The sequence below is a fragment of the Micromys minutus genome (genome assembly GCF_963924665.1).
Source record: "Micromys minutus genome assembly, chromosome: 21".
Classification (NCBI taxonomy): Eukaryota; Metazoa; Chordata; class Mammalia; order Rodentia; family Muridae; genus Micromys; species Micromys minutus.
The window spans coordinates 50571144-50642258 of record NC_137956.1 but is presented as its reverse complement, the minus strand read 5'-3'; the positions used below and the strand labels follow the sequence as shown (position 1 = coordinate 50642258).

Here is a 71115-nt window from a genome sequence, read left to right as displayed (position 1 = left end):
AGCAAATATTGTGTTAACATCTGTTATCCTCTTGAAAAGGAAGCAAGCCAGTAAGTCACATCCCTCCATGGCCTCTGCATCAGCTCCTGCTTCCTGTCCTGCCTGAGTTCCAGTCCTGACTTCCTCTGGTGATGAACAGCGATATGGAAGTGTGAGCTGAATAAACCCTTTCCTCCCCAGCTTGCTTCTTGGTCATGATGTTTGTGCAGGAATAGAAACCCTGACTAAGACAAGAGGATTCTGTATCTTGTGCGAGCTGTAACCAAGAGACGGCACTGGGAGATCTCATACCTAGAAAACCACTTGGCTTCCTCAGGGACTGTCATCAATGGCCTACAGGAGGAGCCAGCCACGTTGAGGGCTCACAGTCGCTCTAGGACGCGAGAATTAGAGTCATTCTCATTGACCTTGGAACACCAGTTTCTCAGCCCTGTGAGCACAGAACATTGGTTTCCTGAAGCTTTTTCCTAGCTGTGCTTCCAGCTTGGGCTGTTCCTCAGAGTTCAGAAAGGGTCTGCGAGGAACTCAGGAACACACAGCAGAACTCGGGTAGAGAGAGTTTCTTCGCACTGTATGGACGCAGCACCCGTCACTAGAAAGCTGGTGGCTGTTAGCTGAGGCAGGAAATAGGAGGCGGGATTTCCGGTACGGAGACAGGAAGTCTGGGATAGAGTCAGGTGAGGGAAGAGAGTCACCCCGAACTCTGAGGAGACAGAAACATGAAGCTCAGAAGAGGTGACAAGCTATGTGGCACTCATAGAATAAACGGATTAATAAGTTGCACCCCAGTCGGGGAATGAGTCCGCGTTTATGACCTAGACGTTTATTCACAAGTAAAGAGTCTCAGTCGGTGAAGGTAGAAAAGCTCGAGGCTGCATCACCCCACCTCAATTGATGGCCTCACGACACTGGCCTCACGAGTTTCCACACCCGGGATTTCAAGTTTGAGAAGATAAGCGTTACCTGCCCTGAGCTTGCCCTCTGAAGCGGCATGCCATCTGAAGAGGGGAGCGTCAGACACAACCTACACCTTCAAGGCCGTGGCTTGTCCGAAGGGACAGAGGACAGCTCCAATTCTGCGAATCAGCAGCTAGAAGGCCTCCCTGCTAGATCACAGATCTCCGCGCAGTCCCAGGCTACAGTGCCCTGGCTTCTATCCTGCTCCTTTTGGCTCCCATAGCAAGACACAGACAGTCCTTGGGTCCCCAACAAGATGCAGCGGATGTTGCAAACTCCATTTTTGCCCTGTAGCTCCCAACATCTCCGTGGGCATCATTCATGAGTTGACAGGAGAACAGATAAGGGCTCACACAATGGAGCAGCCATTCAAAGTGTTGCCCTATTTCATTGGTTGGAAGGCAGTCACATAACCATCTCTCTCTCGAAGGCCTCCTGTGGATGCAGGAAGAAAGGGAGAGTGAGTCGGCTTATCCTGGATTTCACGGTTGTCTTGGAGACCTGACGATGCTCATCAGTAGTTTCTCTTTCAATAAATGTGTCCCTTGCCTCACCCCATCTTCTAGCCCATCTTCCTTTTCATGGGCTCCATTGCTCTGCCCTTCACACTGCACACAACTTATGGCCATTCCATGGATGTCACCTCAGCCCGGAAGTGGTCTACTCTTCTCGCCTGGACTTCAAAGCTGTGCCGATAGAGCTGGGCTATGGGTGCAGACCTGCAATAGTAATCACTCAGGGAGGGGATGGGGGGTGGGGACAGAAGGGTTCCAGGTTTCATGTTCCGGGCATGCCTGGCTTCGAACCTAGTCTGGGTAGATCTGTAAGCCCCTGCCTCAAATCATTAACAGCTTGTATGTGGTAGAGCACTTGCCTGGCCTTGAGTTTAACCCCCAATATTGAAAGAAAGAAAGAAAGAAAAAAAGAAAGAAAGAAAACGCTGCTCTTGGGAACTTTTACAACCCAATAGGCACAACCTAAAAACCCCAGCACTGAGACACAGGAAGCGCGTGGTCCCTCCCTCTTGGCTCTCATTAACTCCTGCCACTCTGGGGCTTCTGTCCAGAAGAGACCATATTCTCACTTGACTCGATGTCATCCCGCCAATGGTGGCACGTCTTGGGGAAAGAGAGACAGAAATGGGGTCTGGTTCTATCTTTGGCACAGAGTGTGAAGATTTCAGGCACTTGGAGCTAGAAACCAGTCGGTCTGGCCAAGCAAGGACAGACCCACAGCTCCTGAGGTCAGGGTGGATGTTCATTTCTCAAGAAGTGCTGAGACTTTCTGGTCACTAAAGTGTGTAGAACCGAGTGGCTTGGCTTTTTACAGGTACCCATGACTTGTTTTTTTTCTCTCCCTGTGCTCCCAGAGCCTGGAAATATCAGTGACCGGAAGTGTGCCCGAGATACCAGGAAGCTGGTCCCTCAACTGATCCATTAATGACGTGTGTGTGTGTGTGTGTGTTTCTTTATATTTATTGCCATCTTCACGAGTGTATTTCGAGTACATTCTGTCCCTGTGTCCTACTTTTTGCCCCCCCCCCCCCCCGGCCTAGATAGCTCTGTTTCTTCTCCCTTGTCATCTGTTTATTTGATTTTATGTATCTATATAACATCTAGTACCCACAGAGAACATGCCATATTGATCTTTCTGAGGCTGAATCAATTTGCTTAGTATGATTATGTCCAGTTGCAGACAGTTCCCTGTTCTTTCTGGACTCAAAAATTTTGGACTCCATCGTGTTTGGGAGGGTGATGAGTTGCAAGGAAGTCATGCACTGGGGACGGACAAGTTTCTGTAATGCCGCAGTTGGACACAAGGGGTGCTCTCTCAGAGGCTTCCCGGGCACCCTAGACCACCTATGGTTGTGGGTGAAACAGGACTCTCGAGTCCACTAACGTGATTTACAACACAGAGCGATTCCCTCTCCTTCCTGGGCCTTGGTTCCTTGAGATGGAAGATTCGGTGTCTTTGCAAACAGGGTTCGGTTGGGTGTTCAGACTCAGCCAGTTTGGAAGAAAACAACCTGTTGCCGAGGTGCAGTTCCATGATGTGTCGGCAGAGGGCAGCAGGCAGTAACCAGCAGGTGCCGCCGCATCCATAGTTTCTCTGGCTGCTTCCTCTTGTCATAGGGTGGGCTGCGACATGCATGCCATGTCTCCTGACGACTGATACCCAGTGGTCCCGCATTCTTTTGGCAGCTGCCCTTTTCTGTTCTGCAATGGTATTTGGATTTCAGCTCTTGCCTTTTGCAGCTGAGGATCCCAACCACTCTTAATAGTACCCCAGTGGCATCTCTGCATTCATAATCTGTTCAACCTTGCCTCCTTCACCTTTGCCACGCCCCCCAGTACACCAGCCTTCAGGGAAAAAATGACCGTGCCCCGCCCTGCCAGCACAAAGTGCCCTCATGGCTTCCAGAGAAGGTGAGGTTGTCCTCAGACATCTACATGCAATGTCTCAGTTCTAGACACACAAGGGACTTTCTCCACAAGTGTCTGTTTACCTGTCCCACCTTCTCCCATCCTCTGGCTCCCAGTGGTGTACTTCCTCCAGGGGACACTCAGGCCTGTTGTCTCTTGATAAGTCTCACTTTAGAGCTCAGCTCTGTGGGCCTCTTCTCTTTAGCTAACCTCCCTTCCCATCCCTCTGCACTTAACTAATCCAGTTAAAAGAACCGCATCCACTTGTGGAACTTAAGCAAAGGGGGCAATGGTGTCAGGGATTCTGAGCATCCTCCAGTATGGACCAGAAATTGGAACACCAGAAGTGGGAACTAGACAGAATGACTTAGTTGTCTAGTCTTGATTATCCCTGAAGGGAAATAACTTCCCGAGTTGCTCAGCAAGAAAAAAAAATGGCTGCTTTGGTTAGTGTGACAGGTTCCACCTCCCAACACTGTCGTGTTGAGAACCAGGCTTCTAACACCTAAGGCTTTAGGGACACACTCAACCTACATCCAAACCTTAGCAAGGAAGGGCTCTCAGAACCAAGACCCGTGGGGAGGTGAGCACACAAACAGGAAGTGATGGAAGGAGACAGGGAAACTTGCGCTGAGCTATGAAGCAGCTGCCACTTTGCCACTGCTCTGAGTTGGGGTCGTTTTCCTGAGAGGTGCAGTGTTTCCTGCCTCTCCATCAGGTTTCAGCACTACCGCTTCACGTTTTTATTGATATGTGACTAGGGCTGCCAAATATACTTGATGCTTGCTAACGTAAATTCCATTCAGGGAAGGACCCCACTGTTTATGTTTGGAGTCAAAACCAGCCTGTGTTAGCTGGCAAGCTTGTCTTGCGGTGTGTGCACACCAACCCTGTGTCCTTCATTAGGATGGTGTACTGGCAGCTGGCGGGGGTGGGGGGTAGGTGTCTGTGAGCAATGGGCCTCTCCCAGCAGAGAGAAGAGGGGCCTTTGAGGGGTGAGTCCTTGAACACAGTATAATCCTCACTGAACCACCAAGGCAGCTCCTCGGGAGATGGCTGCCTGTTCTTAGCTTGAAAACCCAAAGTGAAACCTATCCTGCCCTATTGCAAAAGTCTCTACTGACATCCCATGGCCTGATCCATTGCCTCGGAGTCCAGGAGTTTTTGAGAGCAACCTAGTCAGGCCCTCGTGGATTAGAAAGCAGCAATCAAACTGCTTCAGAAGGGACACATCTCTTGACACCACCTTGCCTATGACATCCCTTGCACAGTTGGCGTAGGTGACAGGATGCTCCTTGCTCGCTTGCCCATCTTCAAGGCCACCGATGACTCACAGGCCACTTGCTTCATTACCCACTATTCCTTCCCTTTCTTACGGGAAGCAAGGCTGTAACAGGAGCAGTGCTGCAGGGGTGTTTGGACAGCATCAGGAAGGACGGCGTTAGAAAAACCCCAGCAGCTTTAAATAACCACAAAGTTTAGGGAGACCGGTGCATTATTCCAGCACTGGCCTTTTGTGTGTGGCTTTCTGTGTCATGTATTTTTGCAAGTCACCCATTGTTACCCTGCAGCTGCTCGGGGCTGCAGTGAATGTGACAGGCTGAAGGACCACGAAGAGCAGGCAAGCTGCTTTTCTCTGAGCCTACCCTCTCCACACTGTATGAGGGTTGGAGTAGGGACGCACAAAAATAGCCTCGGAGAGATTGGAGAGGACAGCTAACCCCAGTGCAGAGTTCCTGCATCTGTAATGCGCTAACAAGCGGGAGACAACTCCACCCTCCATGCCTTCTTTGTCCTCATTTCCCATCCATCCCTTTCCAGGAGGACTCCAGGGCTGAGCGCAAGCCTCAGGCAGGCTGAAGCCAGGGACCATTCTGATCCTGCCTATGAACTGCTTAGCTAGGTGGTTAGAATTCAGCCACCTCCGCTGTGTCTGAGGCATGCTCTGAGCACACACTAAGAGGCATGCAAGAAAGAAACCGCGCTTTGCTGGCTCTGTTCGCAACTTTTATAATGAGTCATCTTGAGCTGCCAAGGTTTTCTTGGGTCCCTGCAGGCATTTTGATTAAGTGCATCAGGAGCTGGGGCATTAGCTGAGTTGAGAAAGCCATGCAAACTCGGAGACCTGAGTTCGGTTCTCAGAACCCATGTTACACACATTAAAAGAGAAAGAAGAAAAGTGGATAGTTGTCGTGGCGCGCAATCATGCTCAGGAGGAGAGACAGACCAAGCTTCAGGGTTTAGTTGGCTAGCCAGCTTAGCCTGTTTGGTGAATCCCAGGCCACCAAAGCAAAGAGCTTCTCTGTTTGATTAATTAATTAATTAATTAATTAATCAATTATGTATTAGCACGAGGAATTGAATCCCCAAACTCAAACATGCTAGGTAAGTTCTCCACCATTAGTAAATCCACCCCAAAGCTTCTTAAACAGTCTTGACTCCATAGGATGTCACTTAACTAAATGTGGGGTCAGGAGACATCTGGCAACAGTAAAGGGAGTCTTCCACCCAGTGACCAAAAATTAACTCAAAACCCAGTGAACAGTATGTGTGAGTGAGGTGTCTCTGAGAGCACTGCAGTGCCACACTCTTCGAGTCGTGGCAGCCTTGACTCTGAACGCACTGTGTGTGCACATGACACTGTACGAGGCATTGTGCCATTCACCAGCGGCCCCTGTCAAAAAGGCTGCGCAGATTCAGTGCCCTGAACCACAATGCTTTCACCACACACGCACACACACACACACACACACACACGGATGTTTATGCTCTTGCATTATGGAAAAACCGGTAATGTTTTCCAGCTGTCATTCTTCAGCATGTAAGTGTCAAATTAGTGTCTTGGGATGCACTGTGTAAGAGAAGCAGGGTATCCGTCTCATTGGTATGCAAATTTGCTTTTATCTTTCTTAAATGGCAAAATTATATGTATGAAGTGATAAAATTATATGTATATCAAAGAAGCACTTGATGCTGTTTGCAGCTTTGGTGCATGTCAAGGCGTGCTGTGGGTGTGGAATCAGTTCTCTCTCTCCACCATGTGGTCTGCAAGAATCGAACCCAGGTCCCCAGGCTTGGTGTCAGGTTCCTTAATGCACAGTCATCTCAATGGTCCCCAAAAAGGGCTGTTTTAAATCTATTTCTGGTTCATTATCAGTAAATATCTGATTTGTAAACCAATTTTATATGCCTATATCCCCAGGTTGTGTAAGAATAATATATCAGGTGAAGGGGCATGGGTAAAAAGTCCTGGAAGCTTGGAAATAAAGCAGCATCAGGTGTGGACTGGAATGGAACACTGACACAGACATGGACCCCACTGCCACTTCCCAAGTGTTGGAAACCCTTCTGAGCTTGCAAAGATCCCTGGGCCCTCCCGCCTTTGCTGGGAAAGGCCTGGTGACACTTCTTGCTGTCATAGTTTAGAGCAGCAGCCAGTATCTGTTCTAAATACAAACATTAATAAATTGATAAACACAGCATGTTAATCAGAACCAAGGCACTGAAGGACAGGTGACTGGTAGTGTTTGCCTTCTGTGTGACAGCGTGCACCTGTAATCCTGGTGCTGGGTAGACGGACAACAGGACCCCAGCGGGTCACTGGCCAGCCGTTCCAGCTGAGGCAGCAAGCCCCAGGTTTGGTTCGATTGAGGGACGCTTTTCTTCTCAGAAGCAAAAGGACCATGCAGGACAGATGCTTCAAGAAACTGGTGAGATGTAAGGGGCATGGTTTTCTCACTGCACCATTTTCTTCGTATGTTTTCCCCATTTGTTCTGCCTTCAGGCAGACAGACCCAAGCCCTAAACCCACAGTGGGTTCTGCTTTCAGCTCACACCATTTCTACTTTACCACCAGCATCTCTTCCAGCTTTGGAAGATCCTACCCAAATCCTGCTAGTTCCTGTCTGAGGGCTAATGTGAAGAAAGCAAGGTGGAGTTAAGCAGATACCATGGAAGCGTGTGCGAGTCCCTGAGTCTCCTAACACCATTCTGTGCACATACCCCACCACCTTCCTGGAAACTCACTCCTGGCAGAAACGGCTCCTCAGGGAAATCACCTCAAAAGTAATTAAATGAGCAGCCCAGCTTCAAGCACAGCTCCAGAGAGCCTGTCTCTGAGAGTCTCCTGAGACAACAAAGCTGAATGATTTTTCATTCTTTCTTTTTAAGACATCTGATACAGGTTAAAATGTGTTCCTTGGCAACTGGCATCCATGGAGTCGTCATGGTTACAGGTGAACCAGAGACGGAGTTGTTACTGGCTAGGCTCTGAGCTCATGGAGGGGAACCTGTTAAAGACACACCCATTGTCTTCTTGCCATGACTGAAAAGAAGCTGAAGGTGAACAGCATTTCCCAGCTGGGTGCAGCCTGTGGACAGACACACAGCAGATGTGGAAAGCGGAACTTCAGGCCTCTCAGAAGTCAAGGCAATGTGGCCATTCTTCATCTGTCCATGCTCAGAGAGCAGAGGACAAGTACCCCGTGCTACTAACTCTGAATGAGGAAACTGGTTAGACCCCAGAAGAGCTTCTTGGTAAGAAACAAGAAGCAATGCCCCCCCAGTTGCCTGCCAGGCTGCTGCTGTCTCAGAAGAGACATCAGTTTTGCAGCTTCTGGAAGTCACACTTTAAAAGGTTAAAAGACACTACTAAAATTCCATGTCTGTCTGTCTGTCTGTCTGTCTGTATGTATGTATGTATGTATGTATGTGTGCGTGCATGTGTGTGTGTGTGTGTGTGTGTTTAGTCTAGTTGGCCTTGCACTCTTAATTCTCCAATATCAGTCTCCTGAGTGCCAGAATTACAAACCTGTGCAAACATTCCCATCTCCAAAGATAATTTTAGTAATGCATATTTAACTACACAATAATGTAGTAATACACACACACACACACACACACATACTACATAAGCATGTTGTTGTGGGGTTTTTACCAGAGAGGACTGTGTTTAAGACACATGTTTAAACCAATAGAAACTATTAGCCAGTGGTGACTACACTGGGATCCCAGTGTAATCCTGAGCCTTTCTCGGTGTGAACTTTTAAGCATAAAAACCGTATCCTAGGCTGACATACTTCTGTTAGCAAGAACGAGTTATCCAGAAGTGGAAACTACAAAGACTGAAAGCAGTGTTAGTACACTTAGAGACTTTCCCAGAACTGCAGACTTTGATGGATGAGGCCTCCCTTTCAGTGTTTGGCAGGTGGTGCTGCTTAGGTGCGGAGTTTTCCGGCCTGAGTGGTACTTCTATCACCGTGTCAGTCCGGCAAAGGTCTGGAACCTGTTACAATGTAATATAAAGACAAGATGTTACATTGCTACAAAGTAACAGGACGAGATTATGCTACATCTTTGCATTGTGTTGTTTGGTTTGGTTTTAAGACACAATTACTCTGTAGCCCAACTTGGTCTGGAACTTAGTATATTGTCCATGCTGGGGCCCCACTCAGGGCAGTCCTCCTGCCTCAGCCTCTCAAGCACTGAGATTACAAGCAAGAACCACTTCATCTCACTTATTTCTCAATCATATAATTTGTAAATGTGCTATCAATATTGGGAATGTATAAAATTTATGGTTTAAAAAGCCGATTGGTGTGCTCAGATGAATAAAAATATTAAATATTTTAGATACAAAATGAGTATTGCTTTAAATCTTAAATTTAGAAAAGTCGCATGTGCCTCTCACATCTCACCAACTGCCACAGAGACTGCGGGTGACACCCGTGTTGCACAGCACAGACCTCAGGTTCTAATTCTCAAAGTGATGTCCTCAGCCCAGGGTGAAGACTCTTCTGTACCAGGCCCTGGTGTGGCTGGTGAACCTCACCCTGTAGTGCAGACATTGTGAGTGTTGTCCAGGTTGTGTATAGGAGGAGTCCTCACCTTCTATTACAACCTGGTCTCCACACATCAGGGTCATCCCAAACATGCAGCTAGCTTCAGGGCATTAGGACATAAAACTCTTGTGTATTCAGGGCACAAAATAAGCTTAACTTATTTCATTTCGTTCTGATGTTGTCCCTAGGATGAAATAACCTCAAAACCTAGGTCCACAAGGTCCAGGGCCCCTACATTTACACTTTTCTGTGGACATGAAAACGCTGGCCCATAGCTCTTATGTGTCCGCTGTTTGTAAAGATAACTAGTTTGACTCTGCTTTGGCTGCCTCATCATCTCCTGACCAGGGGCACAGCTTCTGCACTGAGAACACAGCGTATTCCCAGAATGCACTGTTCCTGTGCTGAGAGCACAAGCTGGCAGCTCCCCTGGGGCAGTGGCACCTCCGGCAGCTGCTCAGCCTTCTCCTGGCTCCCACAGCTCCACCACAAGCCTGATTTCTATGTCCCTGAAAATTCCTGAACCTTCTTTATTACATTTAGGAGGTCTGAGCAGAAAGGAAGTTGTTTATTTTAATTGTGCCCTCAGCTCTAGGCAGGTGGGGAGGGCGCAGCCGCCGAGCACGTGGTCGCTGTCCATTGTCCTGACCCAGGGCCTCCTAGAGCTCCTTTGCTTCTTCCATACTGGGCACACTGTGCCTCCTGGAGAGCTTCAGATCCTACGGTGAAGAAAGGAAGTATAGCTGAGACCTGGACAGCTCAAGGCAAGGAAACCTAGCCTGGTCTACAAACTGAGCTCCAGTACAGCCAGGGCTACACGGATTTAAAAACAGATGCAGGCAAGGAAGTGGGAGTAAAAAACGCAAACGATGTGCTGGTAGGAATTAAAAACTAGTTCAGCCAGGATAGAGATCAATCCTCTTAAATCAAAACTCAGAACTGCTGCATGACCGAGCTGTGTGTACTGCCCATGGACACACACCAGAGGGCTTCTCACTCGGCACACTGTTTCCTGGCTTTGAGTAGAGTCTAGCTTTGTCTTCTACCTTGGCATTCAGTTCTCTGACTCCTGCAGCAAAGGGATTGGACTGCAATGTTGCTAAGTTCCCTTAATCTAAGTGGAGCAAAATATATTACTGTTGGAGAAAGGAAAACCACGTATCCATAGCAGCAAAACCTTATGAGCTTAATCAACATAGAAAAGGATAATTTTTAAATGTCTGTGCCCATTTCCGTGGTGCGTAAAGTGTTTTTGGCTGAGGCTGATGAGTCAGGTTCCTCACTCCAGCGTTTGTGATTCCCTGAGACCTATGATCACATCCCAGCATCTTGCCAAACACTGCATATTGAGAAGGGCCCAGGGCTACAAAACAGGGTGCACAGCGTGCCCTCACTTCCATGTGCAGTTCCTACCTTCAGAGAAGGCATTGCTAGAAATGTACCCAAGGGAGATCATATTGTTTTAGCCTTTGATGGCTTTGCCTATGCCTGTAACAAGTATATGTTGTCCTTCAGTGAGAAAAGAAGACACACTTTCTCTGGGCACTCTTTACCCCCAGACTAGCACCCTGAGGAGTTCAAGTCTTTCAGAAAGACTTAGACACAGGTGTGATTTTATCAGCAGAGACCCAACCACCTGTATCTGTGAGCTGCTGGCTGCCAGCACCAGCTAGGTGCAGTGTACGCCCTTAGCATCCCCAGGGAGAGTAGAGGGTCATTTACTGTCTTCAGATTTCTGTGTTGTGCACACACCACACCTTGACTGGATGTGGAGTACCCTGTCTGGCTGTTGTTAGAGTAGCACGTGCCTCAATCCCAGCTCAGAAGCATGACCTTCTCCGCCACTGGAATTGTAAGCTTCCATGATCAATATGTGCGGAGTGTGTGACAGTATTGACATGACACAGCCCGTGATGACAGTCTTGTCATGTCTGTGAAAAGAACACCCCAAGCCCCCAGGCAATGGGGAATGTGGAGCAATCCCACCCGGACCCTCACCAACCTGCTTCAGCCAACCTGTGCACACAGGAACAAGTCCTGTGGAGATTCACAGAGCCGGCCAGAGTTAAACAACAAAGGATGCTCCCTTTATGGTCCTTAAAGTATAGATGTGACGATGGTGGGAGAGAGGGAGCAGAAGGAGGAACAAGAGATGGTAATGGAGATGAACATAAACCAAAGCTGCAGCACGTATCTATGAAAATCCCACAGCAAAGCCATCATTCTGTACATTTAAAAAATTTATTTCTAATGTAATTTATCAATCAGATTTATATCAGTAAATCCTCACTCCACAAAGCATCCACACAGTAAACTCAGAGCCAGTTGATATTGATACAAGCTGCCCACCTAGATAAGATAAATTGTCCTATAATAATTCATCCCTTATAAGATATGCATAGCTACCTGTGACTATTTAAAGCCACATAGGGGTGGATTATCCCCTTCCTCCTCCATTTTCTCTTCTTTTCCCCCTTTTCTCCTCTCTCTCCCATCTTTCCAAAACTCTGCTTACGCCTTTCTTTTTCACTGTCCAATCACTTTCTTATCTTGTGCCTGCCCTCACCTGCATATGCACATCAACCACAATTACATACTGACGGAGAAGATCTTCTTAAAAAGAGAGAATAAGGACATAGTTACAGAGGCTGCTGGAGATGTCCAGGAGCAAAAGTAAAAAGCACTGTAAACCAGACACTGGGGCAACTCAAAAAACCCTGGTCCCACCATCTACAGAACCGTGTTATTGTACGTCTTCCTAGTGCTCTGTCTTGTGGGAAAATTTTAAGATGTGAGGGTGACATCGTGGTCCATTTCAGCCCAACGTGGAAGATACGCTGTTACTGCAGAGCACCATGGTAATCATTGTTACCATGCTACAGACAGGAAACAAGCAATGGCGGGGATCAAACAGCCGCTGAGTGGAGAGTCTCTCATCGCAAATCCATCCACTGAGCTGCTCTGCTGAAGCGTCTGTAATGAGGAGTGTGGTATAGATAGAAGAATGGGGAGCTGCAGTGTAGACAGGGATGGAGGTGCAGTGTAGACAGGGATGGAGGTGCGGTGTAGACAGAGTGACCAACCTGAAACCATTCTTCTACACCACCTCATTCTTAGCCCAGATGATTATTGTTTTCTTAAACATTTATCTTTTAAAAATTAAAATCCTCCCGCCAAGGTATCTTTAACTCCAGCCCTCAGGAGACCGAGGCAGGTGTGTCTCTGTGAGTTCAAAGCCAGTGTGAACTGCATGGTGAGCTCCAGGTCAGCCACGGCTTGGTAAAAATGAAAAAACCTGTCTCAAGAATCAAAAACAAGAACAAAACCCATCAAAGTTTATAGATATTGAACTTCAAACTCTTATGCCAGGAGAAATATTCAGAAAAGCCAAATCCTGTGCCAACTCGATGGCTCAGTAGGTAAAGACAATCGTTAAACCTAATGACCTGAGTTCAATCCCTGTGATGTGCACAGCAGAGAGAAGTGACATCTGCACACCAAACGTACACAACACACATATTGCACAATATGGTACATAGGATAGGCACACACACACACACACAGACACACACACACAGACACACACACACACATACATACACACATACACACTCACACAACACACACACAGACACACACATACACACACACACACACACACACACACACACAGGCATACCTTACACATACACAGACTCACCATCTGGTCTTACTCAGCTCCTTCTTGCTTTCCAGTTGTCTCTAGCTTCACCACACAGTTCCTGGTGCCACAGGGTCTTCCCACATGCTTGTTTTCTACCTTAAACGCATCCCCCACATCCCTTCTGCCTCCACTGTTACCTTCTGAGAAGCTCCAGTTCCTCTAACAGCCTCTGCTGTAGCTGTTCCCTCCCGAGCCCTCAGTGGTCCTTTCTGTAGTCACTGGCGAGCGTGTAGCATGTTTCTGATAGCACTGGTCTTCCCCGACATCCTGAGCTCAGTCACAGAGTAGCTGCCTTATTCTTTGCTACAGTGTGTAGCAAAGGCTCCCTGAAAAGGAATACAGTAGTGGAGACAGCCAGTGCAGCAGGTGCCTCCTAAAATGCGGAAGGCTCCCGAGGCAGGCACAGAGATCTTCAACACCTAGTAGCTGTGTGATTTCACCAGTGTGTGTGGAGAAGAAGGAAGCGCGAATGCTCCCAGAACTAGCCTTAGCCCCTCCCACTCCTTAAGTGAAGAGTGAAGTACATTCTTCTGCCACCTCCAGAGCTCAGAACTGAGCCACTGAGTGCTCCGGTGGTGGCATTAAGGGCCCTATACTGCCTCCCCTTTCTGCCTCGATTCTTGCTCCTCAGTTGTACTGCTACCGCCTTTCAATAAATCCAACTTGGCCCAGAAAGGGGAGCGACAGAGGCGAGCGCACACAGTCGTTCAGGGAGGTGAAACACTGTGTGTGTTAGCCGGGCTGTGAGCACACACTGTGTGTGTTAGCCGGGCTGTGAGCACACACTGTGTGTGTTAGCCGGGGTGTAAGCACTGGCATGGAAAAGGGCTCTGTGCAGAGCCTTTGAGGAGGAAGCATGGAGGACAGGCAGCTAATGGATTCCTTCCCACCCCAGAGAAGCAGTAACACTTCTGCTCTAACGAGCTGCCCTTGGCTTGCTTTGAGAATTTGCTTTTCCTCTTAGGACATAGCCTTCCTCTCTGAGCCCGTGGGTTTTAAAGCATCGGTGAGATCACTTGCTGTCTCAGCCGTATGTCTTTGCTTTAACAAAATGTCTCTTTCACAATCCAGGATCGGGGACTTGACGGGAGCACAAAGTGTAGGGCGAAGTAAATTAAGGAGACTTGTCTCCAGCTGACAAAATCAAGCCAAGGGCTGGCAGAGTCTCCTGAGGACCAAGAGGGGATGGTAAGGGCAATCCAAAGAGCAGGACAGAGGCCTCCTCACCAAGCCCAGAATCCTCCAGAATGTCAGTCAGGCGACTGCCCTACCCAGCCTGGCCATGAGCCAAGAGGATTCAATCACACTGAAAGCATCTCTGAGAAAATGGACAAACAAAACCAGGGATCATTCACCTTCACTTTGACTGACAGGGGCATCAATGCCTTGTCTGAGGTTAAGTGGTCTGAGACTGCAGGCTGCAGACGCCCTGAACATTGGCAAACACCCTCTATAGCGGATGAATTAAGGAACACTGGCACAGGCTACAATAGCTTGTCTTCAGTGTCACCCTAACTGGATTTAAAATCACTATGGAAACGTGCTTCTGGGTGTGTCTGTGAGAATGTTTCCAGAAAGATTTAACTAAGGAGGAAAGATACACCCTCCGTGTGGGCGGCACCATCCTAAGGGTACAGTGACAGCTGCTTCCCGCTCCTACCTCCATGTGAGCCAAGATAAACCCCTTCTCCCTTAAGTAGTCACTCAATGATGTTTGATGCAGCCAAGGTAAAATCAACTAATACAGTGTTATTCATATAAACTTAACTTATACAGTGTTATTCACATAAAACTAAAGCGTCACGACTTCCTCTTCACCCAGTGGGAGACTGCAGCCGACAGCTCTGCTGCTCCCCAGGGCATCCCAGGCCTATGTAGACTACATGTCCCCCAAATCCGTAAATCATCTTCCAAAAGACTTTGGGTAGTTTACCAAAAATTCCCTGCAGTCTCCATGGAAACACAACTGTGCAGTCAGCATATCTTCTGAGCTTGCAGGTATTCAGGCTTTTGGGCTTTTTTTTTTTGTTGTTGTTTTGTTTTGTTTTGGTTTTTGTTTTGGTTTTTTGCTTGACCTTGGGTTAGCTACTTCGTATCACTATGGCCAAAGTGCCTAAGACAATTTCAAGAGAATAATTAGCTCCGCTCATGGTTTCCGGGGATTGGATCCACACTGGCTTGGCTCCATATGCCTGGGCAAACATGGTTGTGGGAGCATGTGGCTGGTAGGCTGATGGAAAGCAAAAGGCAGTGCCTGCCCTCAGTTCATTTGCTTTCTCCGTTTATTACCCCTAGGCTTCTAGCCAACGGGACAGTGCTGTGCTCACGTCAGAGTCTTCCTGATTCAGTTAGTCCTCTCCAGAAACACCCTCACAGACGCATCCAGAAGTGTGCCTTGCTAATCTCTCAGGTTATTCTAAATCCAGTCAAGTTGACAGTGGGATTTTGACAAAGCTGATAAAGATACACAATGGTAAGTGTCCCCGACCAAAAGGGATCCTGGAGGAAGGACCAAGTGGCTCAGTGGGTACAGGGGCTTGCTCAGAAACTTCAACACGTAGATGCCAGTTGATGTCAAAGCCATTTGAAAACAAGAGACTACAGAGAAAAATCCTCTATCCCTCTCCCCCTCCCTCCCTTCTCTCACTTCTGAAACATCTTCACTTGGAAGTACTCCCCAATTTTGACAGGTCATCCCACAGGCTAACAAGTAACACCGTCCCAAAGGCTTGAACTGCCTGCCACGCTGCAAACCTGTCAGCAAAATGCCCTTCTGTAGCCTGGTGAGTAGCTACAGCAGACTCTCATTCCAGAGCCCCCTGCTATGCCCTCCACCTTGGAGGGGAAGAGCCATGAACTCAGTTTTCAGGGCTCCCTACAGACAGGAGTCTCCCCGAGACGCAGGCTCGGCCAAGCACGTGCACCCTGTGACTCCGATGAAGGAAGGGCGCTCTGTGGGGTGGCTCCTGCACCAGGAATGGCCCAGATGGCACTGTGTGGCTCTTGAACATGGTTTGGACAGTGTCATCAGAGCAGACCCTAGATGCAGAGTCTGTTCCTCCTCATCCTAGTGAGCCCACATGTCACCAAATGCTCCTTCACACAGTGTTCCGCTCAAGCCAGACAGGGTAGACACATTTCCTGAGACTAAGATCTGAGACAGGGCAAAAGTTGAGGCCTGAAGGGCCGGGGAACCAGTTATGCAGACCTTCCACAGACCAGGGACCAAGAGAAGAGATTGTTGCTTTCTAAAAAGCCAGATGGGAAGGGTAGGAAGAAGAGGAGGAATGCAGGCAGCGCAGACAGGAGCTGGGGGAAGCAGGAGGTCACAGAGCCTTCTTCATGGTTACAGGCAAATGCTGCCCAATCCAGACATGATCTGTCTTGTGGTGAGTGGCATTGTTCCAACTCCCTGTGTCAGATCTTCAGTACAATCTGTTTGATCTTTTTGTGTGTGGTGTGTGTGTTTGTGTGTGTGTGTGTGTGTGTGTGTGTGTGTATGCATGCGTGTGGAGAGAGAAAGGCTAGTTTAGATGAGTTTGCAATTACAACCATGAGGGTGAAGCCAACTGAAGTTCTGGGATGGCTTTGCACTAACCAGACCAATGGAAAACAAGGAGTGCAGAAGGTCCCTTAATATACACCCTCATGCCGATTCTCAAAAGGACAAGGGTCCACGTGGCATTTGGGTCATCACATCAGAAGTGTCACAATTTCCATTTCCCAAATGAGAAATTAAACAGTTTTTGTCAGATCCACCCGATGTTAAGTCCAAACTCCAACACCTCCAACACCCGCTCATAACAACCCCCCACCAGTATGTTTGGAAAACCAAATGTCAGTGCCCAGGAAGAGCCCATGACAGACCTAAGATGCCTGGCAAGAAGCCTGGTGAGGAAGGAGAGATCCATCGGCTCAGGTTTGAGGGGAGACGATCCGAAGTTAACTGAGCCACTGAAGTCTTCAGTGGTACCATGAACAGCTCTGTTCATTTTTTTGTGGTCGTTTGCAGTGACTACGTTTTTGTTAGAGGTGCCTTTAGAGGCCGGAAGAGGACTTCAGATTCCATGGATCTGGAGTTACACGCAGTTTTGAGGAGCTGCGGGACACAGGTACTGGGAACCAAACCCAGGACCACCGGAAGAGCAGTACGTGCTCTTAACCACTGAGCCATCAGCCTCTTCACGAGTCTTAAAGACCTGTCAAAGTATGGATTATTTTTCCTCTATTGGATTACATATAAGATTACATATTGATGTTGCTGTGTCTTGCATTTAAATTTATCATCAGAGTTCTCATAACTGAGGGAACCGAACACCGAGGAGAGCTGCTCTTCCTAGGCTCGCTCAAGCCGCTCCCTTGCAAACTACAATTCCCAGGATTCTGCGAGCCGAAGAGGTGATCCCGGCCGAGGTCCCAGAGGCGGGTCCCGAGGCCCGCGCACGCGCTCCGGGTCCCGAGTTTGAGCTCGCCAGCAGGGCAAGCACACCGGGAGCACCTGCGACACCCGGCCGGCAGGTGGGCCGCGCGGGGACTGTGGCGCAGCTGGGCCCCGGGCTCGGAGCGGACGGGGCGCGGAGCCGGGCTTCAGGTGAGGCGCTGGGCCGGGCTGGGCTTGGTGCCGGGTCCTGGGCTTCAGGGGAGGCCGGCAGGCTTGCGGGACCCGGGGCGGTAGACGCTGCCTGCAGCAGGCGCCGAGGTGGGAGGGGTGGGCCTGAACTGCACGGCCTGGGATGGCGCACTGGATCTTTCAGCTGGAGCCTGCACTGCCGCTGACAGCGGGGACGCACATGTTCGCGCCTGGAAAAGAAGGGTGCACATTTGGCACAGGTGGCGTGAAGCGAGGAGAGATGAGCAGTGGGGGCCTGGGCTGCTCCTGCTGCGTTTGAAACGGTGCGTGGGTCGGCCTGTCGCTGACCTGTAAGCAGCTGGGGCTCCGGAGTTAGGAGTTTGCTTGACAATGCTGGGGGGGTGGAGGAAGCCACTGACGGAGGACCCTGATGGGTTTGCCTGTAGGAACCCGTCTTCTCATCATTAGTGGGAGTCCCGGGTCAAAGTTTGGGACCCTCCACCAGAATCATGCTGCAGGTGGTGAGCAGCCAATATTGTCTGACCTATGCTAGCCAGCCCCTGGAGATGACCTTAGGTTGTGGGACAGGTGAATAGCAGTACAGTTCATTTTCCATGTGTGGACTGTTCCGGGCACTGGACAAGTCTTGGCTCCTTTACCGGCCATGTTCCCTTAAGTAACTCATTCACTTTTTCTGGTCCTCTCCTTCATCCTCTGTAAGACTGAAAAAACAGACAAACCTTCGAAGAGTTGCTATGAGGATCCCATGAGGTAACGCTGGTGAAGCTTTATGTCTGGGTTCTGAACACAGTGGATGCATCAAATGTTAGCAGGCAAGACCACCAAACTGTAGAAAAGGAAAGGTGTTCCCGGTCTGGGTCCTGTCTTTCCCACAGACTAGCTGTTCCCAGGCTGCCGGGATCTGGAAGATCTACCAGCCCACCCTTCCACATGAAGGATCTGAGTCCCAGCTGGTGGCAGTTAGGAGAGAATCTGGTCCCTTATCCTCAGAGGTGAGAGCTGAGAGGATTCACCCTGGTGAAGCACCATCCTGGTGTGCTGGACTGTCAGGGCTCCTCCGGTGATTTGTTTGTTTGCTAAGGATGAATCTAAAGCCACATGCGTGGTGAGCAAACTTTCTGCTACACCCCCTTCTCTCCCTAGTCTTCCTTTGATTTGGTCTTAGTAAGTTTCCCAGGCACACCTTAACTATGATCGACCTGTTTCTAACCAACCTTCTGGTTGGCAAGGTCTTGCTCTCTGAAATGACAGTAATAAGCAAAGGCTTCTAGAGACCATTGGGAGAGCCAGCATATTAAATTACTCAGCACGCTGTTCCCCAGAGGCCTTGTCAGTCGCCTCAGCTTGGTTGTCTGGAGGGACACACTCCCTCAGGAAATGCTAAAACGATCCCCAGAGTTTTTCAAGTTGGGTGAGAGATACTGGAGGGAAGGGAGAGTCCAGACATACTACCATGGACTTCGAAGTTCAGGCTTGAGTTTGAACTTCAGCCCCATCCCATAATAGCTACAGTGTACTGTGGTGTATACATGTCCCAAGAATATGCCCTGGAGTGTGAGTTGGGTTTCGTATCACCTGCCTTAGGTTGTAGCAGGGATGAGAGACCACGTATGCGGAGCTTGGGGTGCTGCCCCTATAGACTGAGAGTCGGTAAAAAGGTTTTGACGCCGCTGTTGTCTTACAGATTTGGATAATTGCCAGGCACAGAGCTCTTCTGTTGGATCACTAGGTCCACAAGCCTGGAACCTCCCCCGGGGAACAGTGTGTCATCTCCCAGACCAGTAAGCGGAGGTTCGAAGCAGTTAAGCTTTGGGGTTGTTTGGCTGCTAAGTAGTGGGGCTGGAACTCACTGGTTGGGCCACTAGGTTCTCCTCGGCTGCTCTGCACTCTCCGGTCCTGGAACCCAATTAGGACGCACGGCAGGCATGTCTGTGTGATGGTGGGGTCTGCACAACACATTTATTTGGGTTAGAGCTTGACTCCACATGTCCTTTTGTGAGTGGTGATACTGCAGGGGTGAGGCCAGAGGTGAGGCATTAGGAAGAGACAACCTTCAGGAAGGCCCCCTTAGCTCTGGACCATGTGGTGTGTGAGTCTGCAGCCTTGGTAGGACCTAGGAGGCTTGCTTAGGGGATGGGGGACCCTTGTTTATCTACTGGGAAAAAAATGGGAGCCATGTGCATCTCAGGCAGAACCCTGTTTTGGGGAGCAGAGCTTTTGGGGTGTGGGCTGAGGTAAACCTGTGCTGAGTCTCCATGTAATCACCGTATGCCTGGCTGCCTGCGAGACCTCACTTATGAAGTAAAGCCTTGGGAGAATTCATTTTCAGGGGCTCTTTCCGTCCTAAAAGGTGGTGTCTTTGTAATTGTGTATTGATGGCTTAACCTTCTCAGCCCAACACTGAGGCTGTGGGAATAATTGTCGCCCCAGCTTGTACCCTGACTCTTTACGGTGAGAGAATAGCCACAGCTTCCTAAGCCACCACAGCCAGGTGTTTCCTCTGGCTGGCCGGGTGAGAGTAATTACAGCAAGAAGCCTTGAGTTGCTAAGTTACCATCGAAGGCCCATGGGTCTGTGTTTCCAGAGCCTTCCACATCTGTTCTGCCCTTGACTCATAAAACCTCACTGCTGTGAATTCTGCCCTGCTCCGGTGATGGAGAATCCGTCAGATAGGATGGCAGTGGGCATGCTTGGGATTTAAAAACGACCCTCGGTGTCGGGGAGTGCGTGTTCATATCCTGGCAACCTCGATTGGGCTGTAAGACCTGAAGGTACAATTTTCTCATATTGAGACAAAATTAAGTAGTTGTAGTTTGGCGTTTTGCCTAGGACATAGGCCCAGGTTCAACCCCAGCACCACCACAGGGAGTTGGGAACCCTCCACTGCCCCAGGCTGTGCCTCAGCAGATGAAGTGTTGGTCCAGGCCTAGGTACACACGTGGTCCACATATATAGTCATGCAAAACACCCATGCACGTAAAAATAAGTTTTGAAATTGAAAAATGAATCTTAGAAACTAGACTTCTCTGGTTGGCATGCAGTTCAGGTGGTAGAGCACTTGCCTAGCCTGCATGGCTTCCCGGGTTCAGACATGCACCTGCATCTCTGCACACATGTGCTGCCCGTGGTGGTGACAGGTTTCGGTGTAGCCTCATGCCAACACACGGTTCCTTTTCTCTGCCCTCTAGAGGTCAGGGCCTGGCCTGCGGAACGGATCTCTTCCGTTGTTAACATTGCAGGCTTTCTGGATCACCAGCTCACTAGTGAAGAACTCTGGGCTCAGTGGAGGTTTGAACAGGGACCAAGGCACATCCTGAGGTGGCTTCAGGAGCTTCCCACAGCTGTGTGGGAGGACAATGCGGCAGCTGTTTTGAGGACCTAGAGAAGCTGGCCAGCAGTGATGTGACACCACCAGTGTCCCTCACGGGCTCCTCCGATCTCCTCTTACCTGGCTTTGCCTTACAGTCTTTCACGCCACAAGCAATGGCGTCTACATAGGCTGGGGTAGCCTTCCGGAAAGTTTCAAGAGTGGACACCGTGTCCGTCTGCAGTGTCCTGGAACTTCAGCCCGAATGTCATGTTAGCCAAGCTGGAGCAGCAACTTTGAGCCTCTAGTAATGGGAGGGGATCCCAGGCTGGGTCTGTCATTTCCTTGTGATAGAAATCCATTCAGAGATTGTACAGCTCGGTGATGTTTGAACACCTTCACACTGAAACCAAGAACGTGGCAGAATCATTGCAGTTTTATTAAAACATGGGCTCTTCGGCCGAGGAAGAATCTGGGTCATTCGTGGCCATATGCATAGGAAGCTCTAGAGCCCTGTGGGGGTCCTGGGGCTTCCTGTCCCCAGGGAAGTGGCCTGTTTCTTCACTGTCTTACATAGGATACTGTTTCTAGATCTTTTCCCACCTGGGCTGCCTGAGGGTGAGCGTCTCACAAAGATTCACAGAGTGAACTTGGGTTGAGTGTGGACTCTGAGGAGCACTAGGTAAACCCAGACTGAGAAAATTGTTAGAAAATATCTATCTGGTTTAAAAATTAAGGTGGGGGCTGGAGAGATGGCTCAGAGGTTAAGAGCATTTGTTGCTCTTGCAGACAGCCAGCGTTTGAATCTAGCACCCACACATTAATTCACAATCCTCTGTAACTAGCTATAGAGTATCCAACACCCTGTCTGGCATCCATGGACACTGTGCACAGTACAGTACACACATGAGGCGAAACCCTCACACGCAGAAGACGAAAACGAACTGTCCCAGATGGGGGAGGGGATGCAATGTGACTTTTCATCCCGGGTTGGATTTTGGATGCAGCATAGGGACCACTGACGGAAATAGTATCATCAATATTAATTTTCTTAATTTGCATTACGTAAGAGACATTGTTTTCGGAAACATAGACTTGAGTGGTTGTGGCCAGAGGGGAAGACGTCAGCAGAATTTTCTTGGCGGTGGTTTTGTTTGACACAAGGTCTTGCTAAGTATCCAGGCCACTCTTAAACCCTCTTGTCCCTGCTCCCAAATTCGAGGGTTGCACGTGTATGCCAGCCCACCTGGCATCTAGTTCATTTTCAAATAGTTCAGAGAAGACTTTGTATGTGACAGAGCGTGATACGGTGTGCTGACTAGGAAGGATCTGGACAAGAATGAAGCAGAGGTTTTCTGGACTCTCCGAAAGTGTGAGGTGTTTTCCAAAAGAAGATGAAGGTGATCACAGGTTGGAGACAACACCACAGACTCAAGGGGAACTCAGAAAGCCCTATGTAGGCAGTCAGACATCCAAGGGGCTCGCCTACCCAGGGCTTTTTGAGTTCCCCTTAAGTCTGGGGGTTTTCTCTGGTGATGCCAGTGATGTGCTTATAAAAATATAAAGAGAGGGGAAATATGTTCTAGGGAGGTGTGGTGAGATGTGGGGGAAGGAGGCCCATGCTGAGGCATCCCTTCCCCCTGAGGGACCAGCCACAGATGGATATAGTATAGAATATTCAGGGCAGGGAGAGGGGAATCAAGAGAGTAGTAGAGGCAGAGAAAGGCAGAAAGAGAGAGAGAGGGAGAGAGTAGGGAAGTAGAGGCCGGCCATGAGCACGTGGAGATGGGGGAAGGGGCAGGAGCACGGAGCTGGAGCAAGAGAAGAGCTGGGGGCAGGCAGTTACCTCCTCGCCAGGTGACTGGGGTGGGGCTTAGAGCAAGTGCCAACAGCCAGGCTTTCTGGCAGCTTCATCTCCCTGCTGTCTCCACCCCGAAGTTCTCACTGAACTGTGCGTGTCTTGAGCCCAGCTTAGGCTAGGAAGGCATCCAAGACTGAGAGGCAGTGTGGTTTGCTGGACACGGAATACAACCAACTCACACTTCCCTAAGCTGTTGCCCAGAGATCACCCACCCACCTCCAGGTACAGCCTCACTGGGTCCCCTGTGGTACCCGCATGGGCCGGATACTTCCGGGTGTTCACAGTTGTCTCTCCTACCATGGGTGTCTCCTGGAGTCTCAATGGATTCCTTCTCACTAGCGTCCAAGTCCCATGCGACATGGATGTTTTGGGGACTGAGTGGTCTATAAGAATTGTTTGAGGGTTTGTTGTTATTTTTCCTGCACTTTCCCTTTCAGAACTTGGAATATCATATTCATTGTGCCCTCGTGAGCCTAATGGGCTCACAACTCTTCCCATCTTCAGCCCTATGTGACCACAGTGCTGATCTGTCACCAGAGAGGAGGTCGAGTCAGCTTCAGTGACCTGTTTGTTCCACGCAGAGGTGGGCACCAGGCTAGGAACAAATGTCTGTATTACTGGGGACCACTACCCCAGTGAGAGGATTGCAGGCCAGCAGGGGAGGCTGAGCCGACCTCCAGCTTACCCCAGCCCTCCTTCCCTCTGCACAAGCAGGGCAGGGGGAGGCTGAGCCCACCCACAACCCCAGAGCGAAGGAACTTGAGAGTTTTTCCCTTAGGAGTTGGAACTCATTCGTTTTCACAATAGATGCTAACACAGGATTCACATGCCTCCTCTGAGTTCAGGGGGGCCTCTTCCAGGTCAAGATATTAGCCTAAGAACACAGATGGGGCAGGCAGTAAAGAGTGGAGTAGTGGCTCAGTGGTTAGGGTCCCTTGTTCTTGGCTCACTAGTATCTGTGACTCCAGCTGCAGGAAACCCAACACCTCTGACCTCTGACCTTCACGGGAACTGCACTCTTTTACATACAATTAAAAATAAAACAAAGATCCAAAAACTACAAGCACGAGCTCAGTACTGCTCAGTGCACCTTCTTAGTCAAGTGCTAAGTGTTACGAGGGCGCTGGGGCTGCCTACATCTTACTGAAGGGTGACAGCCCCCAAGAACACCCGTGTGCTTTACGAGTGCACGATTTCTCTCAGCCTCGAGCTCATATATAGTTTTGGTGCACATACAACCATCATGTAACATGTACCGGGCTGTGTGCTACGAAGTAGACTGGAAGGTGGGGGAGGTTGGCGGAGACTGTTCTGAGGGCAACCTGATCTGGTGGATGGAGCATGTTTGAAGAGTTCACCCACTCAGCAAAGGGGCATCCGTGCCCTGCCCCTTCGAGTTCAGGCTCGAAGCATTTCTCAGTTTCAAAGAAAGGATGCTTCCATTTTCAGTTATGAACGCGGACAGCCTTTTTAAAAGTTAGATCGCGGTAGCGTTAGTATGAACCTTTCCAGGAGCCCTGCTCTTGGGGGAGCAACAGCTGGACAGCTGTTTCTGAGAGCTGTGCAGCTTTGGGTCAGAGCTTCAGGACCAATGCACACCTCATCTTACCAGGTGGTGTGAGGCCGGCCGGCCCGTTCTTGTCTGCACGGTACAGTTGCCAGAGGTCACAGGTGAGGGCTTTTTACCTACAGGAGAGACTGAGGTGTGCCCAAGCCCTGACCACTAATGGTGGACTTCCAACCTCCAGTGCTGTGGAGAGTTTCTGCTGTTTAAGGCCCCGGCCCATGGCTGCTGCAGCCTCTGGTGGGCACCAGGCTCTGAGCACGTCTGCTGCCCTGCCAGGCTCTTAGCAAGCTGAGCTGTAACTGCTTCCATCCCAGGCCCAGGTCATGTGGTCTGTCCTGCTTTTCCCTTTCCCACTGGTTGATCTGAGAGTTTGCAGCCTGCACTGTCATCTGGGGACCCTGGGACAGACGGACTTTTCCTCCTTGTCAGACTTTAAGGCCTAAGTGAGTTTTTCTGCATCTGGTGCTGGCTGGAGAATCAGGAAGTGGAGCCTGTGCCTGTGCTAGACGTCCAGGTGAGTCCTGTGAGCACTACACCTGCCCTCAGTGCCTGGCTGTCGGCAGGTGTCAGCGTTACTGAGTGGAATGAGGTCACCTGGGGTCAGTGGGAAGCAGCCTTATGTCAGCCTATATTTAAGGGCTCTGTGAGCATATTTAAAACCTCCTGTCCATTCGTTTCCTTTTAAAAAGAAAAGCCTTGTTCTATCAAGTTTTGTCCTGGCTGAGCCACTAAACTGAACTCATTCCAAACACACTTCCACTAAGATTTCCAGCTGTAACAGGCAGGAGGGAGACAGAGCCCCAAGTCCTCAGATGAGGAGAGAGGTTTGAAGAGGGAAAGGAACCAGGCCATGAAGCCCATTCCCAAGCGTCTGCAGGTGACCACACGGGCCATGTTCTGGTCACTGAATCAGGTCAGGTGTTATGGGGCCTCAAGCCTCCCCTGCCACAGTGAACTCTGAGGTCAGTGATGTCATTCTCCAGATTTGTGTCTGACACATGCACAGACCGTCCAGAACCTCGCTTCCTGTTCTGTTCACATTGACTTAAGATTTTTGGACTGTGTTCCATGAATACACACATATACACATACACACACACACACACACACAGAGAGAGAGAGATACAGATATACATGCACACAGAGACAAGCTTGCACACATTATCAGATAATTTACATGTCTTTAGACATAAATTCACATGTGCATATATACTGGGTCTGCACGTGTATGTATATATGCAAGTACACACATCCTGGCTTGGACGTGCAATCAATGGGAAGTCAGATTAGCTCTCTGTGACCCACCCGTGCTGCTCTGAAAAGCTGGGATACTGGGTCAGCAGTGTTGTCTGTTCACTCTGCAGCTGGTGGCACATCACGCTGTGGTTGATCATGTCCAATGTTGGGCCTGTCCCATTCATCCATCCGGTTCCTACCTTAGGGTCGATGAAGGAAGTAAGCTAAGGTCAGGAAAAGACTGGAGGGCACGGCTCTCCGCTGAGTTACAGCTCCAGCCCTTAGCAGGCATCTAGGGGGAGCCTTGTCTCCGAGGTGATTCTAGATGCTGTCAGGTTGCCTATAGGAGTCGCCGAGAGCTTGGCTTCTCGTGGAGCGTGGAGCTGTCTGCAGTCCTCAAAGGGCACTGCGCTCTGCCTCATCCCGGACATCACCCCGGCTCTCTGCTCACCTCTCCTGGAAGGGGGCTTGAGGCACAGGCCAGGCTGTTGGGCACAGCAATATGGCAGGGAATGTGAATGCTGCTTTTCCAACACCCCCTTGCCTGGGACCCCCACATCAGAGAGAAGGGGTCCTGAAGATGACCTGACTCAGGCCGTGGTGCTGTGTCTCCTTCCATAGGGAGCATCTTTTCCACGTAGGAAGTTTGTTTCTAGAGTCTGGGTTCCTTGGGTAAAGTGACCTGAGTCTGAATTCTCAGCACCCACTTAAAAGCCATGTACAGTGGCGTGTGACATCTGTAATCCCAGTACATGGGAGTCAGATAAGGACATCCCTCAGTGGTTAAAACACTTGTTCTTGCAAAGAGCCCAAGTTTGGTGCCCAGTTCCAGGGGGTTGGATGTCCTTTCGAGCCTCCAAGGGCCCCATGCACTCATGGCGCACAGACATAGATGAAGGAGAAACACTCATGTCTAAATAAAAGTCTTTAAAACCTGAAGAAGGATCAAGGAAAGTACTTGTCACTGACCATTGGCCTCCACATGTGCACAACCCCTCACATGTTTCCAAAAAGTTTATTTACAGCCCAATCCCTGACGGCAGAGCAGAGGAGGGACCACAGACGCCGCTTCTGCTAAGGGATAATAAACACGGTCTGAGTTTATTAAGAGCTCTCAGGCCATCTCAGAATAGCGCTGAGATTAGAGCTGACGCGTTCGGAGTTTTCTGCCCTCACCCAGGCTTGTCTTTTCACTGTCTCCATCACAAGACCGGGTTGGGAAAGTCGGCAGGGAAAAGTCACAGCCAGCAGTCAGGGAGACGTGTGCAAGGGAATTAGAGATCTCTTACCTGTGTGGGGGAGGGTGGGGTGTTCTGAACTGGGGTTCCCTTTCAGATACAGGCAGGGGCTTTGTTTTAGGTGTGGCTGTCATGGGTGCAGCATATCTAAGCACTGAGCAGGGCCTGGCTGGGGGGCTCTTATTTTAAGATGTACATGGTGGCCTTGCCCGAGCTGGGACAGACAGACAAGCTCTTTCTCTGTGTCAATGTCCATCACAGGCCTTCATCCTGCCCAGAGCCTGTCTGTCAAGAAGCTCTGGGCACCTGGAGCCCAGAGGGTGGGTGTCTTTGGTTTTCACAGCATGCTCACCTGCAGACCCTAAAGAGCAGGCACAGGTCTTTAGGGACGGTGGGTGGAGACAAAGTATGTTTTCCCAGGTGACTGCGGCCTCTCGTTCAAGTAGCCTCACCAGCCCCCACTTGCCTTTGATTAAAGCTCTCCCTGCCTCTGTCTGGTATCTTGGAGGAGAAGGTGAAAAAGACAACGGGTTTTTATCATGACCACTGACTGCCCTACACCTTGACTCCTCCATGGTGACAAAATACGGGCCCGTTAGAAAGGACACTCTCAAGCAAGGATGGTGAACAAGTCTGTTGTCTGTTCTCAATCCCGGCTCACCTGAGTGAATGTTTGCAGTCAACGGCTAACCCACAAAGCTGCAGCTCTGCCCCATGGCTCTGCACATTCCCAGCAGGGAGGTGTGTGGTCGCTTGGTTCCAGTCGCTTGGTCTTGGTTCGAGCTGCCTGACTGTAAGTAGCAAAGTTGGCTGAAACCCAGTCCACCCCATGTTTTAGATCACAGGAGGCTCTGGCCAAATGTTTTCTTTACTCTCAGAGTTCCCCATTTTCCCCTTCCATATCTGTTCTGTCCTCTGCCACCGTCATATTGGAAGGCCACAAGACGGGTACTCACATCTCACTTGATCCTCTGAAGGTCCAGAAACAGCCTAGTCCTGTCTCCCCCCCCCCCCCCCCCCAGGGTCAGAGAGGCACTGGAGCTAATGGTTCCTCTCTGCTGCAGTCCTGCTTCTCTCCAGAAGATGGCGCTAGTGTCACGCTGCTGATGCTCTGTGACTGGTTTGCTGTGTCATGCGGTTTCTAAGGAGATTGTGTGTGTGTGTGTGTGTGTGTTTGTGTGTGTTGGGGGGTGACCCAGGGAAATGGTTGCAGCATTGTTCTGCTGGGGCTGAGCATATCACTCAGAAAGCTGTGCTCTCCTGACATGTGCCTGTCTGTGATAAGCCAGAGCCCCAGCTCAGCCTGGCTTCAAAAATGAAGGAAGTTCTGTCACAGCAGGAGGCTTGGAGACAGTTGGCAGCCATAGGTACCCCTTTCCTCCTGTCCACTGGGTAGGGACACGGGCTTCTTCACCTCGTCTGACCAGTCCCTCTTAGACAGCAGGCCACTGGGTTGGGCCAGAAATCCAGAAGTGAGCTCTGGCAACTCAAGGGCCACGTCTCTGACTCCTCTGGGACCCAGAGGAAGTGTGAGCACAGTGAGGAACTCCTTAGGAAGAGTGGACGTAGACAGAAACGACTATCCCACCACTAGCCTAACCTGAGACCCAGGAAGCAAGGGTGGGCGCTGCCTCAGCGGCACCCGGCCACACCTGCTGACTGCTCCCTGTCTTCTGTGGGGAGATGTCTGTGCTTAGATTTGAACCACTGCTTCAAGGAGCCGTGATGAAAGTCCCAGCCAGCTCCTTCCTAACACCGGCCAGCCTCGGCTGTGAACCCTGAAGGCAAGGGGGAGTGCCCGGAGTGCTTCTGAACACACGGGGCCCACGTGGCCCTTTACTGCCCATCAGGTGTCCCAACCCTTTCCCTGGCACTGGGGACATCTTCTCTTGGGGAACCTGACCAAACAAAATGGTTCTTTTTGTACATCAGAAAACATTGGGTGCCAGAATTTCAACCAGTGTATCACCTCTGGCCAGCATAGCCTGTGGCAAGGCTGCCAAACACTTGCTGTTACAGGTGCCTGAATTCCAAAGGAAAGGCCACCCAGGAGTGAGTGCATGTATGTGGCCCTTAATCCCCAAATGCCTCAGGACTGGCCCTAATCAATGCACAAATGTAAGGGGTTCTGTTTGGAGATAGGTGTTGGCTCAAAACCTGTACCTAGCTGAAGGTTCTGCAGGGCTCCGGTGGTGCTAATGCCTTTCCTCCATAGCACAGGTGTGGGTAGCATACTCCTCTTGACATCTTCAGGGGCTGTTGAAGCCACACGGTACTTTCATCTAAGCATATGGCTCGTGGGGCTGCCCATTAAGTATGAGGATCTGTGTCAGACCCCAGAGCCCATATAGAAAGTTGGACTTGGTGACGACCTCTGGAATGCCAGCACTGAAGAGGCGGAGCTTGGAGGCGGGGCCTGGAGATCTCTGGTCAGCCAGTCTAGCTCAGTGTGTACCAGGGTCACGAGGTGGGGAACAATCAGGGAAACATGCTTGATGTTGACCTCTGGCTTCCAAACGTACATGCACACATGTGCCCGTGAACACACACACATACGAAAATAAAAACGTAAAAGGGGCCTACAGCCTGTGATTTGACTCACATCATGTTACCAAGGAACTTCGCTGAAAAGGTTGGTGGGCGTAGAGGAAGCACACGGGGCAAGTCCTGGTGCGGGAGAGTCCTGGCTGGGTTGACTCCTCTCTCTTACCCTTTGCAGCTTTTTCGGTCCTCCAGCACACGCAGGGATGGATGGGTGAAGCCCGCCTGGGCTGTGGCACTGCCCAACAGCCATCATCTCGCTGAGGCCCCCTGGTGGCGATAGGATGCACCTCTCCGCGGTATTCAACGCGCTCCTGGTGTCTGTGCTGGCTGCCGTCCTGTGGAAGCATGTGCGGTTGCGTGAGCATGCGGCCACGCTAGAGGAGGAGCTGGCCCTTGGACAGCAGTCCCTGGATCCAGTCCCAGGGCTGAGGATCGACTACCCGAAGGCCCTGCAGATCCTCATGGAGGGTGGCACCCACATGGTGTGCACAGGCCGCACCCACACGGACCGCATCTGCCGCTTCAAGTGGCTCTGCTACTCCAATGAGGCGGAAGAATTCATCTTTTTCCACGGCAACTCATCTGTGATGCTGCCCAACCTGGGCTCCCGGCGCTTCCAGCCGGCCCTGCTGGACCTGTCCACTGTGGAGGACCATAATGCGCAGTACTTCAACTTCGTGGAGCTGCCTGCCGCGGCCCTGCGCTTCATGCCAAAGCCGGTGTTCGTGCCCGATGTGGCCCTCATCGTCAACCGTTTCAACCCGGATAACCTCATGCACGTCTTCCATGACGACCTGCTCCCCCTCTTCTACACACTGAGGCAGTTCCCCGGCCTGGCCCAAGAGGCCCGGCTCTTCTTTATGGAGGGATGGGGTGAGGGCGCCCACTTTGACCTCTATAAACTCCTCAGCCCCAAGCAGCCGCTGCTACGTTCGCAGCTCAAGACACTGGGTCGACTGCTCTGCTTTTCCCATGCTTTTGTGGGCCTGTCCAAGGTCACCACGTGGTACCAGTACGGCTTCGTGCAGCCCCAGGGCCCAAAGGCCAACATCCTGGTCTCTGGCAATGAGATCCGGCAGTTCACCCGCTTCATGACTGAAAGGCTGAATGTGAGCCACGCGGGGGCGCCCCTGGGGGAGGAATACATCCTGGTCTTCAGTCGCACCCAGAATAGACTCATTCTGAACGAGGCAGAGCTGCTGCTAGAGCTAGCGCAAGAGTTCCAGATGAAGACCGTGACGGTGTCCCTGGAGGACCACACCTTTGCAGATGTCGTGCGGCTGGTCAGCAACGCCTCCATGTTAGTCAGCATGCATGGTGCCCAGCTGGTTACAGCTCTCTTCCTGCCCCGTGGGGCCACTGTGGTTGAACTCTTCCCCTACGCTGTCAATCCTGACCACTACACCCCCTATAAGACGCTGGCCGCACTGCCTGGCATGGACCTGCAGTATGTAGCCTGGCGGAACATGATCCGGGAGAACACAGTCACGCACCCTGAGCGACCCTGGGACCAAGGGGGCATCACCCACCTGGACCGGGCTGAGCAGGCCCGCATCCTACAGAGCCGAGAGGTCCCCCGGCATCTCTGCTGCCGGAATCCAGAGTGGCTATTCCGAATCTACCAGGACACCAGGGTGGACATCCCATCCCTTATGCAATCCATTCGGCGTGTGGTGAAGGGGCGGCCAGGGCCGCGGAGGCAGAGGTGGGCGATCAGCCTGTACCCAGGCAAGGTGCGGGAGGCTCGATGCCAGGCGTCGGTGCAGGGCGCCACTGAGGCCCGCCTGTCCGTGTCCTGGCAGATCCCGTGGAACCTCAAGTACCTGAAAGTGAAGGAGGTGAAGTACGAGGTGTGGCTGCAGGAGCAAGGGGAGAACACGTATGTGCCTTACATGCTGACCCTGCAGAACCACACCTTCACAGAGAACATCAAACCTTTTACCACCTACTTGGTGTGGGTCCGATGCATCTTTAACAGGAGCCTCCTGGGACCTTTCGCAGACGTGCTGGTGTGCAGCACGTAGCCAGCAGGTCACGGCCAGGCCTCAGGAGGATATCTTGCAGCTCGGCTTTCCCAGGCCCACAGCTCTGCTAGCAACTGTGGTGATTAGTTACCTATTTATTGAGTGGGCTTGCACTAAGCCTGCTTCTCGATGTGTGCTGTTTGCAGAATTCCTCTAGCCCCGGAGATGGTGCCTGCCCCCTGTGCCACCCTGATCGCCCCCCACCCAGGAGGAATTCCTTAGTGGTGAGGAGGCACAGCCGGGACCCAGGGATCTGTCCTGCTGGTGACCATGCCATTTCCTCCTGTGGATTCGGTGCAGGTCCTGGCTTCTAGAAACAATGGTCATGTAAAGTTGGTGGGCTAGGCAGATAGTCTTTCTGAATTTCATCTGTAGCTGAGTGACAGACAGGTGTGTTTGGAGCAGTCATTAAATGATTATGAACATCTTGCCCAAGTCTTTTCTGATGCCTTATTAGCATTCATGAATTGACCTTACAGTAGGTTCCGTTCGATGTTTTGGTGCATGTTCATAATGCGCCTCAATACTGTTCACCTCACTAAACTTTCCTGTCCCCCTCCCACTGAGCTTTTCCTCTTCCCAACCCACCCCTCCTATTTTCAAGTCTCTGTGTCTTTGAGTCGATGTGTTTTTAGGGTCGCTGGCAAACACATGAGTGAGGGTTTGTCTGCATGGGCACCTCACCATTGACTACACAACTGAAGAAAATGTCTTCCAGCCACTGACTGTATAAATCCTCCATGGGGGTGCAGCCCCAGGAGTTCCTCCCGTTTCCGTGATGGGGTATAGATTGGCCTGATCGTGGTTGGTGGTCACAACTGCTGTGAATTCAAGAGTGCAGAAGCCTAGTCAGACCCAGAAGTCCGTGCTCCACACCTAGGCAAGGGTGACATGCCATGACGGCCTTCGGCAATCACTCAGCACTGTAGCAGTTACGAGTCTCCAGGTGCTGCTGGCCTCTGACAGAATTCCGTAGGTGTGTCCTATCCATGAAGCGCAGCAGCAGCTTCCATGTGAGAGCCCATGGCCTCCCCAACTTGCACAGGCTTTAACAGGTTCCAGCGTCAAACCTGTGGGATCCCCGTGTGGAGTGGTTCTCACATCCAACCAGGAGGCAGGTGGTCTCCTCACAACAGACCTGCCCCTGAAACATCGGTTGGCCCGTCTGGCCTGGCCGTTTGCTATTCTCTACAGCTACGCAAGGCAGGTGATATGCCAGCAGCCTGCATAACGCTTTATACTATGAGGGCCCCTGAGCAGGGAGGAAACCCCAGTTCCACCTTGATTTCTCTGTCCTGGGGCAGGTGTTTGGTGTTTTCAGCAGAAGGGTTTCATCATCTTATTCTGGTGGGCCACTAACAGGCGATTGCCTGTATCTGGAAGTGGCCTAAGGAACCAACTTAAGCTGCAGTTTAGAGAGAGCCTTTGGGCACATCTTATTGGGTAGCAAGAGACAGTTGGCAGTCAGTACTTTTAAGTTTGATTGTCAAAGGAGATGGCACGGTAGGTAGGGTAGTGTCAGGGCTGTGCAGGGAGAATGCTGGGTGGGACCCATTCAATGTGCCATGGGCAACGTCTCACACAGGCGGTGAGGAGAGGGGCATCTGTGAGGAAATACCCATACTACCCACGTTTGACCCCGATATTTCTCCATGATCGTAGGCAGCGCTGAAACCACACATGCTCTCAGAAAGTCAGGAGTGAGATGTGCACACGGCTGAGCCTTCTTCCATCTCAAAAGGCAAAACCCAACTCTAAGACAGTGGAAATAAGGAGAAATTGAAACATAAAGCTGAAAATTTGGTTTTCTCCTTAAAGACTATTAAGAGGTGTATAAATATGTATCTAGAGGGCTTAAAGGGAGAACTCAGCAGAGATCCAGAGACCCAAACATCAATTCCTGCCACTCAGGAGGCAGGTAACAACCATTGTAACTCCAGTTCTAGACCTCGGTGTCCTCTCCTGTCTTGTCTCTTTGTGAGTGTGTGAGTGTGTGTGTGTGTGTGTGTGTGTGTGTGTGTGTGTGTGTGTTGCATAAATGTACATGCAGACATTCATGTACACAAACAATGTTTAAGTGGACACCTGCACTACCCAGCAGAATACAGTGATTGGATTAGAACAGCGTCCAGTCCTGAAGCAGGGATGTAGAAACCCCGAGACTGGAGCCCAGCACCGTTCACAAACAGGCCTCTGTGTGCTGGATTTTATCTGATAACATACTTTCAGACAGGAACAGAACAGACTCTTGAATGGGTTCTGGGACAATGAAACTTAAGTGGTCTCCCAACACAGACCTCCGAAATGTGATTCTACAGATGGTCAGTGATCTGAAGGGGCAGCGCTGCTCTAAGAAGGCAGGAGCCCAAGAGACTCACGGGCTAAAATGAACAAACCGGACGGCGCAGGATCACAGCTTCCTGCTGCACAAAAGAAAAGGGCGAGTCACCAGCGGCAGACTGAGGGGGGCCACGGACAAGCCTGACAGCCAGGGCCGAGTGCAGCTCAGATTCAAAGTTCTCTGGTGCACAACCAAGGAGGGGACAAACACCGGACAGTCAGCCCAGCACGCACAATGGCCAGCATTGGAATGAAGTTAATGTCTATGGCAATAAGGAAGATTCAGGTTTTATAATAGTCTTCTCCCTGATGGAGGGATGGCCCAGTGGTTAGGGCGCCTGTTGCTCTTGTAAGGACCTACAAAGGGCTCAGTTCTCAGCACCTGTACGAGGTGGTACACAGCCACCTGCAACTCCAGTTCCAAGGACTCTGATGTCCTCTTCCGGCCTCCATAGGCACCTGCACACATGTGGTGTATACTCACGGCAGTGAGCGTAAATAGAAATAACATTTAGTGCCTGGAGAGATAGCTCAGTGGTTAAAAGCACTGCCCGCTCTCCCAGAGGATCCAGGTTCACTTCTTAGCACCTATATGGCAGCTCACAACTGTCTGTATCTCAAGTCCATGCGGTTTGACACCCTCCTCTGGCTTCTGCAGACACTCGGTACACACGTGGTGCACATATAATATATAATCCGGCAAAACACCCATGCCTGTAAAAATAAGTTTTGAAATTGAAAAATAGACTTCTCTGGTTGGCATGCAGTTCAGGTGGTAGAGCGCTTGCCTAGCCTGCATGGCTTCCTGGGTTCAGACATGCACCTGCATCTCTGCACACGTGTGCACAGCATATACGTGTGCAGGAAACAGTTACAGAACATTCTTGAACATATGGATTGGTGTGGGAGTAAATTGCCAGAGCTGAAATTGTAGACTAAATGTGAAAGCCCTACACCATCCTCGGTAGGTGGTCTGTCCAGTGGTATCACAGGCCCACCATCCCCGGCAGGTGGTCTGTCCAGTGGTATCACAGGCCCACCATCCCCGGCAGGTGGCCCCTCCCATAGCGCTATGGGTTCCTCCAGCTCTGGATTTTCCCATTTGTCATCAGGATGACCAACTGTTGTCATTGAAATGATGTCATTGAGAGGGACATGCTCGGCCCAGCCAGCCATGGGCTCACAGGTCCTTGTCCCTGAAAAGAGTGAGGTTGTGCTTCTGGATGTGTCTCAGCAGGACCTGTCCTCGACTCTCCAGTGTCTCAAGGACATGCTTCAGACCTCCAGCTCCACCTTGGCTCTCCCAGAACACCTGGTCCATCCGCAGCGACTTGAACAGCAGGTTCTGAAGACATCCTGATGCAAGAACCTTCACAGCTGATTCAGGAAACCTGGATCCAGAGCCCCGGGGCCCGTGCAAAAAAAGGAAAGGCATAGGCTAGCTCAGAGTCCCACAGAGTGTGAAGCCAGAACTTTCCCAGCTGGGGAGCCAGCACAGCCAGGGCAGGCCAGCTGCCTACTAGCTCCTTATCAGAGAGTTTTGACCTGCTGTGGCCTGAAAGTAGGGGGTAGTTCTCTCAGATGGGTCCCATCCTACAGTGAAGCCTGGAGAACCAGCTCAACCACTCCGGGCTCAGCCAGGCACACTCAGGGCCTCAAGTGGGCCTGAGAAGGCTGAGCTGCCACGGGGGAGTGAGCAAGGAAGGGCAGGGCCGCACCTAGCTTTGGAGCCAGGATGAGCTTTCACACTCTGAGGCAGGGCAGCTGGTGTCTGCAGGAACTGGAAGCCCTCTGGGTGTGAGGGGCAGGCCTGCTGACTGTAGCCCCTCTCAGCCTTCTCCAGCAATCGGCAGCCTCAGATCCAGCTGTAGTCTGACAGACTTTAGCCATCTCAAGAGATGTAAATAAAGGTCCCCCAGTCTACAGCAGGGTCATCCCCCGAACCTCTACCCAACACCCCAGATCCTCACCCATCTATGCCTTCCAGCAGCCGGAAATTCAGCTTGTCCTCCGGGTGCTGAAGGTTGCCAGCATTGTCTATGTACACCAAGCGAGACGGCTCACTGCTCCGGACCTCGGAGGAAGAAGGTGGGCGGGGAGGGCTATTTGGTGTGGGTAGAGTGTAACTGGTGCCACTCAGTCGTTTTCAGAGGACTCTGAGCATCCTCAGCTGTGCCACAACTCCCCCACCCTCACCCCACTTATCCACATGGTCCCATGGCTGAGGGCTTCCTGTACACCAGTACCCTGTGCGGTCTCTGTGGGTCCTCCTGGCAGCCTCAGGAGCATAAAACTGTTAAGCAATTTACACAAGACCCACACAGTTAATAACTAGCTAGGACACGCTCTAACCTGGACCCATAGCAGGAGGCTGTAACTGCACCTGTGAAATCTCAGGGCAAGGGGGCTGATTCCAGTGGGGTCAGAAGCATTGAGAACTGACCTGTCATGATTGGGGAAAAGGCCTACTCCTTAGGGTCAAGAGTTTCATGCCTTATCATTCATACATACACACACACACACACACACACACACACACCACACCTCTTGCCACCTCTGTCTAAATATCACCAAAAACACAACTATGTCCTTTATCCATATAGATCACCAACCTAATTTTGTAGGAAGTAGCTCTAGCATCTCTTAAGTCCTTCCCATTCTAAAACTAACAAGACAGAATTCTCCAGTACTTTACAAAATATATATGGGGCTGGGGAGATGGCCAGGGGGTAAAGGGCTTACCATGCATTTATGAGGACCTGAAAACTCAGAACCCTCATAACAAACCCATGTGACGTTGTGTGTGCCTGCAACCCCGTTTGAGGAACAGAGAGGTGGGTCCCTGGGTTAAAGGCCAGTCTAGTTAAATTGGTAAGCTCTGAGTTCAGTGAGAGACCCAGTCTCCAAAAGTGAGGTGAAGACAGAGGAAGACACCTGATGAGAACCGCTGCCTCCACACGTGTGCTCACACACATGTACACACGTGTATACACATGCACACTTGCACATGCCTTTAAGGTTTGGTGTGCTCAGGAGTAAGAGCCCATCTCTTCTGGCCCACACTCCCAAGCACACACTGTTCCAACATTCTCCATGCTACTCTCTACGGCCCTTCCCTGCAGTCTAGGCTTGACCTATGAACTTCGAGCTTCAGGGACTAATCATGCCCTCTCTGCCTCTCCTCCCGTCCACTCAGAGCCCAGCCATCAAGCTCTACTTCTAACAGACTTCAAAGTTCCCTGAGGTGTCTTGAGGCACAGTGAAAACAGGGCTTCACACACAGCCACTCCACCTCAGCCACATCTCAAATATCCCTTCTTTTCCTTTATATATCTGGTTTCCTAGAAGTGTTATTAAAACTATTATTTGCTGCCACAGCGTGGGGGGGGGGGGAGAAGATTTGGAACCCCTGTGTCTAAGCATCAAGAGCATCCTCTGCAGGAGAGAAGTGTGCCCTCACGTGACAGAGGACTGTGCGTGCACAGAGACATACCAGGATGTGGACCAGGCGCAGCTCCTCTGGGTTCCGGCATTTCTCCCGGAGCCCCTCTTCCACACAGGGGGCTGAGGGCTCAGGCTCAAAACCACAACAGTAGCGATCCAGGCGGTCGTGGACCTACAGAGAAATGGTACCGGTCTTCTCCACACCCAATACCAAGGCCATTTGGCCTGCTGGGCTCTGCACCAGCCCAGGGTCACTCCGGAGCAGTCTTTAGGGGCTGTCTGTGCTGGTCAGCTCTGTTCTGGCCTCCGGGTGAAGGGAAGGAAGGCTTCTGCTCTAAGTCTTTAAGAATTAACTATTAATTAGCAGCATTTGAGCCTGACGCTGTCAGTGTCCTGAAGATGAACTTGGGGTCACAGGAACCCTCTCTCTGCTCCTCTGCTCTTTGCCACGACTTGTTTGTTAATATGGAATGGTAGGAAGGTGGCCAAGCTTAGCTCGTGAAGGCTCCCAAAGCCAGGACTCCAGGACTCAACAAGGACCGCAGGTCACGTCTGGCTGAGTTGATGGACCGCAGGTCAGTGTGTGAAGGAATGTCACCAATGGCCGTCACCGCCATCACTGCCACCTCTGCCTCATTCCCTCCTCACTGTGAACCTACAAGGGGGGAACTACATCACCCTGAGCTCAGACACATCCGGGGACATGTAGGGGACACGCACCACTGGATTTGAAGCTGATGAAGTTGTTGAAGCCTAGGTTGGGTCCCCATCTGTAGACAATGGGGAGTGGGCTGAGTGTGGGAAAGGGAAGGAGGGCGGTGGTGCCCATGAAAGCTGAATTGGGTCTGTAGCCCCGGCTGAGCAGCAGCTGATGACTGGCACGGACCATGCGGTCCCCACCCAGGCTTGGTGCAGTCACAGGGGTGATGGGCTTCAATTCTCTGGTACCCTTTTGTCAGCCTTAACTAACAAGACTAAGATCAAAGCAAGCGACCCGTGATGAACATGATGGGGATCCCTTGGTCCCTGTGAGTGACTCACTCTCCCCACTCTTCCAGGACACAGGGCAGTGTCCCAGAGAAGCCATGGGCTTGCACACGGAGCAGGTGCACCCACACTTCTTCATGGGAGCCCCTTCCCCCTGAATCACGTCTGCTAGCTTTACCAGCAGGTTTCTTAGACTATCAGTCACAGAGTGCAGAAGGACCCAGGCCCCTTAACTGAATGCTCTCCCTCCTGCCCTGATTCCCCGGATCCTGCACCCTTTCTCTGAAGTTCCTTCCCTTCCCCACTGAGTCAAGCAGAGCCTTGCTCTCTGGAGTCCGACCCTCAGCGCTGTGCCCCTGGGCTTTTTCCCTTCCAGGACCATGCTGCTTAGGTGCTTGGGCTTAACAGATGCACCTGATGCCCAGCCCGTAAACCCTGCTTCGCCTTGAAGGTCCCTGCCGTCCTATCCCCAAGCCCAGAGGAGCCCTCTGGCCCTGAACAGGCTCTGCCCACATTCGGCGAACTGGAAGAATATAGTGTGCCCCTTTCACAGGAAGCACCGCCCAACCCGTGAGCTGCTGATGTGGTAAGCAGACTTCTGAACTCAGGGCGGACGTGCCGCACGGGTCTCCATGGTCTCACACAGACCCTCATTCCAGTTTGGTCCTGTTTGCCCGTGCTGGAGCCTCCTCGTGATCCTGTCTCTGGGCTTTTCTTTCTGCTCCGCCCCTTTCTCATTATGCAGCAGACTGCCTGGGACCAACCACCACACAAATGAACTGCTGCTACAAATTCTGCTGTCTCCAGGGAAACCACAGCTGGGGAGAGGCCCCTCACCATCACCAACAGCTGTACCTCTTCTGGGCCCAGTCTCACTGCACCCTAAAACGCTCCGACCTCTGGGCATCTTACTCCAGAATAAACAAGTTGATTTCAAGAACTTTTAACTAGGTGGCAGTACTCCGTGTGGCCATGTGAGAATCACACAGACACTTTGGTGGCGTGACCACATGCAGGCCTAGCATTTGCAGACCAGTGGTGAATGTGACAGTTAGGGTGGTGTTGTTTTGCCAAACTGACACAAACTAGGGTCATTTTGGAAAAGGGACTCTCGATTGAGGAAATGTCTTTCTGTTAGATTGGCAAGTTTATGGAAGAATGTTCTTGATTAGTGGTTGATGTTGCAGGGCCCTGTCCTCTGTGGGTGGTCCCACCCCCAGGCAGGTGGTCCTGGGTTGTTTAAGGAAGCCACGGGGAGCAAGCTGGTAAGCAGCATCCCTACTCGGCCTCTGCTTCCCTTTCAACCTCTAGGTTCCCACTTTGAATTCCTCCTTTGACTTTCCTTCCTGATGGACTGTAAGCTGTATGATCAAATAAACCCTTTCCTTCCCAAGATGCTTTAGCATGGTGTTTACCACAGCCATGGAAAGCACATTAGCACAGGCTAGCAGAAGCACGTTAGCACAGGCTAGCAGAAGCACAATAGCACAGACTAGCAGAAGCACATTAGCACAGGTTAGCAGAAGTACATTGGCACAGGCTAGCAGAAGCACATTAGCACAGGCTAGCAGAAACACATTAGCACAGGCTAGCAGAAACACATTAGCACAGGCTAGCAGAAGCACACTAGCACAGGCTAGCAGAAACACATTAGCACAGGCTAGCAGAAGCACAATAGCACAGACTAGCAGAAGCACATTAGCACAGGCTAGCAGAAGCACATTAGCACAGGCTAGCAGAAACACATTAGCACAGGTTAGCAGAAGTACATTGGCACAGGCTAGCAGAAACCCTGCTTGCTGCATTGCTACAACTGTATGAACACCGGAACATGACTGGTCTGGCCCGTGTTCTGCCCTCCCTCAACACACAGTCAGAGCCAGCAGACATCTGCTCCTGCCAAGCCCTCCCTAGCCACGTCTCGGGCTGCTCCCTCCAGATTTCCCATTGTGTAGCATTTATTTGCCAGCCAGCATAGCACAGGCAACACTGGCCTCCTAAAATGTGTGCCCACCCAGATGCCTGGCAGAAAGAGCGTGTCCGCACGCCGCCAAGGTGCCGGGTTGATTATCCTGCCACGCCGTCTGCTTTGTTTTCCCATCAGCTCCCTCCACAGCTCACATTCCTTCAGGACTTCACCCTTCCTCCACTCTTTGAAAAGACGAGAAGCTACCCAAAGAATGATTTCATGTGGTTCCCGCGCTGCAGACTGTGGCTCAGTCTGGAGCTTAGTCAGTGAAGACCTTGCAAAGCTCCAGGGTGTAGCTGGCACCCTGGAAGCTTTACCCAGATCAGTGCCCTGGGTCCCTCAAGGCAGCCAAGAGGGACCCTCACTCCGAATATGAAGAGACTGGCCACGTGGCTGCGAATGTTGATCCCTGGGTTTCAAGCCAGGAAGTCTGGCTCTGACCATGAGGACAGGCAGTGTGGTAAGAAACATTCTTTGACATTCAGGACTGTAAATTCTTGGACAAGAAAATAAATGACTGAAATAAAACAAATAAGTAATTTAAACAGTCTGACCCCGGGACCCAGAATGCATTTGACACAAGTTGAGACGTAGGTCTTCTGAACACAAGAATAAATGAAGCATAAAGAATGATCACAGGGTCCCCAAGAAGGCCTCAGAACCACAGGTCCCTAAAAGGCCTGAGGACCACAGGGTCCCTGAGAAGGCCCGTAGTCACTGGCCAATCATACATACCACCTGGTTTCAGGGGAGGCCTGGCCCTGTCACGCCCCAAACAGAATATCTGGAGAGGACAAGACACTGCAGTTGGCCAAGGAAGGCTACAGGCCCATCTGACAGAGACAGAAGGCTGGGGGAGGGGCAGCACAGGCTGTGGGTGGCCCTCTTCCTCTGACTAGACTCAGCAGGCTTCTGGGCCAAGACAGATGGATTCTAGAAGAGATGTTTGGTATTACTGTGGCCCACACCCTTCAGCTGGGACCCTCCTCGCTTTCTTTTCTACTTGACAGCCCAAGTGTCCAAACACTTGGGGGTGGGATTCATTCTTTCCTTTATAGGAACATTACCTTTCCCAGAGAGTAAAATTTTCAGGTACATACATGTACATGTGTGTATACATGTGCACATAGATATGCATAAATACATGTGTATACATATGCACATAGACAAACCCAAACAAAATTTAAAACAAGCCAACAAGCAGACTAGGCATGCTGGTGTGTGCTTCTCTGTGCAGTGCTAGGGAAGGGAGGACAATGATGGGTCTCCAGGGCCAATTACCTGCCAGGTAAGCGGCTGGTCCTGGTCAGTAAGTTCAACGGGCACCTGAGGAATGCAACTTCTGACCTCAACACATCCACGCCCTGCTGCCCGTGTGCATATGGGCGGAAGAAAACATGAAGTACAGAAGAGTAACAGGATGACCAAAGAGAAATCACAGCCAATGAGTAGCCACTGAACAGATGCTGGAAGGAAAGACCATCTTTGATGGTCACAGGAAGATGAAATATCCAGAAACAACTAATGACAAAAAAAAAAAAAAAAAAAAAAAAAAGAAGAAAGACTTGGGTCATTATCACTGTTATGAAACATGGGAGGAAAGGGTTTTTTCTGGCTTACATGTGTAGCTAACAGCCCATCACTCAGGGAAGTCAGGGCAGGAACCTGGAGGCAGGAGCTTATGCAGAGGCCATGCAAGGAGCTGCTTCCTTGTTTGCTCAGCCTTCATTCTCATAGAATCCAGGACCGCCACAGCCCAGGGGTCACCACCCACAGTGGCCTGGACCTGCCCCCATCAACCACTAATCAAGAAAAGGTTTGACAAGTGGATCTCATGGAGACATTTTCTCAATTTTCTTCCCTCCTTTCAGAGAACTCTAGCTTGTGTCAAGTTGGCATAAAAGTAGCCAGGACAGACCCATGGAAGAAAATGCAGAGGCTTCCCAGAAACATGGGCAGATGGCGCACTAGGCCCCTGCCCCTGGCAAGTATGAAACAGGCCAGGTTGGTTGGTTGGTTGGTTAGTTGGTTGGTTGGTTGGTTGGGTTTGGTTTGTTTTGAGTCGGGGTCTCTCCGTATAGCCGGCTGTCCTGGGACTTACTAAGTAGACCAGGCTGGCCCAGAACTCACAGAGATCCTCCTGCTTCTACTTCCTGAGTCCTGGGATTAAAGGTGTAAGCCACCACCATGTTCAGTGAGTGGTATATTTTAGGGTGCAACGTTGCCGTCAGTTCACAAGAAATAATTTAATCCCAATAAAGTCCCAGAAGGATTTGGGGACAAAAGAATAGAAGCAACAGAGCAACTGTGAGGTCACATGATGACACTAGCCCAGCAAACTCTGAAAACGAGCAGAGACACACACCCCTCGTAATGACAACATGGTGAGTCCGGTATCTGGAGCAGAACACTCTAGAAACAGCACCACATACATAAAGAAGTTGGCTATCTGAGAAAGGTAGCATTGCAAATGGAGGAAGTGCATCTCCAACAAATGGCTCTGGGGACATTCAGGGTCAAAATGCTTCCGGGGGAACCCAAGATAGGTAAGAAAACAGAAGAGAACTTTTTAAATAACCAAACCAATAGGTGGCCTTTTGGGGGAAAAAAAAATCACACAGGACCCAAAGCAAAGCTTGATCATTTTTACAGAGCAAAGTGAGATTTCTACACAGCAAAAAGTGTACACAAGGTACTGACAATTGCAACTTGGTGGGGAGGGTTAGTCCAAGCAGCCCAGCCTACCCACCCTCCCCAGACCAGCCTGGGTCCTACCAGTCATCTCCCACCACTGCTGAGAGTTTCACAGTGGGACTGGGTCCCACGCTCCCTTGAATGGCTTCCTTCTCTCCTGCAGGTCTTGCTGGGATCCTGGTGTCAGACTCTGCTGCTAAGGACTGAGACGGAAATCACTGGGTCTCAGTGAGGAGGCAGGGCTGAGCAGGCTGTGACAGTGGCATTGGCCCCAAGAAGAGTGCTCAGACCAGAGTCCTGACAGCTGAGGCCTTCTGGGTCCTAGCTTTGGGCGCCATGAGCCTCCTTCAAATGCCAGTGTAACTCATGGATCACCTTCTACACATTCAGTGGCATGTGCCTGGGAGGCAGACTGCAGTGTGCTGCTGCCCCCAGGTGTCACATGGTCACTGACAGCTCTGGGTAAGAGTGGCTGTGAATACCCACAGGAGCCCCCACAAGGTGAGGTGGGGTAGGGAGTCCAAGGCTTATGAGTCCCCTCTCAACCCCAGAGCGACACGCAGTTAACAGTTGTGGAAGGTGAGGAGCTAAGTTCTGGTTATCCCTCACCCATGTTCCTGTGATCAACCCCAACTGTCCCCTCCTCTTCCTCTCTCTGGAGTGAGCAGACTTCCTAAGAAACACGTTAGAGAAAGCCCTTGAACAGGGAGGTACAGGAAGGTGCCGAACCCCAGCACAATCCTCCTGGCTTCTGGGCCCCCCAGGTTGTGAGGGTTGCTAACAGGAGTGTGAGAGAAGCTGATAGTGGGACATTCTAAGTGAGCTGCATCTGGGGCTTGTGGTCAGCCATGGGCCACAAAGCCCCTCTGGTTCCCTGCCAGAAACGCACATTCTGCAACCTCCCGGGTTTCTAGGAAGGTGCTGTCAGCCAAACAGCTGCTTTTCTTGACTGCTGTACAGCAAACTAGAAAAAGGAAGGCATGATCCTAGCCCGGTGTTGTGTGACCACACAGCTAACCTGTGTGTGCCTTGGCTGCAGAGATGTCTGTGCTCACAGCAAAATTTGGCAGCTGAGGAGGGGTCCCGTGCTACGGCCCCAGAGATGAACAGAGGGCCACTGTGCAGAGCAAAAAGATATTGTGGGCATCTTGCTGGAGTCAGGCTTTGCAAGGGCCTGCTCCCTGAGCCTCACAGCTTCACGGCTTCCCTGAAAATGTCCCCTTCTGCCCCCACTCCTGGCCAGCTCAATAGTGACTCTGTGAGGAGGGAAGAGAGTCCTGGAGCCAGCCAGGCTCTCGGTCCCCTGGCTGTGACCTTAAACCAGGAACTTAATCTCTCTGGACCTCAATGACTCCATTTTATTTCTCACTAATAACAAGTGTGTGTGTGTGTGTGTGTGTGTGTGTGTGTGTGTGTGTGTGTGCGTGCGTGTGCGTGCGCATGCGCGCTCGAGTGTACGGGTGTACATGTTCACACTTGAGCTTGTACAAATCTATGCATGTGCATATAGAAGTCGGAAGACAACCTCAGATGTGTTCCCATCCACCTTTCCCCAACTCAACAGTCTCTCTCTGATTAGACCCCAGGGATGTTCCTCCTCCCAGCACTGGCATTCCTGGCACACACAGACACACTTGTCCCCAGCACTGGCATTCCCAGCACACACAGACACACTTGGCTTATTAAATGCTTGCATAGTAAGCGCTTTACCAACTGAGCTGTCTCCATGGCCCGTTCAAGAATGTGAATAAACATGGCGTCCTGCCAGTCAGGCCAGTTCCTGAATAGTGTTGAGTTTGGAACCTACTGCGGATCTAATGTATACCCTCGCCAGGTGTTGAGTCCACCCACAAAGGGCCTGGCAGACATAAACCAGTCGGGCCAGGATACCATCTGACATAGGTAGGGCTCAGAGACAGACATTAGGACAAAAATCCAAGTGCAGGTAGTTAATTCTTTATCTAACCCCATATACTCCAGCCTCTCCAGCCCATGGGGCAAGCTTTGTTTCCTTTCCCACTGCTGTGATAAGACACCCCAACAAAAGCAACTTAAGAGACAAAGGGTTTATTCTGGCTCATGATTCAGGGGAGCGACCATCCTTATGAGGAAGTCCCATCTTCACTGTGGGCAGGGGATTCTAGAACGTATAAAATAGAGAAAGTGGGCCATCCTACAAAGCAGTCCTTGCTCTCTGCTTCTTGGTTTTGGGTGTGCATGGCCAGCTGCTTCAAGCTCCCTGTCTATAGTTGGTGTCACCCGTACAAGCCCAGACCAGCCACAGCCTCCAGCCAGACCCTCACCTTGCTATTCGGCTCTGCCTGGGACCCCACCTCACCCCCTCAACTCAGCAACTTTGGGCGTTTCTCTTGCCAGGCAAGAAGCTCAGTTGGCCACCATGAACGCTCGGTGCCCAGACTGACCGGCCTCATCCCTTTACAGTTCCCTTCGTTCTTTCTGACCTTCCCCTCTCTCTTCTCTCAGTTTAAATTATGCGGCCCTCCTGTCTCCATGTTGGTTTAAAGATACAAAATTATGAACAGTTATGAGACTGGAAAGATCGCACAGTGCTTAGGGTCACTTGTTGATCTTGCAGAGACCTGGCCTTGATTCCCAGCATCAACATGGTAGCTCACACCCATCGATGACTACAGTTCCAGAGGATCCAATGTTCTTCCTCTGCTGGACTCCATGGTCACCAGGCATGCATGTGGTAAACATACATTCACGCAGGCAAAACACACATACAGATAAAATAAGTGCATCAAAAGTTGTAAAGAATGGTGAACTGGTATTTTAACAATGGGATTTGGGTGAGGAGTCCTGATTTTGTAACTTGAGATTAAAATAGAATTTAAATTTATTGTATGAATTTGCGTGCCTGTGTATGTGTTTATGTGTAGGTACATGTATATGTCTGTGTATGTACAAGTTCACATGAAGGTTTCTCATGTGCCATGAAGGTGGGCGTGCATGTGTAAATGCACACACGTGTGGAGGCCAGAGGCCAACTTTGTCCTCCTCAGTTACATTTTGAGACATGGACACCCCCTGAACCTGGAGCCACTGATCTCCCCTCACAGCAGCTGCCTGGTCCCACACAGTCTGGGACAACAGGCACGCACTGCTGGGCTGGGTCTTTCCGTGCTTGTGCTGGAAATCCAAGCTCAGTTTTCACACCTCATACTTGCATGGCAAGTGACTGAGCCTCTCCCCCACCCCACACTCTGGTGACTGAGCCTCTCTCCCAGCCCCACACTCTGGTGACTGAGCCTCTCTCCCAGCCCCACACTCTGGTGACTGAGCCTCTCTCCCAGCCCCACACTCTGGTGACTGAGCCTCTCTCCCAGCCCCACACTCTGGTGACTGAGCCTCTCTCCTCACCCCCACACTCTGGTGACTGAGCCTCTCTCCTCACCCCCACACTCTGGTGACTGAGCCTCTCTCCTCACCCCCACACTCTGGTGACTGAGCCTCTCTCCTCACCCCCACACTCTGGTGACCGAGCCTCTCTCCCAGCCCCACACTCTGGTGACTGAGCCTCTCTCCCAGCCCCACACTCTGGTGACTGAGCCTCTCTCCCAGCCCCACACTCTGGTGACTGAGCCTCTCTCCCACCCCCACACTCTGGTGACTGAGCCTCTCTCCTCACCCCCACACTCTGGTGACTGAGCCTCTCTCCCAGCCCCACACTCTGGTGACTGAGCCTCTCTCCCAGCCCCACACTCTGGTGACTGAGCCTCTCTCCCAGCCCCACACTCTGGTGACTGAGCCTCTCTCCCACCCCCACACTCTGGTGACTGAGTCTCTCTCCCAGCCCCACACTCTGGTGACTGAGCCTCTCTCCCACCCCCACACTCTGGTGACTGAGTCTCTCTCCCAGCCCCACACTCTGGTGACTGAGCCTCTCTCCCACCCCCACACTCTGGTGACTGAGTCTCTCTCCCAGCCCCACACTCTGGTGACTGAGCCTCTCTCCCAGCCCCACACTCTGATTAATGAGCCTCTCTCCCAGCCCCACACTCTGATTAATGAGCCTCTCTCCCACCCCCACACTCTGGTGACTGAGCCTCTCTCCCAGCCCCACACTCTGGTGACTGAGTCTCTCTCCCAGCCCCACACTCTGGTGACTGAGCCTCTCTCCCAGCCCCACACTCTGGTGACTGAGCCTCTCTCCCAGCCCCACACTCTGATTAATGAGCCTCTCTCCCAGCCCCACACTCTGATTAATGAGCCTCTCTCCCACCCCCACACTCTGGTGACTGAGCCTCTCTCCCAGCCCCACACTCTGGTGACTGAGTCTCTCTCCCAGCCCCACACTCTGGTGACTGAGCCTCTCTCCCAGCCCCACACTCTGGTGACTGAGCCTCTCTCCCAGCCCCACACTCTGATTAATGAGCCTCTCTCCCAGCCCCACACTCTGATTAATGAGCCTCTCTCCCCAGTTCTCACTTCTGCCTTTTTATGCTATTTATTTATCAAAGCTGCATTCTCAGAATCAAAGTATCAATCAACTATGAAAAATGAAGGGTGGAGGATACCCCAATCCTCATCAAGGTCTAGGCCTGCATCCAACTCTTTATGCAGAAATAAGTAAGCATAAGGCTCTCGTTAATAGACGTATTTACTTTCAGCTTTAATAAATGACAAGATTTTATGTTTTCCTGAGGGCGGTTTAAAGTAAATTTCTTTACAATTCATCCTCCTGGAATCTTTCATTTATGTAACTATCTTATGCTCCCATTTACTCGAGATCACATATAAGTTTCTTGGATAAGACGGGGTGACAAATGGATTGTTTTTACAGTGGCTGGGGTTTGTGCTGTTGTTTAGATGTTTTGTCTGCGTGTTTGTCTGTGCACCACGGGCATGTATGGTGCCTGAAGAGGCCAGAAGATGGTGACAGATCCCCTGGGGCTGGAGTCACAGATGCTTGTGGGTCTCCACAGCAGTCCTGGAAGTCAGGTCCTGGTGCTCAGCAAGAGTGGCCAATTTCCTTAACCTGAGATAAATATCCTGTCCCTGAGTGGATACCACAGGATAGACAGCCCTGCTCTGGGGTACCACAGGATAGACCATCCCTGCTCTAGGATAAACAGGCAGGAAAATTACAAGAACAGTTGCTTGGTCAAGAGGCTAGCACTGTCGGGAGAGGCATCCCGGCCTTCACCTGGGACCTCTAACTCCACTGTACTCCACCCCACTGCCCAACCACACCTACCTGAAGCAGAAAGTCAAAGAGAGCCAAACGTGCCCACTCAGTACGGTGGATGCCCAGGCATGGGATCTGGCCCGGCCTGCCGCAGCCTTGGGCCAGCAAGGCCTGGTACTGCAGCCAGCCCAGGGCCAGAGAGTTCTGGTCCTCATTTGGGTCTCTTAGGTGCTGCACATCTGGTGCCCACCAGATGATGGGCCTCACACTGCCATCTGTGTAACGGTACGGCAGGAGGGGACTGTGGAAGCTCCGGGCTACAGCAGGCAGGCTCCGCTGGAGACCCAGCACACGGTCCACATGGAAGGACAGGACTTCATGAAGGTCACTGGGCCTCTTAACCAGGCCACAGAGACCCTGGGAGCAGAGCTGGCTGAGCCCGAGAGAAGCCACGTCCTGGAGAGCATCCCCAGCAGACAGTCCGACCTGCAGCACCTGCCCGTGGGCAGGCACCCTGGCTTTGCCCACCACCTCCCCATGGGCCAGTAACCCGAGAGTCTGTACATCGTGTTCTGTGAACCATGGTGGAACCTGCTCCTGAGCTGCAGGACTGGCCGGCCCAGGGGTCTCAGTACCACACCATGGGGACCTTGGCAGGTCCTCTGCAGAGCCAGGCCACCACGACCCTGAGGTGGCACCCCCAGTCTTCTCACCAGTTAAAACTCTGTTCTTGGCTCCTGGCGAAGGATCTCCACCATCTGCGGGCTGTGGCCTAGAGCCCACTGCAGCAGTTTCTCTCTGTGCCTGGAAAGATGCCTGGCTGCCCTCTGTGAGTGGGATAGCCATGGTGACCATCTTGCTCTGTGTCTCCTGGACTAAACCAGCATGGCCAGGTTGGTCCAGAGCTGCACCTCCAGCACCTCTGACCTCACCCTCTAGTAGAAGCTCGCGGTGCTGGGCGTTGAGTGCCAGGTCCCCTGTCACAGTCACGTCTCTCCTGACACTCAGCGGGTGTCTGCTTCTGTCCACTTGCCTTCCGTGGCTTTGCTTCTTGGCACAGACAAAGATGGAATTTCTGGGCAAAGCCTGTCCTGTCCAGAGGCCCCGCTTCCTGGTTGGCTGCCTCCAGATGGAATTCACAGTCTGCTGAGTCCTGGGGTCAGCCATGCTGATTTCCCCCCGGAGCCCTATGGGACTAAGTCCTGGGGTGGAAGCTGGATGTTCTGGAGGAAAGTGGGTGACAGCCACTGCAGAGAGTATCATCAAGAGACAAAGGGCCAGCACTGACCGCTTCTTGCCACGAAGCTTTCTCCAGAGCCAAGACGCCTGAGGATGGGGTAAAAAAAAGATAGTGTGAGACCCGGAACAGCCATCAGCTCCAAACCACAGAAGTGCCATAGCAGGGGACAGAAAGCAGCGGGAGACCTGGCTGCCACTCACAGGATAACATGACAGCGCAGCCAGCTGCACCCCTACTTCAGAGCTTGGCTTCCTTCTTAGCCAGCCCTCAATGATGCTTGTAATCATGCATGACCTCTCTGGATAAGCCACCACACATCTGTGAGCGCTGTGCCTCACAACGGACCCTCCACATCCGCATGTGTCTCCTTCCACCATCTCGTGCTGACCCTATTCCTTTCGATTCTGTAGTCTTTATTACCATTTCAAATACGAATATACAAATACAAAATATCTGTAGGAAGTCCAAGCCATGACAAGAAAATCAGAACGAGGGGCCAGCTGTTAGAGCTCATGCTGCTCTTCCAAAGTTCCTGAATTCAGTTCCCAGAGCCCACAGTGGGCAGCTCTCAGCTGCTTACAACTCCAGCAGCATGAGATCAGGTCACCTCTTCCCGCTTTCACAGAGTACTCATACTCACATAGAAACGAGAGAGATCTTTAAAAAATGAGAAGTAAAGAAAATTGTAGGGAAAACACACCTCCTCCTCCCTGCAGGAAGCCATGGCCCTAATCTGAGACATAGCACACTATGTTGTGCCGAACTCTCACTGTGCACATCTCTGCAGAAATACCTGAGAACTCCTACAAATAACACGGAGAGAATGTTGGGCTCCACTTCCTGCTGTCCTTTTCCACAGAACAACCAGACAAATAGAAATTATATAAATTTTATTTAAAAGTTAAGAGCAGGAAGATGTGGCCCAATGAGCTGGCAGGGACAGAAACACTCAGATAATACCAGGAGCAAAAGTGTCTGTGGGAACATTCGTTTGAATTTTATTTCTTCTCAAATGAAAAGTGTTTTGAGGTCGAATTAATAATCTGTGTTCTCAAAGGGCTGGAAAGATGGGGGTGGATCATGCTGTCAGCCTTACTTGGCTTCAGGAAACCTGGGGGGGGGGGAGTTGGCAAATGCGCAGAGAGAGAGAGAGAGAGAGAGAGAAGCTCAGAATGACCATGAGCAGATGCCCTCTGTGGGGCCACACACATGAAGCTCTGGGAAAAGAAAAGTGGCTTTGATCAAGCTGAAAAAAAAAAAAAAAAAAAAAAAAACAAAAAACCCTCTAAATCAAATATGCAGCTAAATAACAAAGTGTCCATGAAAAGGGAAGGACTGTAATGTAGAATATTCTAGAGTCTACGGGCAGAACCTGAGCTGACCTCCCCTGCCTGCCAGAACCACTCTCCTGCCAAATCTCATATTCAAGTGCCTGCATCATCTGCCCTGAGAGGACTGTGGCAGGAAGAGTTCTGCAGCTGCCCTCCTCTCTCTACCCTTCACCACGATGCCTTTCAATTCCTGGGGAAGATGCCATGGGCCAATAGCTACATCCTTCCTGAGCTGCAAAAAAAGTCACAGTCCGGGCATCCCAGCCCAGGTCTGAGCCTCCAAAGCTACGAACAGTATGGAAGCAGCCCAGCTCTGCCTCTGTGACTCAGAAGATAAACGGGATCACTGTTTTCCAGAGGGACCATATGAAGACTAAGTGAATCGAATTATGTACCGGGCCTGCTGCACCTTCCCATGAGCGGCGGGGTCCCTGCTGCTCTCTCCTGATGTCGTGATAGGCACCACACTTGGGTTTAAACACTTGGCCCTCAGCAGTTGGCCCTGCTTCAGAAAGCTGTAGGACCTTTAGGAAGTCTTGATGGAGGAAGACGGTCACTTGAGCCCCTACTCCCTGTCCTCTCTCAGCTTCCTCACTGTGGATACAGCATGGCCGCCTCGTGCTCCTTGTACCCTGGTGGACTGCCTCCCTCCTCCCCTAAGTTGCTTCTTGAGAGAAAGGGGACTAGCACATGCCCCTGTCTTCCTGACACCCTCTTTCTGGAGTCTGAAAATCACCCCCTGAGGTGTGGGCACATTGTAGGATAAGAGTAAAAAGTGAGGGTTCCAAAGGCAGGAGCACAAAAGGCTCTTTTATCTAAAACCTCAAGTGTGGGTGGCGAGGAGGCCGCCTGGCTGCAGAGGTTCTGCCTGAAGATGAGGGAGGCCGGAGGGAGAGGTTCAGCAACAGAATGTGAGAAAGTGAGGCAGAGGGGATGAGAAGAGAGGGGCCCAAATTGAGATGCTGTCCCCGGAGGAGGAGGGGCTGCCCTCACAGCTAGGTCTTTGGTTTTAGTTTTCTTAATCTGTTTTATTTATTTTGTGTGTGTGTGTGCATGTGCCTGAGTGTATGTGTGGCAGGTAACAGTGAGTGTGCCTTAAGTGTGTAACTCCTATGTGTGTGTACATGCATGTGTGTGTGAGTCAAGTGATAGTGAATCTATGTAAAGTCTGTGGGACGTGAAGGGCGGCCTGGTTCCCAGTTAAGCTGAGGCTTAAAACCCCAATGACCCTGAAGGGACAGTAGGCGCTTTGCCTGACTCCCGGGCACCAGGACGTGCTTCACATGTACAGGACGTGACCTGTGCTCACGTAGGCTCAAGACAAATAGGTCTCCTAAAGGTTTAGAGGACTTAGCCAATAAGCTTTCCTTCCCAGACACTCCTCCCTGCAAAAAGGCATTTGATCTCAGGCCCACCCTGAAAAGTGGAGTGTGGTTTTACTCATCCACTTTGTCAATAAATGTCTTAAAACCTCGGATTGTCTCTTTTCATCAGGATCTGCCATGATCAGGAGCCATGGAGAAGGGCTTCACCTATAGAGCCATCGTTTAATATCCCGTGGAAGGCCTCTCTGTGCTCCAAGCCAACTGCTATCAAGCTAGGACTATCCCCACAGGACCAACCAGAGCTCCCTATTCTTTCCCCCCTTCCCCACCCCCACCACTCCCCATCCCCGCCCGGGTTAGATCCAGCCCACAGGCCCTCACTGTGCTCAGCTCTTCAGTGGTTCCCAGCTTGGAGAGTGTTGGAGACCCTGAAAACCAGATGGTCCTGACCTCATCCGGGGACCCGCAGCCAGCTTCAACTGTCCCATGCCTCAGACTGTGCTTCCCCACCCCCAGAGTGGTGTCCTGAGGCTTCTCTATGGCCCAACACCCGCCCAGCAATGGTGTGGGGTAAGCATGGACAACTCCCAGAATCCTGCCTCCCAGAGCAGCTGACCCCACTAACCCTACAAAAGTCCTGTGCTGAGTGTGTGTGTGTGTGTGTGTGTCTGTCTGTCTGTCTGTGTCCAATGACAGTGTTATAAGTCCTGTGCTGAGTTGTGTGTGTGTGTGTGTGTGTCCAACGAGTGTTTTAAGTCCTGTGCTGAGTTGTGTGTGTGTGTGTGTGTGTGTGTGTGTCCAACGAATGTTTTAAGTCCTGTGCTGGGTGTGTGTGTGTGTGTATGTGTATGTGTGTGTGCTTAGTAGATGACTTCTCTGGTTCTGATTCTGGGTCATTTCTAAAAATGTACCAAGCTCTGTTTTCTGACCTTTGTCCCTTTCTGACCCCTCCACCCCTTACCACGGACCACTGAGTCACTGAGACTTGGGCAGGCAGAGTCTGGAATGTTGAGATCCTGTGTCATTTTCCTCAGGTTTAGTCAAATAACTGTCATGAGGAAAATCTGGCTGCGGTGAGAAGGAACACATGAGCTGACTTTCAGAGACAAATTAAAGCCACATGTCACCATTGTCACATGTTTCTATGTCTGAGACCTGGACACCCTTGTTTTTCTAAGACAGAACAGGGAATACGCTACAGGCACTGCCTCTGAAACAAAGGTGATGAGCCCAGCCACAAAGCCACCAGGAACACAGAGATCATCTCCTGATCAGATCTGCGGGGCATCAGGAGGCTGAGCTGTCCTTTCTATTGTGGGCAGAGTCCCAGGCTGTCTGTCTCCAAAGCCACCAGCTGACCAGGTTCCAGTGCTCAGCCCCTTGGGGATCATGATTTTCTTTCCACAGCAACAACTCCAAGGCAGGAAAGGGCTTTCACCCTGTAATTTCTGGCTCAGCCAATTTAAAGGAAGAAAAGCTAAGGAATGGAAACTGAACGCTCACTTGCTGTTCCCTGTGTGCCCGGGCCTGTTTGGGGGACTTGCTTATATTAATTGTTGATCCTCCTGCCAGAGTTATGAGCCAGAGACTAGCGGTTTTTATCCATGGGGAGGAGAGGGAGGCTCACACAGTCATCAAGAACAGCACCAGGCACAAACCCAGGCCAGCTGGCTGAGCTGATGTTATAACCTGGGAAGGCACCCCAGCTTGAACTCGTGAAGATTATTTGGGTTTCAGGAATGGCCTGGCTCTGAATGGGGACTTAATTGTTTAGATCTGGCCAGCTCATTGGCAACAGGAGATTTGAAAGAAACCGGAGTTGTGTGGCCACCCCTGGGCACAAAGGTGAAAATCACTGAGGGGAAATGAAAATATCTTGAGCTACACATTCATTCAAAACAAAAACTGTGGCATCTCTCATTTGTGTTTTTCCTTAGTTTCTATAATCAAAAGACTAACATATCAATTTAGAACTGTGAGGCTCTGACTCCTTCTTACCTGGGCATATTTGAGAGGCAACATCAGAAGTCACTTCCTAATTATGTACTCAAACAGGCAAACAAAAACAGAAGAACCAGGCCGGTGCTACACTTCCTGGTTGTTCCAGAAGCAGCTTCACATTCAAGACGTCATGAATCCCTGAACTCACAGAGCTCTTCTCTGGCCTTCATGCAGCCCTGTCGCTGCTTCTGCCCCTTCTCCAAGCTCCCTGTGACTTCACAAGCCCCTCCCCCGTCTGCACATCACTTACTAACCCCCAGTGAACTGGAGATGCCACTATAGAACCAGCTGAGGATGACCCCCTGGGAGAAACAAACGAATCCACCAGTGCTCATCTCACTCTGAATGCTCCCAATTGCTAGATCTCGTCTGATCTCGGAGGGGTCGGGCCTGGCCACTGTTTGGCTAGGAGACCTAAATTAACCAGACAGAGCCCCAGCTGTTGTTGGTCTTGTCACTTTGACCACGATGGCAGTTCCACCGCAGTGTCACAGGAGCCTCCACGGCAGTAGCACCCTCACTGGTGGAATGGGACCCTCTGCCTGCTCAGGAAAGGAGGGAATCTGCTGGGCTGGGTTCCAGTCTCAGCCCGAGTGTGCAGTGGGACTCGATGACCCACTGGCCCTAGAAACCTCTTCCCCGAAGGCTCAACCATAGCACCATTTGTCCCAGCTCACAAGAGCACCAGTGTGGGGACACCACAGGCTAGATGAAATGTCATTTGTTAGAAATTTCCTCTGCGCATGTTTTGCTCTGATGCGGGGGCTGGGCTGGGGTGGGGCAGGATGAGAATTGCCACTGACACCTTGTTTTCTGGCTGCTGCTCCTCACCCTTCAAACATGTCTTCTCTGGCTGCTCAGAGACGGAGGCCCGACTTTATCCTCCCATCACAAACCTCACCTCTTCCGAGGGAACTCATGATGACAGGTACTCCAGCTCCCTTTGTCTCTAACGGCCACCACAGCCTCCAGCAGGTGGTAAGAACTCACAGGACTGGACAAGTATGAGCCAAACCCACAGGTCAGTTCTGGCCTGAATATGTGTTTTGTTTGGCCTGAAGTATTTTAAATAAATTTGAGTCAATATTAAAAATCCACAACACATATTTGCAGTTTTCCAGGGCAAGTGCATACGTCCTTGAATATAAGATGTGAGAGTCTTAGCCAGACAGATAAAACACTGGCTGTCCCAGAACTTAGGAGGTTTGGGTCAAAGGGAGAGGGTCCAGGGCCAACCTGGGTCTCAAAGGAAAAAAAAAAAAAAAAGATGGAGGGGAGTGGGGAGGGGAGGGTTCTGACAAGTCCCCGTACTTGCACCACAGGAATGCTTAGTCCCCAGGAAGTGGAAGTGTTTGAAAGGATTAGAAGGGTTAGGAGGTGTGGTCTTGTTGGAAGGGCTATTAGTGGGGGGTGGGCTTTGAGGTTTCAAAAGCATCCACCAGTCTCCCTACCCCCTCCTCTCTCTCTCTCTCTCTCTCTCTCTCTCTCTCTCTCTCTCTCTCTGCCCGAAGATCAGGATGTAGACTCTCAGCTACTCCTGCACCACACACCACCACGCTCGCCACCGTGTTGACAATGGATTGACCTCTGAAACTGTAAATAAGCCCTAATTAAATGTTTTCTTTTATAAAGGTCGCCATGGTCTTAATGTCTCTTCACAGCAATAGGACAATGACTGAGACACTCCTCACCAGACTGGCCTGGTGCTTTCCATAGCTAGTGATTGAGGTGAACCAGGGGAGGGCCCAGCCCATTGTGGTGGGTCTAGGTGCTATAAGAAAGCAGGCTAAGCAAACCATGAGGAGCAAGCCAATAAGAAGCACCCGGCATTGCCTCTGCATCCGCTCCTGACTCCAGGTTCCTGCCCTAATCTCATCAGTGGATGATGGCACAGAACTGTTGAGCTAAAGAAATCCTCTTCTCAAGTGGTTTGCAGCCACGGTGTCTAACCACAGTATGTTATAGAGACCCTGACTAAGAGACAACCTCTCAGAAGCTGGAGTTACAGCAACCATACAGATGTATTTACCTATCATGTGATGTCTAAAAGTCCAGGAGTGGAGGCCATTATAAGAACTCTTTCAGGCAAATGTATTTTGAGTCTCCCAATGAGCAGATCTCATTCACAACTTAGACACATTCTAATTTTCCTAATACCAGAGATTATTTAGTCTGTGAAGCCATGGGCAGGGGATTTGTAAATACTGAGGCAGGATGCATGGTTACAGAGGTCATTGGTGACAATCAAATGGGCTGCTTAAAATGTGCTAATAAAAACAAACACGTGCCCTGTCCCCGTGGACATGCTAATAAGCACATGGAGCCGTAGGCGTGTTTCTGCTCTCCTGACAGAAAATGTCAGTGACTGTCCTTGGTGGCAAAGCCACAGGTGACCACATTCAATTATCAGAGAATTGCTAGAGTTAGTTAATTCTGAAGAAATAAAGGGTTAGCATGTTTCAAACAAGCTTAGGGCCCCTGAATTCTATGCCTGGGCCGCGCAGGTAAAGAATCCTTGAACTTAGTGCCCCTCCTCCATTACTGTGGGTGCATCCACTCTAGTTTACCATATCAGGAACGACAACAGGGCTGATATCACAGCAGTTGTCCCTGCTCCAGTCCCTTTGTCCTGGGACTTTGGATAGCAGGACTCCTGATGCTTACCCCACTCAGTGCCCTGAAGGACCAAGTGGTCAGAGGTCAAACTCAGGCCTCCTTTGCTGTCTTGAGGATGACATTCCTGATCCCATTACTGGGTGTGGCTGTCTGCCAACACACAGTGCATAGGAGACTCGGTGTATACAGCCCTACCAGCAGACACTCATCAGTAAGGAAAACGAGGCTGGGGTTAAATGTGCAGAGACCAGCTCGGGTGAGCAGAGTTTGAATGCAGCTTTGTAGCTGTATTTAATGGCTCCTTTCTTGGATTCTTATATATACTACCCTTCTCCACCTCAATTCCTTCCAACACCTCAAAACTATATAGATGAGAAAGAGGGTTAGAGGGGGAAGGTGACAGTGGTCACCCCTCTTTCAGGGCTCTGGCATTTATATACCCTCCAAAAAGTCCCCTGAATTTGCAGTGTAAACTGTCTTCAGCTGGCAGGTTCACTCCCCAGCCAGAGCACAGGACAAATCACAGTCAGCCGCTGTGGACAGTCTGAAGCAGTCCCATAATCCCACACCTGGGGTTAAAACAAAAGCATATTCACATAATAACATACCCAAACTTTTGAAGAAACCAAAATTCTCACTACAAAGTATTGATCAGAACCTACCCTCTGAGCTCTTTGTGATTTAAAACTATTCTAGGGAAGGTGTTATAAAAATCTAAATCCATTGCTACCAAGGTCAGTGGATGTGACAGAGGACCTGGAACTTCTCCCCTGACTCTCAGGGAAGTGACTAGACAGGGTATCACTGCATGCAGCCGCCCATCCCTGCTCCCAGGGAAGAGAACTGGTTTTAACTGCATTTCTGAAAGAAAGGATACAATAGTGTCTTTGTGGTTGCAGGGAGATCTGGGGAGAAATGGGAATGGCTGACCATCAGGTCCAACCAGACCAATGCCTGCAGAAAGTCTGCTATGTGGAGGCCAAAGGAAGCTCCTGTGATGCCCACGAGGAAGCCCCGTGGTAGCCAGTGCCTGAGCAGAGTCCAGGTCCCCAGAAGCACACACCAAGCCTCTGTGTGGGGAACAGAGCAACCCTGTCCTGGAAGAAAACTGTGTATTCCACCTACCCTCCCCCAGCACAGGCCCCACATGGCCCCTGCACAACCACCCCAGCCCTCAAACTGCTCAAGGATTCATTTCCAGCTCGTCCCAGATGAAGAATTCCAACCACAGTCCTGCACAGCCTGAGCCCCATTCTGGCTCCTGTAGCCTGTCTTATACCTCTGCTTTGATATGGCTGGCTGTGAGGTGGGCAGCCAGCCCCTTTGCAGATGCTCTCCAGAGAACCACTTCCCAGAGACTCTAAAGAGACCCAGAAACAGGCAGAATTCCACACAAGAAGGAATTGCTTATTGTCGAAGAGAAAGTGATAAAACAAGAGACTTTCATAGCACAGGTTAGCCCAATGAGCTTCATCTCTGCTGTCAAGTTGACTGGATTTGAATCCCTAAAAGACACAGTCTCTGGGGGTGCTGTGAGAGACTGTTTAGAAAGGATAAACTGAAGAGGAAAGACCCCCACCTGGCTATGGCCTGGGGCTCTACACTAACTAAAAAGAGTCAAACTGGGCACCAGCATCCATCTCTGCCTCCTGACTGTGGGTACGATGTGATGTGGCCAGGTGCCGAAACTCCCACCACCAAGCTTCCCTGCCCTGATGCACTGTGAGCCAAGAAAAGGCCTTTCTTCAGCGCGCTTTTGATCAGGCATTCAGTCACAGCTCTGAGAAAAGGACTGTAGTTCTCCAAAGGAAAATGTTCAACAATCAAATCTGAGGCGGCGGCAGCAGCAAGTTTGTCAGAACTGTGCCTCAACTCCACATTCATTAAAAAACAAAAACAACCCCAGCATTTTTAGTCTTACAAGGAAACCCCAGGCAGACTGCAGGAGAAATCCAGAAACTGTGCGGAGCAGAGGACAGCAGCCCTGAGACCACGCCCAACTCCATACTGAGCATCACAGACACTGCCATCTCTGACAAGGCCTGCCACGCAGCACTGCACCCCTGGGCTTTCTGACACCACTTCCCTCCCTAGCCGTCTCCTCTCCTTCCTTCTGGCTGCTGGTTTTCCTATGAGCCCCACGCTGGAGTCCTCCCTTCCTATGAGCCCCAGGCTGGAGTCCTCCCTTTCCTTGGGGGAAAGGATGAAGAGAGCTGTGGGTTCTGTGTGTTTGAAATCAGCATTCTCTGACTGCAGAGCTCATCTTACAGACTACACATGCAACTTCAGACGTGTCACCAAGTGTTCTTAAGAACCAAGTCAACTTTTTATTCCTTGCTGGAAACATGAAAGTCTCCTTCGCCTGTGGCCTGAGCGATCACCTCACAGTGTGGTGGGACAGAGCCAAGCCTGGAGGTGGAAGGAGTCAGACTTCTGTTGGTACAGTCTCCTTAGCCAAAGCTCAACCTGAGCCCGTGCTGAGCACCTTACTGTGATTACCTCCTTTCCGCTGCCATGCCGGTAAGAAGAGACACTGCCGAGGAAAGCCATCTGAAAGCGGCATTTACTGCTCCTGGCACACTCTCGGGCTGCCAGGATACTCATTGCTCCCAGGTCAGCTCAGAAGGAAGGACATCCACAGAGCTAGCCTGGTGCATCTCCGTGCCTCCCTCTCTAGTCGCCATCCACAGATGCACCTCTCTTCTCCCTAGTCCCAGCCTCTCCACAGCTGTTAGCCAGCTCTAGCCTGATGGCATTTCTGGAAAAAATCACTTCCCAACTTGGTTCCTAAGCACAAAGCCACAAACCTGCTGCCCCAGCCAAGACTTGGGGATTTGAATTCTCTGGATGATACTGGAAGAGGATGTTTGCCTATTGCAAGCAAACACCTTTCAAATCAAACAAAAACTGCCCACAAGTAAATAGCGTGTGACATAGCCCATTCCAGCAGCCACTTAAGAGAAGCCCAAGTCCATAGCCAGTGGCAGAGAAGTGGACTAAAGATGTCACCGGCTGCAGGTGGCACCACCCTTCAGCAGGGGTGGCTAGTGAGGCCCGGAAGCCATGAGGTAGGGAGTGAGGTAAATGGGCTGACATCAGAAACCTCAAGCAAGACAGCACTAGAAACATGAATAGCAACACATTTATTATTGGAACTGTTTCCAGTCTGCTTTTATGTTAACAAAGGAAACTGTAAATGATCAATTCAGAAGACTAATGGAGAGATATCATTTAGCCTTGTTTTGAAGGATAACGAATGTACTTTACCAAATTTTGTCCAGAGCAGGTAAAGGCATTTTACCACCTTACTGAGTTCAACCACCAGAACCTACAAAGTAGAAGGAAGAAGACATTTCTAACTATGGCCGGAGACCAGAGACCACTAACACCCCTCGGAGATCATGGGCCATAACTTTTGAATGGGAAACTTGCTCCTAAACCAGGAATCCAGCAACACCTGCACCTCCAGTCATGCCCCTTCTCAGACGTAAGAGTTCCTACTCATTTAGAGATTTGCAGAAAATGTGAGGCTGTAGAGAGGCCAGGAGCAAGCCAGCCTCAGCTCTCATAGGTCACATCTGTACCAAGAACTGCTGCCATGCTGACCTACTTCCTACAGATGTGAGTTCCTGATCCGTGTGTCGACTTCCCATGAAACATCTCTGGGGAATTCCCATTTGTCCCCCAAAACCTGGAGAGAAAGGGATCCCTCGAGGAGTCACAAAGCAGGCAAGGGCACTCCAACCCTCTCTCTCACACACACCCTGGACCTGGGCTGCAGGTTTTCTGTCAAAAGCAGACAACACATCAGTCTACCCTAAGAGTTTACATCAGTACCTCAGCTAAAGCCACAAAGCCGGGTTCTCAAATTCTTGTTTTCCTCTCTTAGAGCCTGTGGGGTTGGAAAAGAATCAAGTGCACAGGTCCTAGACTTTATCAGCGACTCCTCAGACCTACGGGCCCCCCACAAGCTCTCCATACTCAGTCCAGCAGGTGGGGGCAGACAGCAAGGCGCTAACGCAAACGTGATGCAAGGCATCTTTTAAGGCATCAGCACACCACTTAGCCATAGAACGCCAGAGAATGTGCGCACCTTTGAGAAGGAAGGAGGTGACCTGAAAGGCTCTCGGCACAGATGAAAGTCACTGTGGCCCCATGAGGAAACTTGAGAGGTAACTGTGGCCTGGGATGCCCCATATGTAACTCATGCACGTCTTAGAGGCCACTTGTCCTGGAGCCCACCTGGATCCACCGCCCCATCCAGCAACTCCTACCATGTCCCCACGGTACTCCAGCAGGTTCCTGGGGCTCAGCCTATTGGCAGATCATCCCTGGAGCCCAGACTTTCCAAGCTGAGCTGGGCTTAGGTCTACACCATTCCTGCCGCCAGAATGTGGGGCGGGACACACCACATGATGCTTCAAATGTGAGTCTGCAGAGCTCTGCTGCCACAAGCTGCCTCCGACTGCAGGGGACCTTTCCAGAGTTTGCAAAGCAGCACAGCCCAGCCTCCCCAGTCCCCAGAAGTTGCGGAAGGGGGAGGGAGGCCCCTTTCATAATAAAAGCCCTATCCACTTTTGGCCAGCAGAAGCTGCCTGGAGCTGGGGCTCTGGTGCTAGAAAGAAAAGAGTGCCCCCTCCCTGCCCTACCTCCCCGCCTCCTCCAGCAGGGTTCAGTGCCTGGGCTGGGCTCAGAGGAGCCCAATCTCGCTTTTAAGGTGTTTGGGTGCAACTCATGGGGCGGGGCCTAGAGGAGAATTCCTCACACTGGCCCTCTCCTCTGCAAAACTTCAGGAAGACCAGTTTGCAATTGGCACCTCTCCCGTTGCTTGGGCATAGTGCCCAAGGGCGGTTTGGTAGGCAAGTCCGTTAACCACTGAAGGTCATTAACAATGAGCAGAACCTCATTCAAGAGGCTGGAGCAAAGTATCAATACTGAATACTGCTCTGGCTGCAGACTGTCTCTTTGTGTCCCTGGGGCAGCTAAAGTGGGGACCTGACCAGAGGGTCTGCACTGGGCCCGTCTCTGTAGTGCAGGATCCTGCTGGCTTCTCTGGTAACAGCTGGTGGCTGCCAAGGAGGACTAGGCCTCTGAGAGATCTGCCTCTAAGAAGTCTGATACTTGGAACTCGGACTTCTTAAGGGGAGGTAGACAATGGCTGGAGGTTAGGGCAGAGTGGACAGTAGGAGAGAATCTTCAGACCAAGCTGAAAATGGCCTGCCTGGATTTAAGCTCTTGGGGTCACCACTAGATGAATGAGCCACCCTTGGGCTTCCCAAGAGTCACCTTCCCCTGACTAATTTCAGGTTGTTGCTGACAGGGGACACAGCACTGCAGGATGCTGTGCCAGAAGTAATCAGCCCCTAATGCTTTCTATACATTGCAGCATTGAACCACTGCAAAATCCTATTGGGAAGTCAAACCAGAAGCCAGTCTATAGCTTAGTCCAAGCCTACCTGCTAGAAAGTGAGAACATGGTATCCACAGGAAACAGGGCAGGGCGGGGGCCCTGCTAATTGCAGCCTAAATGTATTATAGAATTCTAGGAGGGCTGGGAAACCAGGTGCGAAAGAATAATGCAAAAAGAAGCAAAGGGACGGGGTGGCCACCCAGCGTTTGCTCAGGGGTTTGAGAGTTGAATTTGGTTTTGAATCTGCTTCTCCACATTAGATATACAAGTGTGCCATGACCCTCTACCTAAACATATGGAAACATTTTAGGAAACATTACATTGATGGTTAATTATTTTGGGTTTGTTATGTTATACGTGTTTGCCTTCATGTATGCCCATGAACAGAAGAGAAAATGAAAACAATTACTTTATATGATACTCTCATATACTTTCACAATTTGTGTGTGCATGTGTGTCATGTGTGAATATGTGTGGAGGTGGAGGTCTAACAATATGCTGGAGTCTGCTCTTTCCTTCCACCATGTGAATCCCATGTAAGCAACTCAAGTCATCTGGCTTGGCACCAACTGCTTACCTGCTGAGCCACCTCACCACCCTGATTGTGCTGTTTTTATGTTTTATTCTAATAGTCTTAGTGGTGATCTCAAGATAACCTGGCTTCACCGTTATCTACTAAAGAGTAAGTCTGAAGCCCCTGTTCTAACAACTGGAACAGGTGAGTTGAAGCGGCTGTTCCATTATTAAGGGCATTCTCTGCTCTTAGGAGGACCGGAGTAGTTTTCAAGTACCAGCACCCACATCCCAGCTGACTGCAATTCCAGCTTCAGCAGTCCCAATGCCGTTTCAGACTCTGAATCTCTCTCACTAGACAAGGTCACTGAGCTCCCGGGTTGGCTGGATCCATCCAGGCTGTTCCTAGAAAAGTTCAAGAAATGCTTTTAAACAAAGCTTGGAAGGGAATGGTGCCCTCCTGTGGCTGACTTTTCACACAAACATTCTGGGCTTTGATTTACTGTGAGTCTCCTAGCTTCTGGTCTCATAGGGGTAGAGACAGATTCAGTTCCAGACAATAAGAAGAAATGACCCCACAGTCTAAACTCTTTATCGAGATCTAATCCAGTCCTTAGAGCTCTTACATTTACAGCCAGACTGCATCCACAACCGTTCCACTGGGCATCTTACAGGAACTAACTGCACAAGTACCGCCCCATGAGGCAGTTCAGAGGGCATCTTGTCTCCACAGTCCTTGTCTCTGGCACATGGCTGCTATCCGGGGCATCAAATGCAGGAGGTACTGTTACAGCTTGGATTTTGAAAACCCCACAAGATAAACTATCCACAAGTCAATGGCCGAGTCTTAACAATCCGAGTTCTGAAGTAAAAGCAGTCTTGTGGTTTGCACATTTTTAAATTATACTTCTGAAGTGCCTGTTTCCAGTCTGCTGTGTGGGGCAGTGACACTGGTACTTCATGCAATGGTATTTTGTCCAGAAACTTAATACTGATATATCTCAAAATGTGTTTATAAAGATTCATTCACAAGTTTCTCCAATACTTAACTTTATTTAAGCTAAATAAAGTTATCCTCAATGTGGAACTGTGTACTGGAGGCCTCCTACGGCTCTGGCCCAGCCAGGCGCAACAGTTTCAGGCAAAGGAGAGAGACTTCGAGCAAGGAAAGGGATTGCCACCACCATGGCAGTGTTACAACTCTTACGACAGAAGCTCTCAGATGATGGGAGTAATTCTCACACACTTTATTCCTTTTGGATAGAATCCTTATATGCAGTTTTGGGGTTGGTCAGGGTCTAACAGTAGGTGCTTCCTATTGGTTTGGTCTGAGAGTTTGGGGTGCTGCTCCTATATGACTGATGGCCACAAACCTCTCTACAGGGACAGTTCAAGTTATCTTCCTGCCTCAACCTACCAAGTAAGCTGGGAATGAGGTATACCTTTCCTATCTCTATGTCACAACTGGAGAGGAGTCCAGATGGACCTGAAGACATGACACTGTGATTGGCAAGCAGCCAGCACTTACTCAGACAGGGGCGTCTGAAGAGCAGCACTTTACTAAAGACCCTTGTTGGGATTCTGTAAACCCCACCCCTCAGTTACCTAGCAACAGCCAGGTATACCCCACCCCTCAATTACCCAGCAGTAGCCAGTTATGCTCTGCCCCAGTGACCTCACACTATAAAAGGAGCTGCTTGACCCCTCCTCTCTCTCTTGCTCTTGTGCTCTTGCAGCCTTGCTCTCCCACTCCTACCCCTCCTCTTCCCTTTCCCTTCCCCCCCTCTCCACGTGCTCATGGCCGGCCTCTTCCTCTCTCTCTCTCTGCCTCTACCACCCTCTTAACTCTCCCATGACCTGAATAAACTCTATTCTGTACTATACCGTCGTGTGGCTGGTCCCTCAGGGAAGGGATTCTCAACATGGGCCCCTCAGAGGCATCTCCCTTGCCCCCAGGCCTCGCCGCACCTCATGAGCCATCTGCTCCCCACTCTCTTCATCCTTCCCCTAAAATTGGTGCTGAAACCCGGGACGTCATCTTTTTACAACATTGGTGCCCCGTGACTTTTCCTTTCATTGGTGCCCCGTCATCCTTTCCTTACAACCCTAGCCCAGAATTTTTTGCTACAGCCTTTTACTTATCAGTCAAGCCTAGCTCTGTTCATAAGCCATGGTATCTCAGAGCTATCTTAAGTTCTGTGAGTTCTCCTCTGCAAAATCTTAAGCCCAAAGTCTTAAGATCAATATGTGGAATTCAGTGTCAATCAATATTTATACCATCTGGTCAACAAACCTTTTCTCTGGACTCCAGTCCAAACTTCAAATGGGCTAGACATCACATTCTGTAGATCACTGCCTAAACCGCAAAGCCCATTTCTAGCCCCTCATAATCTGTCTTCATCTGCTGAGTGAGGTCTTCTTATTTCACTGTAAACTGTATGGTTTGTGAACTCTACCTTCATCAAGCTGTTTGAAAAGGACTCGAATGCCTGCATTGCACATGATAAAGAACAACTTTAATGAGCTACCAAGCATTATGTCTACAGAAATATGTGTGGCTACAGAAAGGGCTGCACTTGACAGCAGTGGCACAGCTCCGCCTCCTGGGACACCTGGGCTAGAGGAATGCCTTTACCCTGGATGTGTCTGCTCCAGCCAGATGAACATACTTCCTCAGTTCTGCAATGTACCCTAAAAAGGAGGGAAATCACAGCATCTGTAAGACACCTTAGCATATTTCAATATAAAAGTGATTTTAAAATTTTAATGTTATCACAAAAGGCAAAAATCATTTCCTTGTTTATGTGTTACTGTACAAGATAACACTGTACAGAACACACAAATGTAACTGTGCAAAGCTGGGAGAGCACAATGTGTGACTGAACATATATAACCAGTGAAATATGTCAATATTATTCTACATACCCATCTAAATAAAAGCATTTTAATATACAAAACACTGAAGACCTTGTAAGTAACTCACATCCAATTCATTAAGGTACACAAAAAGTTTAGACATGAAAGCGACAGGGACAAGTTATGGAAAGGAAGGAGGATGGTTAGTAGGGTCGTGTGAGGGGTAATGGGACATTTATTCACATATGAAAATGTCATAATGAAACATTATGAAGGATCAAATATGTTTAAAAACCTTTTCTTAAAAGGTGAAAGATAATTTAAATAGGAGCACAGTTAAGGATGTAACTCAGTCATTCAGCACTTGCCTAACATATATCTCTGCAAGGTCTTTAAAAAAACTGAAGAAAGGTGCTTCCTGTTACAGTTTACATGAAGCAATCGGTCACAAAGTGAGTCAAAGCATTTACATTTGGAGCTGCCTGATAACTGCAAGCAAGCCCTTCAGTCTGAGGACCCAAGCAGAGATCTACTGCACAGAAACCTTACCCAGAAAAGCCACATGTGCAAAGTTCTCCAGCACTGCTTTCTTGTACAGAACCTTCTGATCATGTGTCAAGCTGACCAGCTCCTGCTCCGTGAAGTACGCAGCTACATCTTCAAACATCACTGCTTCCTGAAATGACAGGTAACAGCTCTCCAGACATCAGGCAACCATGGGAAGCAACTGTGTATGGCTGATCCAAGTATAACAAGTACAGATTGGATGACTTGAACCAGATGCATTCCTCATCATCTAGCAATTTCATTCACATACATGCACACACGAAATCCCATGATAATGAGTGCCTATGTCCAACAGACAAGATTGCAGTGGAGTAGTATATAAATGGTAGAGTGCTTGCCTGGCGTCTGAGTCAGAATTAGTATTGCTATGATGAAATACCATGAGCAAAACCGAGCTGTGGGGGAAAGGATTTATTTGGCTTACATTTCCACATTGTAGTCCATCACTGAAAGAAGCCAGAACAGGAACTCAAACAGGGAAGGAACCTGAAGGCAGGAGCTGATGCAGAAGCCTTGGAGGGGGTTCTGCTTGCTGGCTTTTTTCCCCTGGTTTTCTCAGCCTGCTTTCTTGTAGAACACAAGACCACCAGCCCAGGGATAGCATCACCTACAATGGACTTGACGCTCATTAATCACTAATTAAGAAAATCAGTGTAGGCTTTGGAGGCATTTTCTTAACTGAGGTTCCTTCCTCTCAAATGACTTTAGTTTGTGTTGAGTTGACATAAAATTGTACAGCACATCTAGTATCACAAAGCCCTTCACTCAATGCCCAGTTCAGGGAGGTGTTGGGAAGATATCACTGGCTGGAAAAATGGTCCCGTGAGTAAAGCAATGGTTTCACAAGCACGAACACATGAATTTCGAGCCCTATCACCCACATAGAAGCTGGGTATGGGAGCAGATATCTGCACCCCCAGTAATGAGAGAGGAGCAATCCCCGTTGCTTTGGAAAGGGCACAAAGTAGAACATTTTAAAGTGTTAATATAAGTGACAGTCATATGAATTTCAAAAAAGTGAGTTATGCAGTTAAAACGTGTGTCAGTGAGATAATTCTAAAGTAAAGAATATATTAATGTAAATGCACATATAGACACATGCTTGTATGAATATGTTTATATATACATACATATGTGCATATCTGTATACATGTACATATATAGCATTGAAAACTCACACACACACAGATGTGTACAGAAACAAACACAATCCAGCTCACCTGAGGCTCTGCTTTTATGGAAATATCTTCCATCATCAAATCTTTCAGTTCTGTACCAAATACAGGCTTTAAAAAAAAACTTCAGAACCTGAAGGTAAGCAGAAAATATTGGTTGATAATAACTCTACTTGTCTTCTCTAGCATACAACCTGTTTTGAAGGTCCTATGAAGTATTATTCATCAGTTACTTCCTTATTGTTAGCAATCCTAGTCTGAGCAAAAGTGAGACAGCAGGCACAATGGAGGATGCACAGTGGGAGAACAGGACCATCCAGGAAGTGTGTGATGATCATCTGTACTGTTAAAACTATAATTTCAGTGATCCAGAGACAACACCAAGGATGGATGATGAGGAAGGGGAAACAGTGAGTAGGACGCTATGAACCGTGGAACTGGCATTCTACAGGTAAGATCCGTAGAGCTCAGATACAAGAGGAATGAGTGTATACATAAAATCCACTGAATACTGACAGACCTAAGAATTAGACTATCCCTATGGTACTTGAAAATATCTACTATCTTTCTAGTAATGCAAGTCAAACAATTTAAAGGTGGTTTATTAGGAATATTTTTACATTTTCTTAATATAGATTGCCTGTGATATATTTAATTTTATAACAGCAAGCAGTGAGAAGGAAAACACTATCATGTTAAAGAAATCCATGAAGTTTCTCAACATGATTTCAAATATTCTAGTATAGGGAAGCAAAGCAGTTTTGTTTCTTAATTATAATTTCTGCTCTGGGTAAGCGCATCCTTTAATGATTAGAAAATAAGCCTGCTGTTGTTCAAAGGAGTGGGTGGGCAAGATTCATGCTTGAAGATTAATACCTAAGATGTGAACCTGCCTGTGGCAGAAATCTAACACATAAAAATATGAAGACAATAATGGAGGGTACAAGGAGCTAAGTCAAGACATTTTGCATATAAACATTGAAACCTGTTATACCCAGCGCACATTAGGTGCTTTATTAAAAACACCAGTTTGGGAATTAACATTAATACACTCTAACTTAAATTTCAGGGCTCTACACAAGAACTGTGCATTCCCATCTTGGTGGTGGAACTTGAACATTACAAGACTCTCAATGTTTTGGCTGCTCTACATTTCAGTTGGATGTAGCTCACAATAGGCAAATTATTTACCACGGACTGAGTAAAGGGAAGAAAGTTGTCCAAAGACTGATGAGCAGCACTAGGGAAGTAATGGAAGATAGCCTGACAAAAGGAAACGCCATGTTCTCCCCTGGCTTTCTCCACTGGCTTGGTCCTGCGCTTCAGGTCGGCCTGCTCCTTAAGGCCCACCGTGCTATTTTCCTGCACAGTCTAGGCCCCCAGCGGGCTCTTCCCGCCCCGGCGTCGAGCCCTCAGCCCATCTTCCCGCCCCGGCGTCGAGCCCTCAGCGCCCCTCTCTCCAGCACCCAGGCAGCCTAGCCCAGGCCCTGCAAGGACCACCTTCCCTCCCCCAGGTCCACCTCACACTCACCTACTGAGGGATTCAAATGGCCTCTCCCCAGCCACGCCCCCGGGATTTAAAGGTCGCTGGCCGGAAATACGTCATCACACCGACCGGCCAACCCCCCTGTGAGTCTCGCTAGGCATCTTGGAGGACCCCCATAAATCTTGACTGTGCTGTCCTTCGGCCGAGGCAAGCCTTAGGCAGGGGTGTGTGCTCTGGCGAGAGTTGGGGAACCTGGGTCAGGTTTCTTGACAAAGCGACCTCCTCAGAGAGGAGGCAGGAGCAAGAAGAGAAGTCGTTTATTGCACTGGGCACAGACGCGCCCAAGTGATAGGAGCAGGAGGGCCGACTCCCTCTTGCTCCTAACCATTTCCCTGCCCTGCTTGGCTCACCCGTACAAGGCTGCTTTTCTCCATCCGGGACTTAAGTTCCTAAGCAGCTCCTCAAAGCTGGCCTGCCCCTCCTTCCTGCCCCATCCTACAAGATGCCCCACAGGAGCTGTCAAAAAACGGTGCCTTGTGTTAAAATGGCGGCAACAGCACACAGGTGGCACATTTCCTTTCCCGCCTCAGCAGGAGCTGTCCGGATGGAGCTGTGTAGTCCGTAAGTAGCACTCGGCAAAACGCATCAAAGGGGCAGCCAGCCCCTCCTTCCTGCCCGAGCCTATAGCCAGTAAGATGGCCTCCTTGGTCCTCAGCTTTTACAGGAGCTACCCACCATGACCCATCCCCTTCCCTGCCTCCCCGGGAGCTGTCTCTGAAGAGCTGTTTCACAGGAAGCATCACCTCCTCTCCAGCCTCCCCAGCAGCTCCAAGAGCCAAAGCCACCTGAATCTGGGAAGGACTTCCCATCCTAACCATGGGCCCAATGCAGGGGAAAGGAGGTGGAAAAAAAAAAAAAAAAAAAAAAAAAAAGCCACCAATTGCTAAACAGGAAAAAAAAAAAAATCCCTAAGCAGGAAAAACCACTACACTAATCCCTGCACTCCCCAAGCTCAGGACTTGGAATCTCACCAATCCTAACCAAGCTCTGCCCTGAAACGCTCCATCTCCTAAGAAATCCTATATAAGCCCTGACCTTTGTCCAATTCCCTGCAGTCTGCTTCAGGGAGTAGAGGGCATCCGTGTCTAGATTCCTCCCTCCTCTCCCTGGGACCTCCAAATCTCTTTCATGAGATTTTCTACCTGTGGTGACTCTCATCAGAAAAAGCCAAGAAGTAACGAAGAGATGGGAAGGAGTGAGAACGTGGAGTAGGACTGAGGCTACTGAGCTCAGCTGGGGATACTTTCCCCTGGGAGCTACAACGCCTCTTCAGCAGAGGCTTCCTCTCAGAGCTGTGTGGTTCCTGGGCTCCTCTATCTCAGTATTCCCTTCCATTGGGATACCTTCCCCGCCCCCTCAGAGCTGTATGGTTCCTGGGCTTCCAACTCACAGGGTACCCTTCCATCTTGGCAGAAACACAGGGACCTATAGGAGGAATCAGAGGTTGCGGATGGTCTGAATGTGGCTGGGTTCATTTAGAAAGTATGAATGCTTTCCAAGAAACGTTGAGGGCTGGTGTACAAGGGTGAACTAAGTGATCTTATTATACCTTGGTACAGGTATTTCCTCAATTTCCTGGAATTTCCTCAATTCTTATCTCCAAAAGCTTTCCAAGACTGTTTCTGAAATCCCCAAAGGAATAGCTGACATTATCACAGCCATCCAGAACCAGAGAGTACCTCTGCAAGTGCCATTCTTAGAAATTACAGAGCCCTGGACCTTCTTACGACTGAGAAAGAGGGTACCCATTCCTTCCTCCAGCAGGAGTGTGACTTGTAGAATGATGTCATTATACAACAAAGTGGGTCTAGAGAAGGAAGGGTAGGTGGGGGAAAAGTCTAGAAAGGAGAGAGGAGAAGGAGGAGAAGGGGGAGATTCAAGAGGAGGCAACATGGAAGCAGATGTGGATGTTTCTCTTGGTGCGTCTGTATATGGATAAGGTTGCTATGAATATTTTATAGAGGGTGGAATTGTACAGAATCATTGGACTTATCTAAGTGGGCAAATTATATTGTACCAATTGGGTCAGAGTATTTTGGTGCGTTCTTTGATGCAGCAACTGAATTGAGTTCAAAGAGGATGTAGCAGCGGGATACACAAAGCCTGCCACGGAGTTGGGATGTGTGTGTGCAAGGCGTGGCAACAGCCTGGCAAGGGAGAGTGAGGGAAAACAGCACGCTGGGACGGCCGTGGACCACCTGGGACAGAAGCAGCTAGAGCGGGCGGAGTGAATTGCCTAGGTAGGGGACAGAGAGGGTGGCTTGTGGAACCTGTGATGGCATCTGGGTGCCCAGCTTCACCCTGGAGCAGCCCCCCATGCAGAGCATCCAAACCCTGTCAGCATTCCATCTCATAAAGACAGTGGTTCAACCTGGGGTGATGGCTACCCTGGCCGGCTGCCCTTTTATTTATTTTGTTCTCTTTATTTTCCTATTATGTGTCCTGTCTCCCAAAAGCATATTTATTTGTGCCCATGTGTGGGCACATATATGGATGTGCCTTCAGAGCCTCAGCTTTGAGGCTAGAAGACAGCACTGGAGACAGATGATTGTGGACACCTGACATGAAACCGACCTCTGTTCCTCTGCAAGAGCAGCAGGTGCCCCTCTCTCCGGCACCTGGACCTGTGTGTTATACTAACCCAGTAACCCAGTAGTT

At 50.3% G+C, this 71115-nt stretch overlaps 2 protein-coding genes and 1 long non-coding RNA gene across 3 annotated transcripts; 1 reads left to right on the top strand and 2 right to left on the bottom strand.

The window, feature by feature from the left end:
• Positions 1–17379: 17379 nt before the first annotated feature.
• POMGNT2 (protein O-linked mannose N-acetylglucosaminyltransferase 2 (beta 1,4-)) lies at positions 17380–31687 on the top strand. The gene is made up of 2 exons (XM_080933978.1): positions 17380–17514; positions 29443–31687. Exon 2 carries the CDS (start codon positions 29549–29551, stop codon positions 31289–31291), a length of 1743 nt encoding a protein of 580 aa, XP_080790104.1. The 5' UTR covers positions 17380–17514; positions 29443–29548; the 3' UTR covers positions 31292–31687.
• Positions 31688–34811: 3124 nt separating this feature from the next.
• Positions 34812–60773, bottom strand: GASK1A (golgi associated kinase 1A; the record flags this gene model as incomplete). The annotated part of the gene is made up of 5 exons (XM_080934191.1): positions 60665–60773; positions 47947–49203; positions 37125–37247; positions 35602–35705; positions 34812–35022 (listed from the first exon to the last, which is right to left on the bottom strand). Exons 1-5 carry the CDS (start codon positions 60665–60667, stop codon positions 34812–34814), a joined length of 1698 nt encoding a protein of 565 aa, XP_080790317.1. The 5' UTR covers positions 60668–60773.
• Positions 60774–64813: 4040 nt separating this feature from the next.
• On the bottom strand, positions 64814–68486 carry LOC308434124. The gene is made up of 4 exons (XR_013975466.1): positions 68443–68486; positions 66957–67044; positions 65719–65845; positions 64814–65004 (listed from the first exon to the last, which is right to left on the bottom strand). It is a non-coding gene; the product is annotated as an uncharacterized lncRNA (long non-coding RNA).
• Between the last annotated feature and the right edge of the window lie 2629 nt (positions 68487–71115).

What these genes read in the sequence shown, in the direction of transcription:
- POMGNT2 (XM_080933978.1), top strand. Translation starts at nt 29,549, where the DNA reads ATGCACCTCTCCGCGGTATTCAACGCGCTCCTGGTGTCTGTGCTGGCT.